Consider the following 72089-nt stretch of genomic DNA (forward strand, 5'->3'; position numbering starts at 1 on the left):
GGGATAATGCTTTCACATTATCTACCCTATCTATGTCCATTACAATTTGTATACCCAGTCAGCCTTCCCCACTACTAGGAAAACAAATGCAGCTTCATCGCCGAAACTCTCCATCCCAGGCAAATCCTGGTGAATCTTCTTTGAACCTTCTCATGGACACATACAGTAGATAGATAGACAATAGATGCAGGAATGGGCCATTCCGCCCTTAGAACCAGCACCGCCATTCAATGTGATCATGGCTGATCATCCACAATCAGTACCCCGTTCCTGCCTTCTCCCCATACCCCTTGATACTGCTAGCCTTAAGAGCTCTATCTAACTATCTTTTAAATGCATCCAGTGAATCGGCCGCCACTGCCTTTTAAGGCAGAGAATTCCACAAATTCACAATAAAAAGTTTTTCCTCATCTCAGTTCGAAATCCCCTATTCTTAAACTGTGGCCCCTGTTTCTGGACTCCACCAACATTGGGAACATGTTTCCTGCATCTAGCGTGTCCAATCCCTTAATGATTTTATATGTTTCTATAAGATTGCCTCATCCTTCTAAATTCCAGTGAATACAAGCCCAGTCGCTCCATTCTTTCATCATATGACAGTCCCGCCATCCCGGGAATTAACCTTGTGAACCTACGCTGCACTCCCTCAATAGCAAGAATGTCCACTTGTGCTTCCTATAGTTAGGCAACCAGAACTGTACAGGATCCCAGGTCGCAACATGGTCCTGTTCCTGAGAACTGTTCGCAACCGGCAAGTTGGAAATACGGCTGTCCGACAATATATTTAGATAAAATATAGGCCAACCAAAAGTAACGTGTCATTAAACCAAGCCATTCAACTCAGAATATAGAACAGTAAAGCACAAGAACACGCCCTTCGGCCCACAAAGCCTCTGCCGAACATGATGCCAAGATCACTTATCTACTCGTACATAATCCATATCCCTCCATTCACTGCATAATCCATAACCCTATCTAAAAGTCTCTTAAATGCATATCATATCTACCTCAACCACCACCCCCGGCATGGCGTTCCAGTTACTCGCCATTATCTGTGTACTGAAATTTGCCCTTTAAACTTTGTCCCTCTAACCTTAAAGCTATGCCCTCTAGTATTTGATTTTTCTATCCTGGGAACAAGGTTCTGACTGTTTAGCTACCTATGTCTCTCAATATTTTACATACTCCAATCAGGTCTCCCATCAACCTCAGGCATTCGAGAGAAACAATCCACATCTGTCCAGCTGTTCCCTGTTGCTCATACCCCCTAATCCAAGCATCATGTTGGTAAACGCTTTCCAAAGCCTCCACATCCTTCCTGTAACAGGGCAACCAGAACTTCACTGAATACCCCGAATGCAGCCTAACCAAAGCCAGCAAAGTTGCATTATGACTTCATGACCCTATACGCAATAAACTATGAAAGCAGGTATGACATATGCCTTCGTCATTATAATCATTGAGATTTCTCTCCATGATATAATGAAATTACTGTGAACTGAGTTCCCACATGGCAGTGTATTCCTGCAGTCTCACAGCAGCTGGCAAATCCATCCCACTGGTCTCCCAAAAGGTACAGGGCATCCAGACGTCAGCCCTGTACACACTGTGACCTAACCAACACTTTGTAAAGTTGTATTATCACCTGCAGACTCAAGTGGACAAAGAACAGTAAGCTCAGGAGTGGAGACTCAAGAGGCTGTGGATGCTGGTATCTTGAGCAAAATCAAACTGCTAGAGGAACTCAGTGGGTCGGGCAGCATCTGCAGAGGCAATGCACAGATATGTTTCTGGTTGTCACACATCAGACGGGGGAAGGGATCTGACCCGAAGTGTCATCTGTCATTTGGATGTTGCGTAACTCGCTGAGTTTGATACAATATTATCTGATACAATATGGTACAATATGAAACAATACGATAGAACTTTATTTATCCCCGGACAGAAATTAATCTGCCAACAGTCATAAAACACAAGATCCATGAAACATAAAATTAAACTGATGAGTGGAAAGGATTGGGGATGTGCAAAGCCTAGCACAACTCCCCCTTTCATTCCGAATCCGACCTGTCTGCCCTGGGCCTCCTCCATGGCCACTTTTAAAAACATCCCACTTGGCCGATGTTCATTTCCCCTCAAATAACCTGCTCCAGTCAACTTGAGCGAGACCTTCTCTTGTACCCTCAAAGTTGGCCTTACCCCAGTTGAGCATTTTAACACATGGACCCTCTCCGTCCCTATCCATAACTATCTTAAACCTAATCGAACTGTGGTCACTGGTCCCAAAAGGCTCCTCCACACACACTTCGTTAACTTGCCCTTTCCAATTTCCCAATATTGGAACCAGCATGGCCCTCTCATGTGTGGGGGCCTCCACATACTGCTTAAGAAACCTCTCCTGAATACTTTTGTGGAATTGCTCCCCATCTAATCTTGGCACTAGAGAGGCACTAGGCCTTGGCACTAGAAAGGTCAAAGACCATCCTGGAGTCCCATTTGCTGCCATGGAATCTCCTGTCTCCCTAACTATCGAGTCTCCTATCACTATCGCTCTGCATGGCTTCACTCAACCCCACTGTGCCTCACAGCCAGGTCCGGTGCGACAAACCTGGCGGCTTAGCTTTGGGCCTGAATAGGGAGTGCTGGCAGTCTCAGGCTTATCCTGGTGGCTCAATAACAACAGGGTTGTTAGAGAGAGGCAGAGAACAAATCACCGAACCTATAAAAACCTTGACATTCTATAAACCTGAAGCTAAAAGGTCTATGTTGGAAATGGCCTGATTAGGCAGTGTCTGTGGAAATCAAAAATTGAATTAATATTATAGAATGATAACTGCGGCAAAACTGGCCAGCGCTGAAACAATCAGGAAAGATATGTATTTGAAATTGTTTCATTTGCATTTCATTGGGTGAAGCACAAAATGTATAGGACATTTAAGATCAAAGTGATTGGTGCCTAGGAAACATGCTGTCAGGAACTATGTTGGAAGCAGACATGACTGTGGCATTTAAGAGGCTTTTAGAAAGGCACATGGATATGCAGGGAATGGAAGGAAATGAATCACATGCAGACAGAAGAGAGTAATTCATATCGGCATTATATTCAGCACAGGAATTATGGGCCGAAGGGCCTGTTCTTGTTCAGTACTATTCTATTTTCTATGCTCTATGTAATCAAGTCACGCAGTGCATGTGGAGAGAGTTGATGTTTCAGTTTTACCTGCCATTTTGACTCTATTTCTCTCCCCACAGGTGCTGTCTGACTAGCTGAGCATTGCCAACATTTTTCTGGGTTTTATATAGGGCCAGGCAATGCCAATGGCACCACCAATCTCCACAAAGGTTCATTCACTCCAGCACCTGCACATAAAAACTGTAGTGTGCATCTTATCAATGCTTTGCAGTTATTTGCTAAGGACTCGTTAGCACCACAGACCAGTAAATACAAGGGGAGCTGTATTTCTTTACATATTCTCTGTAGCCTGGAAACAACTGTGCCCTGTAAATACATGTAACAATCATTCTCACAGATTATATTGCGTTTATTTTGTGGAAATACGTCATCACAGTGAAATGTTCTATTTGTCAACATTTTGAGAATAAATGTAGAATGCCTGCAAATGAATCATGCCTTAACTGTATGATCTTGTAGGTTTAATTTTTATTTCCTTTTTATTCCTCAGTGATTTAGAACATTTTGTTTGTTTCACATCACTGTTTAATATTATAGCATTTAGTAGTCAGGTTAGATACAACAACTCACACTTAACTAGCCTGTATTCCATTGACTGGTCCATTGAATTGTTTTTACCTGCTACGGTCTTCCTCCTCACAATCAATCGATCAGCCAATAATTGTATAACCTGTGGACTTCTTAATCATTGCTCATATATTTCAGGTTCTGGAACTAACACAGGCCACTAAAAGCACAGATATAGTAAAAGTACAGACTGCCATGTGCAACCTGACTGCTAGCAGCCATTGGGTCACTGAAGTACCTATCAACCATAGCCTTTTGATTCTCACCAAGAGGCAAAAGGCAAGAGTTTTATTGTCATATGTCACCAACAGATCAATGAAAATCTTACTTGCAGCAGCACAAAAGAATATGTAAACATATTACTCTATGATCAATATAATAAACAAAAAAAATTATATATATATATACACACACACACACACACACACACACACACATATATATATATAAGAACACACACACAGACACACACACACACACACACACACATATATATATATAAATAAGAACACACATACACACACACACACACATATATATATATGTATATGTGGATTGTCACCTTGTCGTTGTGGAGAAGCTTGTGTGGTCCTGAGAACCTGAAAGTTATGTCGCCTGGAGATATGCTCCTGGTAGGGCCCCCCATGGCGGTAAGGTTGAGGGGGAGGTCCCTGACAAAGAGCAATCCAACCAAGACCTCAACGGTGGAACAGGCGGAGGATGGTGGCTGACTTTAGTGGAGTGTCACAACGGCTGGGAAGTCGGATGAAGGCTGCAACAGAAAAGGGTCCTTGGTCGTCTTGGATTCCATGCCACTGGATCCTGACCCAGATCTGTCAAGAACCGTGCGGTGGCTGTCTGTGCACCAGTCTCCCCACGCTAAACAAAGAACACATACATACATACGTACATACACAAACATTAAACAATCAAACAGCAATAGTGCAAAAAGACAAGACCAATGCCCCTACGTTTGTAGTTCAGCGCTTATTTGAAGGTTGTTGTGTTTAGTAACCCCATGGCTGTAGGGAAGAAGCCATTCCTGCAGCTGCTCATTACAGTTTTCAGGCTCCTTTATCTTCTTCTCGATGGCAGGAGTGAAATAAGTGCGTGGCCAGGGTGGTGTGGGTCTCTGATGATGCTGGCTGCCTTTTTGAGGCAGCAACTCCTGTAAATGCCTTAGATGGTGGGGCGGTCAGAACCTGTGATGGACTGGGCAGTGTTCACCAATTTTTGCAGTCTTCTTTGCTCCTTGGTGTTCAAGTTGCCGAACCAGGCAACCAACCAATATGCTCTCTACTGTACTCCTGTAGTAGTTCAAGGCAGTCCTCCGACATACCGAATCTCCGTAATCTTCTCGAGAAGTAGAAGAATGACTCCAACTAAACTAATTTTGGATCCATCTGTAATTTTTCCTTGTAATCCATGATGTTTTACTTTTCTAATCAGTTTAGCCTGTGGGACTTGTCAAATAGCTTGCTAACATTTATTTGAACCAGAATAAACCTCAATCAATTTACTCAGGTGTGACTGACCCTGAATTAGTTCATGTGGACTCTTTCCTGATTCATCTATGTCTTCCAAAATGATGATTTATTCCATCCCTCAGAATTTTCTCAGACAAGATTTATTTCGTAATAATTTTGATATTTGGCCTTTCATCCCTTTTTATAGACAGGTGTTGCTTGAACAGTATCCCAGTCCTTGGTTATGGTGTGTGCAAATAATTGTAAATTCTGTGTATTGCTTCACTTTACAACCTGCAATACTTTTTTTGTGAATATCAGAAAAAATAGCAGGTTCTGGAAATTTGAAGTAAAACAGGAAATGCTGGAAACGGCATGTCAGGCAGCATCTGTGGAGAGAAAAACAGTTAACATTTTAGGTCTGGGACCCTTCTTCAGAACTTGCATTGTGGGAGACTTTTTATCTATTTTTTTCTATCATTTCTAAACTTCATGCTGATCAGCCTTATCTATGTGATGGTATCTGTTGTGAGGCAAATGAAACTTTACACTACTTGTAATTTACTTAACTTTATTTAAGCTTTAAGCAACTCATTTCTATAATACATGAACTCAGAAACGTCTGGCAAACATAGCTGATTCCGCAGGCCTTTCCCACCCGAAATACCCTGCGCATGCGCACACTCTGGAAAGCCCCGCACATGCGCACATGCGCCCACTTCATTCTCCCCTCCTATTTATAAGTTGAGACGGTCAGGAGGTTTAATACATCTTGACGACTGTCGCAGCACTGGGGCTTCAGGAGATAATGGTGTTTCAATAGCTGGTGGTACATATATGGCTTGGTCATCAACTTCACTCAAATTGTTATTTAGATTTACAATTTTAGAATTTCTTATAGAAGTTTCCATAGGGGGTGATGGGAGTGTTTGAGCAAGTTCTCGATTAATGTTATCAAGAAGTGGCGGAGTTGATGGAGAAGATGGACATGGTGCAAGGTCACGAAGTGAGACAGTTGACTGACGTCCATCCTGATACTTGATAGTTGCATAAGAAGGGTTGACATCAGTCAGTTCAACTTCATCAACAAAAGGCTCATTCTTATTTGATCGGATATAACGACGAAGCAACACAGGCCCTGGACTAGTCAACCATGATGGCAGAGAAGTACCACTAGAACGCCGTTTGAAGTTAAAGAACCGCTCATGTGGAGTAGTATTGGTAGCAGTTGACAGTAAACATCTGATGGAGTGTAATGCATCTGGTAGAACTGGTATGTCATTTGACTTTAAAGCCAGTTTCACTGCTTTCCAAATGATTCCGTTATTCCTCTTCACCTGACCATTTCCAATATGGTGTTGTTTTACTTGTTGCAATTCCTCTATTAGAAAGGTGGTCTTTTAAATCTTTTGACATGTATGAGGTGCCCCTATCAGAATGTATGTAACTTGGAAATCCACACAATATGATACGATACGATAATACTTTATTGTCAGAGCGAGTCTGAAATTTGTTTTGCATCACAGAAGCTCCATTTACAGCATCACAAAAATGACAAGAGGGGCGAAAGAAGACACACATCGAGATATCAAGACAGGATCCCAAAATACCCACATTCGACCATACATGAATGAAAACAGTTGATCTAAACATTTGATAACTGTAGCAGCTGACATATTTGGACAAGGAAAGGCAAATGGAAACCTCGAATATTCATCAACTAAGGTAAGTATATAAACCTTTTGAGAGGAGGATGGTAAAGGCCCTTTGAAGTCAATACTCAAACGTTCCATAGGTTGAGTAGCTTTGATCAATCTTCCATCTTCAGGAGGGAAGAACCTTGGTTTTAATTCAGTACCGGTTCTACATGAAGCACACGTCATCTTCACATCTTCTGTAGAGAAAGGTACGTTTTTGGAACGAACATAGTGTAACAAATGAGTGACTCCAGGATGACACAGCCCATTGTGAAGATCAGTGAGTGCAGAAGAATGAACAGAGGCACAAAATGCTCGAGTTAATGTATCCGGAGCAACATTATCCTTACCAGGGCGGTACTCAATTGGATAACTATATGCAGATAATTCAATCCTCCATTCATGAATTTTACTGTTTTTAATCTTCGTTCGTTTCTGATTATCCAGCATAAAAGCTACTGAACGCTGATCTGTTATCAAAGTGAAATGCTAACGAGCATGGAAATGACTCAATTTTCTCACTGCTCCAATAATTGCTGTAGCTTTCTTTTCGACGGGTGGGAGTGCAATTCACTACCTTGGAGAGCACGAGACATGAAAGCCACTGGTCGTCCTCCTTGATTTAATGTTGCTGATACTGCTAAATCAGAGGCATCACATTCAGCAACAAAGGGGAGATCCTCATCGATGGCGTGTAATGTCGCAGATTCCAATTGTTTCTTTAAAGAAGTAAAGGCACCAATTGCTGTAGAGTCAAGGGGGAAAAGATTTTGCTCTAAAGGAAGGTTGAATTTTGTCAGAAAAATTTGGTATCCATTTAGCATAATATGCAAACATCCCAAGAACCCTTCGTAGAGAGTTTAATGTAGCTGGAATCTCTTTGAGTGGCCAGAGTCTTTCTGGATTAGGCTTTATTATATAATTTCCAACCCAATAACCAAGAATATTAATGGATGACACTGATGTTATTGACTTAGCCTCATTTAATGTTAGATTTTTAGAATGTACAACATCCAAAAACCGTTGTACATTTTCATCATGTTCAGCTTGGTCTTTTCCTCAGTAGTTACATTATCAAGATAAGGGAATCGATTTAAGGTTTTCCTGTTCAACAAGTTTGTCTATCTCTCTCTGAAAAACAGCCACGCCATTAGTTACACCAAAAGGAACTCTGGTATAATTTCCCATTTCCTTCAAACACAGTGTATTTCTTCTCTGATTCTTTCAAAGGAATTTGGTAGTAAGCACTTTTTAAGTCAAAAGTAGACTTAGCTAATTTATATATAATCTCTTCTATACAAGGTAATGGATATGCATCAAGCTCCGTGAACGGGTTTATAGTTTGAGAGTAATCAATGCAGAGTCTCTTTCTATGTCTCTCCAAGGGGTCCTTAACCACGACAACTTGTGCCCTCCAAGGAGAAGAGCTGGGTTCTATGATACCTTCTCGTAAAAGATTAGCTACTTCTATGTTGATAAAGTTCTTATCATCTTTACTAAAATGTCCTCATTTTGTAGCAATTGGCTTGCACTTAGAGGATAAATTAGTGAATAATGAAGGACATTCAACAGATGCAGCAGAAAAAACACACAATACTGGTGGCTTTGACAATACAAGATCAGGCATAGTTCCTTCATACATTATTTGAAGTGATCTGTGCAGTTTCTGAAAATCCTGACCTAGAATTATATCGCTACACAAATTTTTCAAAATACCAAGACATGCAGATTTATAGCTAGTTTTGTTCAGTATACAAGATCCAATAACCAGTCTACAATACAAGATCCAATAATTTGAGTATTGAGAGTTGTCAGAGCCATCGAGGTTTCTCTATTTGAGGGAATTATAGTTAGATTTAGTCGAGACACAATTTGTTTACATAAAACTTTCTGAACTGCCAGAATCAAGTAGTACATTAAGTGTATGGCCATTGATGGATACTGTTGTAGCTGCATGAGTCAAGCTCTGAGGAAATGCAGCTGTAATTGTACATAAAGAAGGCGTATACATGGCAGCAGTCACAATTTTAGTAGTTGCTTTGGACTTGCATACTCTAGAATAATGTCCCTTCTTGCCACAACTATTACAAGTTGCCTCTCAAGCAGGGTATCTCTCTCTCTTATGAATATTACCCCTGCAAAAGTAACACTTCCTTTTTGAATAATTATATGCTGCAGCAAAGGGCACCTTTATCAGTAGAAATTGTTTCAGCTTGCTCCATATTAGTACTTGGGTGAAATTATTTTGTAGTAGTTGCATCAGAATACACATTAGATGAGCCATAAGCATCTGAATTTTTCTGAGCCAAGTTTAATGAGTAAGCTTGATTGTAAGCTGACTGTAAATCCAAGGTTTTGTTTTCTAATAGTCTCTGTCGTATTAAAGACGATGCCAAACCATTGATCAAAGAGTCTCAAATAAGTTCCTGTCGATATTGATCAGCCGTAACTGCTTTGAAGGCAAAGATTTTACTAAGTCTTTGAAGTTCTTGTAAAAATTCATCAAGTGACTCACCAGGTTTTTGTTTCCGAGTAGCAAGGAGGTGTCGAGCGAATATCACGTTGGGTGTCTTAACGAAGAGTCTGCTTAGTACATCAATAGCAGAATCATAAGTTGTACATTCCTCTATGTAATCATATACATCAGAAGAGAAGGAGCTTATTAATGTCTTGAGTCTTTCTGGTGTATCATTGCCACACTCATCAAAGAAGTTATTTAGTATATGAAGCATGTGCTTCCAATCCTTTGCAGCAGCAGGTGAGTTGGGATCCAGATCCAAGCGTTATGGTTTCAATAGTTTCTCCATCCCGATGTCGGGCTGCTTGAATTCTAAGATTGAGTTGCTTAAATTGTTATGAGGAAAATGAAACTTTACACTACTTGTAATTTATTTAACTTTATTTAAGCTTTAAGCAACTCATTTCTATGATAAATGAACTCAGAAACATCTGGCAAACATGGCTGATTCCGCAGGCTTTCCCGCCCGAAATACCCCGCATAATGCGCACACTCTAGAAGAGCCCCGCACATGCGCACATGCGCCCACTTCAGTATCATTCCCCACTTTCATTAAAATAGAAGCAAATAATTTGTTTAGACCCAACACCATTTATTCCACTGTTGAAAATAAGTTATCTTCCTGGTCTCCAATAAATGTTTTTGGCTTGATCTAATTTCTTAGATTTGGAGTCCACAGCAGAGAAGCACACAATGTCCATGCCTACCTATACCAATCCCATACACCAGCACCTGGCCAAAACACAGATTATTGTGTACAGTTCTGGTCACCACACTGCAAGAAGGATGTGGTAGCAATAGAAAGAGTGTAGAAAGGATTCACCTGGATTTACCTGGAATGGAGGGCTTTCATTATATGTTGGATAAGCTGGGTTTATTCTCACTAAATGAGGCAGAGACATGACTTTATAAAAAGGTTATAACACAATGAGGAGCTTAAATAGGATAGCCAGAACCTTTTTTTTGAGGCAAGAGGAATCTAGTGCTAGAAAGCGCAGGTTTAAGGTGAGAAGAGAGAAATTTAAAAGAGATCTGAGGAGTACGTTCTTCACACAGGTGGCAGATATCTAGAACGAGCTGCTAGAGGAGGCGGATATAATCACAAAATGTAAATGCATTTGGTGAGGTATTTGGATAGGAAAAAAGAGGGATAAAGGGCTAATGTGCATCAATGGGATTAGTGTAGACAGGTGACATGGACAAGGTGTTCTGAAGGGCGTGTTTCTGTGCAGTCTGTTTGTATGATCTGTAGACTTCTCATTTGCAATTCAAGTGCTTGGCTAGATATTAAATAACTAGAGTACCTGCTGTTGGACTGTGAAAGAGCCACATGGAGAATGGAGCAGTAGATATAAAAGGCCTTTATTCAGCTCGAGCAGCAGGCATTCTGGAGAATCTATCTCTCTTGGGGACACTCATTGGAGGCACCTTATCTAAAAAAGGATATTACAGCATTGGAGGCAGAGCAAAGGAGGTTCACCAGGCTAATTCTTGTCCTATCAAGAGTTCATAAGTCCATAAGTTATAGGAGCAGAATTAGGCCATTCGGGCCATCACGTCTAATCCGCCATTCAATCACAGCTGATCTATTTTTCCCTCTCAACCACACTCACCGGCCTTCCCCCCATAACCCATGACACGAAGAGATGGTAGGAATTTTTGGTCTATATTCCCTGGAGTTTAAAAGAATGAGGGGGTGACTTTCTTCAAATATATAAGATCCTAAGGGGGGTTGACAGGGTAGATCTTGAGATGTTTCTCGTGGGAGAGTCATAAATGAATGGACAGAGCTACAAAATAAGGAACGTCTCAGATGACCAATCCTGGGCCCAGCACACAGATGCAATCACAAAGAAGGCTCACTAGTGTCTCTACTTTCTGGGACGTTTAAAGATGGTTTGTCTCTGTATATACTAACAGATGGCATTGTATCAGTATCAGTATCAGTATCAGTATATCTTTATTGTCATTTCCTGAGTACTCACATACCCAGAGGAAACAAAAAAACGTTGCTCAACCAGTGTCCATTCAGTGTGCAGTACAAATAACAACAAATAACTAGAAATAAAAAACATATATCATGAACAAATTAAATTAAACACTCTACTCTCTACTAAACATCAACAGGCGTTCCGATCGACAGCTGCTGCAGTGTGTCCAGGTTGATGGTTGGTGTGCGATACTTTGGCAGGGGGCAAAGTCCGTTTATCAGTCTTATAGCCTGCGGGAAGAAGCTGAGGAGCATCCTGCTGGTTTTGCAGCTAATGCTCCTGTACCTGTTCCCAGATGGCAGGATGGAGAATATGTGATGCGATGGGTGGTAGGGGTCTTTGATGATGGAGATGGCTCTGTTGATACATCTCTTCCTGTATATGTCCAGCAAGAAAGGGAGTGGAGCACCAATAATCCTGCTGGCGGTCTTCACAATCCTGTCAAGTTGGTGCCGGTCATACGCCTTGCAGCTCCCGAACCAGGAAGTGATGCCGTTGGTTAATGTGCTCTCGATTGTCCCCCTATAAAAAGTAGCAAGTATCCTGACCCGGTTGCATCATTGCCTGGTACGACAATTCCAATGTACCAAGACGTAAGAAACTGCAGAGAGTGGTGGACTCACGGGTCATCACTGGCACAGTGTGTTACCCCAACCCCCCACCACCCCCTCCCCCTTGGAAAGCTTCTACATGACCCCCTGCCTCAAGAAGGCATTGGGCCATGCCCTCCCTGTTCACTGTTACTATCAGGCAGGAGTTGCAGAAACATGACATGCCACCTTACCAAGTTCAGGATCAGCTATTTTCCTACTACTATCAGGTTCTTGACCACCTTTTACACTACTATGGACGCATTTTCCAATAGTGTGTAGGAAGGAACTTCAGAAGCTAGTTTACACTGAGGATAGATACAAAATGCCGGAGTAACTCAGCGGGTCAGGCAGCATCTCTGAAGAAAAGGAATAGGTGACGGTTTCGGGTCGAGATCCTTCTTCAGAAAAATATTCCTTTTGATGCCGATTAATTCTGGTTGAAGCAGAACGGTTGTTTTCGCATATAAACCTTGAGCCGGGCTGAAGACAAATCATGCTTTAAATTCTGCAATGTTTTCACTGCAGTGTAGATAAACTGCACTTCAATATAGATCTTTATCCAAGAAATACTTTATTCATAATATCTACAATAAATATAGTCGGTAGATATCTTTGTCCACATTTATTGCACCATTAATTTAATATCTTTGCAGTGATCAATATCACTCATTTTTCTTCCTTAAGGGGCTGTCCCACTGCGGCGACCTAATTGACGAGTTTAGAAGAGTTTAGGAGAGTTTGAAAAAGTGTCATTTTGAAGAACTCCTTCGACTATGTAGAAGACCTCCTTCAACCTCCTTCGACTATGTTGAAGACTAGCTTTGACCAGCTTCGGGAAAATTGGACACCGAATAGTGGAGAGTGAAGAAGACCTCCTTAGATCCCCTTGGACCTCCCTTCGAATATGTTGAAGACTATCTACGAATACCCTCGATGACCTTTGACTACCCTCGATTACCTATGAATAACATGCCGACCTACTATGACCTACTCGACTAAACCTACGAGTAAATAAAATATCGATTTTTTTCTATGGCAACCTATTTTAAGTTCCTCGTCCGCCATAATGTGGAGCTCTTCTTCCGTCGTCTCCGCATCAAAGCGTTTTTCCATGGGAAGGAGTCCTCACCCCCCCCCAGTGATGACCCCTTCCCCCGAGCCCAATGGACCCCCTCCTCTTGGACTCCCCCTCATGGCCGCCTACCTGCTTTAGACCTTTTTTTATTTTAAACTGCCGAAAGGGGAGGAGATGGGAAGATGTGGCCAGTGGTGGGATCCCGTTGGAGGTGGTGAAAATGTTGGAGGATTATCTGTTGTATATGGCGGCTGGTAGGGTGAAAGGTGGGGACAAGGGGTCTCTGCCCTTGTTACGAGTGGGGGGGATGGGGAGTGAGTGCAGAGTTATGGGGTATAGAAGAGACCCTGGTGAGAGCCTCATCTATAGTAGATAGATAGATAGATAGATAGATAGATAGATAGATTAGACTTTATTAATCCCCTTATTCAGGGGAAATTCAGATGTCCTTTCAGCACACTAATAAAAATACAACATAGTATTCATGAAGAAATTCCACACCAAAACATAAAAACATCCCCCCACAGTGATTCCCACTGTGGGGGAAGGCACAAAGTCCAGTCCCCATCCTCTTGTCCACCCAAAGTCGGGCCTATTGAGGCCTCCACAGTCGCCGCCACGGCGCCCGATGTTCTCGCCGGGTGATGGTACTCCGGCGTCGGGAGAACCCCCAGCGGCTTGGGGTGCCAGGAACGGCCGCCTTCCCACCGGAGCCCGCGGCTTCCAAGCCAACAGACCGCGCCAGACGGAGCACCGCACACTGGCGATCTCGGTGATGTAAAGTTCAACGTCGCAGCTGGCCGCTCCACAGAACCGCGGCTCCACGATGTTCTCATCGGCGGTCCCAGCATACTGGAGTAGAATAGTAGTAGAATAGTATTAGTAGAAACCCCCGTTCCCCAAAGAATTAGGACATCTCCAATGCCCTGATGTGGAACACCTCATCTTGGGTGCAGATGTGGCATAGATGGAGGAATTGGGAGTAGGGGATGGAGTCCTTACAGGAAGCAAGGTGGGAAGAAGTGTAGTCCAGATAGCCATGGGAGTCAGTGGGTTTATATAGTAGATGTCGGTCAGTAGTCTGTCACCTGTAATGGAGATAGTGAGGTCTAGAAACAGTAGGGAGATGTTGGAAATGGTCCAGGTGAATTTGAGTGCTGGATGGAAGTTAGTGGTGAAATGGATGAAGTCAGTGAGTTCTGCATGGGTGCAGGAGGTAGCACCAATGCAGTCGTCGATGTAGCAGAGGTAGAGTTTGGGGATAGGGCCACGGTACACCTCGAACAAGGATTGTTCGACGTACCCTACAAAGAGGCAGGCATAGCCAGGGCCCATGTGCGTGCCCATAGCTCCACCTTAGATTTGTAGGAAATGGGAGGAGTCAAACGAAAAGTTGTTAAGTGTCAGGACCAGCTCCGCTAGGCAGAGGAGAGCATAGGTAGGCGGGGATTGGTTGGTTCTACGGTCGAGGAAGAAATGGAGGACTTTAAGACCCTCCTGGTGAGGGGTGGAGGTGAAGGTCCTTTCTCCTTCCCCCCCCCCCCCCACATCAGTCTGAAAAAAGTCTCAACCCGAAACGTCGCCTATTTCCATAGCTCCATAGATGCTGCCTCACCCGCTGAGTTTTTGTCTGCTCTCTGATTGATGATAGGATGGTCTTTGCACGAATGATGTGTTTGCACTAATGTATTGCTTTTATTATTGTATCTGTAATTTGTGTATAATTTATGTCCAATTTTTGTTTTCTGTGTTTGAGTCTATGTGCGTGTGATGCTCCTGTGAGCAAATTTTTTAATCATACCCAAGCCTTATCATACAAGTGCATATGACAATCAACTTGAAACTTGACTCGATTTGGAGGATTTTGACAGAAACAGCATTGGTGGAATTTTTCCAGTGGTTTGAAATGCTTACTGCAGACAGTCCAGGTCTCAGAATAGTACAGGAGGGTTGAGAATGCTGCTGCCAGTTAAACCATGAGGTTGATCTTCAGAAACCTTTTCTTCTGTTGGCCAAAGGCTATAGTGGCACACGGTGGTGAATATCTTCATCAATGTCTGCCCTTGTCAAGAGGTGGTTCCCAAGATGTGGGATGCGCTCCATGGTATCTAAAGTCTCACTACGAATCTGAAGTGTTGGAGGCCAGTATGGCACACTGTGGGTAGTTTTGTACAAGAGATTGGTTTTGTGGAGGTTGAGAGTAAGACCCGTCCACTATCACGCTTCAAAGAATGATTAAAGCGGTTATGAAGCTTTGCTTCCGAGAATATGTACGTTCAATCATCAAGTGCTTGTGGTTTGGATGATCTTGGTTCCGGGGTTCAAGGATTAACAGTTTCCCATTAGTTTTGAAACTCATCTCCATTCATACATTGTTGGCGATGAGCAAGCTCGAAAGAGTGAGATAAATATTAGTGCAACATTGCAACCTCATTGCAGTGCAACATTGGTTTCTGTTTCTTTAATATTGTGTTTATTTTATTGTATGCTGCAATGGCAACTCAAATTTCACTCCACCAATTGGTGTATGTGACAATAACTGTCCTTTGTCCTTTGTTCTGTTTCTCAGAAGGATTACAGTTGGAGAAAAAAAAAATCCTTTCAATGACGATTAATTCTGGTTTGAGCGGAAAGGTCAGTTTCTCGTGTGAACCTTGAGCTGTGCTGAAGACAAATCATGCTTTAAATTTCTGCAATGTTTTCACACAGTGTAGATTATACTGCAATTCAATATAGATCTTTATCCAAAATATACTTTATTCATAATGTCTACAGTAAACGTAGTTGGTAGATATCTTTGTCTATGTTTTATTGCACCATTAATTTAATATCTTCTTTACAATGATCAATATCACTCGTGTTTCTTCCTTAAAATAGCCGTGAAGTGTTTGAGAGGCTGCTACACGGGGCCTAGCCCCTCTGTGTTAAGTTTGGCGGGACTCTAGACTGTGGTCCTTCCTCACAGAGCCTTTGTGGTGGCTGCACTGAGCTTCCTCAGCATGTACTTCTGCACCCTGCAATGTTACCTATGGACATCTCCTTACACTAGATGACCAACAAGTTTCAAGCAGACCAAAGTGGGTCCTTCGCTGAGTTGATAATCAGCCAGCAACAGTTGTTATTTTTCTGTGTGCGTCCCAGGGCAGAACCTATACATTAGAGCAGAGAAACAAGGAACTGGATTGAGGTGTGAGTGTCTAGGCTTTGGGGAGATTTGACCATGATGCTGCCTGGATAAGAAGGTATCAATTATAAGAAAAGGTTGGACAAACTTGGATTGATTTTTCGGTACCAACAGATCTGAGGGGAGACGAGAGAAGTATTTAAAATTATAAATAGAGTGGAAACTCAGACTTTTTCTCAGGGTGAAAATGTCAAAAAAGAGGGCAAAGCTATAAGGTCAGGATGTGTAAAGTTTAAAGGAGAGTTGCGTGACAGGTTTTTTATATTTTAAGGGTCTATATGCAGAGGATAGGGTGAAGAACAAAGCACCTTGCTAGGCTCAAGTTGATCATAGAGTCGCCTCAGGAAGGATTGGTTCAATTAGAAGCACTGCTGCTTTACATGGTGAGGGATAAGAATCGCCCTTCTGTCGAATTACAAATACCACTGAGAGGCCATGGGACCAAAGCTGGCCGACTATGAACCAACTGCTCCATAATAGCAAAGATCTCTAGTGCTGGTCACTCAGGGGATCAGGCAGCATCTCTGGAGGACATGGATAGCCTATGCTTTGGGTTGGGCCCTTCTTCAGGCTGATTGCAGTAGAGCAGATGGAGCTGGAAGAGAAGTGGGGGCAGGATAAAGTTAGGCCAGTGATAGGTGGATACAGGTGAGCAGGATTTATTGGCAGATGGGTGGATACTATAGTTACTCTTGGTTACTAACTATTTTAACACCCCTTGCCATTTCCATACCAATCTTTAGATCCTCAGCCTCCTCCATTGCCAAAATGAGGACATATGCAAATTGGAGAAACAACAACTCATATTCCACTCTGGCTCACAACCCAACAGTATGAAGACTGAATTCTCCACTATCATGTATTACCCTCCCCTCCCCCACCCACACCATCTCCCTCTCCTTCCAGTTGCTCTTCCACCCCAGTGTGCACATATTTCTCCCACCACCCCCATCATTTTGCTTCCTTCCCTTTCTTCCCACGTTCAGCTCCCATCCCCGAGTGCCCCATTTTTCTTTTACCCCCTCTTTCCCCTCCCTCTGTCCTCTTCCAAACATACTGTATCCCCCCTCTGGCTTTAGATTTCACTCCTCCTCTCCTCTCCTCTTGTCTCCTTTTCACCTCTTGCCCTAGCCATTTACTCCACCCATCTACCAAAAAACTCCCACCCTCCCTCCCCTACATTACCTATCGCTTATGAGGCTTTGTCCTGACCCCATCTCCTTTTCAGATTCCCCCCCCCCCCCACTCTGAAGAAAGGTTCTTACTCGAACCCTTGTCTGCCTATTCCCCCCAGATATGCTCAGTGACTTGCTGCGTTCCTGCAGCACTTTGTGCTTTAACCTGACAACATGCACGTGTTGCCAATTAAAAGCAGCGCTGAATAAAACACACCAGACAATTACTTTTCTTAATAAATACACTTCTTTATTAATTGCAATTAGTTCAAACATCCCAACGGTTCGCGACAAAGTTTCCGATAATAACTCTTTAGTTTCTCAACTCTTTTAGTTGCATATCTTCCAAGATTCAGCACATGTATTTAGATATTTCAGATGAACCTGGTCTGGTCTACACTTTATGTGCAAGTGACGAATAAAACTGATATTGATATTGATATTGATTGATATTGGGTTCAACTTGATGAGTTCTCTGAATCCATGACTCTGGGTCATTTTCCACAGTGGATGGTCTCCAGAATCACTCGTGCCAATCATTCCACGAGGCACCTATTTATACATTTCTTTACATGCCTTCTGGACATTGCTTTGTGTTTTACTGCCAATTGTGCAGTTATGTCCATTAATTTCCTTACAGTATGTATACTTGATTCTTTGAGTTCCCACTGGCTCCTATAATCACTCCAAAAACTGTAGCTACCAGTACTGTAATTATCAGGGAGTCTGTTTACACATCTGCACAGGATTTATTCCAAGAACATCTGGTTTGGCTTATTCTGTTGTCCAGGATAGTGGGACATTTTACAGGGCTGTAAAGTATTCCTGAGCTACTGTATGTTCTCACTTTGATACTAACCAGATCTCCAAATGCCAGCCTGACTCTGTTCATGTAGTCCCACACCACACTTTGTCATGTTTCCTTGTTGTTTCAATCTCTAAATATATCTGTTTCTCTGCCTCTCTCTTTATCTCTCGTTATCTCACTCTCTACCCACCCTCGCTCTCTTTTTCAACGCTCGCTCTCTTTATCTCCCTCGCCCACTTTATCTCCCTTGCTCTTTACATCCCTCCCTTTCTTTATCTTTCTCAACTTTATCTCTTCCTCTCTTTATCTTTCTCCCTATTTTTCTCCACCATTCTTTATTTTTCATACTTTCTCCTTCTGCCTGACACTTCTAGCACAGATAGACAAGGAACCGAAGGTCTTTAGCATGCTTCATATGGCGGGCGAATGAGCAAGCCACGTGTGGCGAATCAAAAAGATCTTTATTGTTGAAGTAAAGAGAACAACACACACGGGAATGGGGGGAGGCTGAGCCGGGGCTCACTACATATACTGGGGCACACCCCTACACCCCGTGACAACTCCTTCCCCCTATTACTCAGTCACGTGACCTTATCCCCGACTGCCGAGGGTTTGCATAGTAAGTGGCCTAACCACTGGGCGGCACCACACACTCATCATTGATCAGGGCATTGGGAGTTAAGACATCAGAAGGTGTTAGTGAGATCACACTGTGTCCAGTTCTAGTTGCTTAGTGATAAGAAGGATGTTATTAAGCTGGAAAGGGTACAGGAAAGATTCACAAGGATGTTGTATAGCTATACTGCAAGGAAATAGGGTCTTTAACCCACTTTGTCCATGCTGACCATGTTGGCATTCTGTGCTAGTCCCATCTGCCTGCATTAGGCCTATATTCTTCTTAATGATTTACTTACTGACTTACTTACGGCCTATTATACCATTAAAGCTTTGCATTAAAGGTAACACATTAAAACTAACACAAGATGGCAGTGTTCACTACTGGAAATCTGTAATAAACATGAAAAATACTGAAAATACACAGTTTGCAGGTGGTGCACAGGTTAAGTGAATGGACGAGTAATCCAGAGGCCCTGGCAACAACCCAGAGTTCAAACTCCACCCCGGCAGCTGTGGAATTTAAATACAAACCCAATCAGAACCAGAAGCCCGACTTTGACTTTGATCACAGGTGCTGCTTATGTGGAGGTTGCACGTTCTCTATGTGGCTACGTGGTTTCCACCAGATTTCCCGCATTCCAGAACCATACGTGTTTGTCGGTTAACGGGCCTCTATAAATTGTGATACAGTGTGGAAACAGGCCCTTCGGCCTAACTTGCTTACACCGACCACCATTTCCCATCTACACTGGTCCCAATTGCCTGCGTTTGGCCCATCTCCCTCTAAACCTGTCCTATTTATGTACTGGTCTAATTGCTTCTTAAACATTGCGATAGTCCCTGCCTCAACCACCTCCTCCAGCAGCTCATTCCGTACACCCACCACCCTTTGCGTGAAAAAGTTACCCCTCAGATTCCTATAAAATCTTTCCACCTTTACCTTAAACCTATGCCCTCTGATTCTTGATTTCCACACTCTCATAGGTGTCCACCTATTCCTCTCATGATTTTGTACACTTATATAAGATCACCCCTCATCCTCCTGCGCTGTAGGGAATAGAGTCCCATCCTGCTCAACCTCTCCCTCTAGTTTAGACCCTCGAGTCCTGGCAACATATTGCCCGATTAAACATTCCTGAACACACTTGTCAAATTCCACCCCATTGAAGCCCTTGGCACAATGGCAGTCCCAGTCTATATCAGGAATACCGTATCAGTTGACAATATGGGCAGAGAAACAGCAGATAGAGTTTGTAAGGACGAGTGTGCGCTGCTGCACTTTGTGAAGTTAAATGCAAGTAAAAAATGTATCCGTAAATGGAACAACCCTTAGGAGCAATGATGTCGAGAGGGATCTTTGGGTGCAATCCACAGCTCACTGAAAGTTGCAACACCAAAATATAAGGTGGTAAAGAGGACATATATATACCCAATTGCCTTCATCGGTTGGGCATTGGGTATAAATGTCAGGAAGTCATGTTGCAGCTTTATATAACTTTGGTTATGTTGTGTACTGTGTGCAATATTTGAGTATTGTGTGCATTTTTGGTTGCCTCATTACAGGAAGGATGTAAAGGCTTTGGAGACGGTAGAGCAGAGATTTACTACATTGCTGCCTGGATTGGAGTGTTTTAGCAATAAGGAAAGGCTGGTCAAACTTACATTGTTTTCGCTGCAGAGTCAGAGGTTGAGGGAAGACCTGATTAAAGTATATGAAATTATGACAGGCAGAGATATGCTGGATAAATTGTTATATGCCAAGAATATGCGGCCAGAGGAAGTGGTGGAACAAATACGATAGTGGCATTTAAGAAGCATTTAGATCGTCATGTGAACAGGTAGGGCATGGAGGGTATAGGATACAGACCATGTGCAGGCAGCGTAGCTTAAATTAACATTGACTCAAAATGCTGGAGCAACTCAGCGGGCCAGGCAGCATCTCTGGATAGAAGGAATGGGTGACCTTTCGGGTCGAGACCCTTCTTCAGATTTAATGTTAAAGTAGCTGTGGTTGGCTAAATGGGCCTGTTCCTGTACTGTACTGGTCTGCGTTCCATTTTTCAATGGTACATTGATTATTATTTGTTAACCTGAATAAGGTTCTCTTTCATTCACCCATAAACTCACACTTCCACCTTTCACTCTTTGCTACGCCACAACTTAAAATCAAGATCGGTTTCTGAGGCTATTCTTCTCTAAGTATTTTCACTGTTTGGAGCCCACTATGTCCCTTTGGCCTTTTTCTTTTGATCTCTCATTGTTTGGGACCAAATTTTGATGTTACCTATCCAAGGCTGTCAATATCGCCGTTCTAAAACATGTTGACCATAGTCATAGGTAGACAAAAATGCTGGACAAACTCAGCGGACGAGGCAGCATCTATGGAGCGAAAGAAATAGGCAACGTTTCGGGCCGAAACACATGTAATGGACAATGGGATTTGCCCTTTCTATCGGTTTCTCAGATTTAAAATAGCATTTCCTTAAACAGTTAATTGATTTTACAATTGGTGGTCCACAATAGTAATAAGTTTGGATACAAATGTTGATGTTACCACTCATTGGGGGAATGAGAGGAAAGTGATATCACATGGCATCCTTCTCCAGAGGGTAGAATATTTTCTGGTGATGAAAAGTGCATCTACATTGCAAGAATGCTGATTGAATTCCAGTCTGGGTTTTGAGCTGGACTGTGGAGTGGAATGAATGTTGGCAAGCAGCATGACTCCTTTGAAATCTGACAACTATAATTCTCTTTTATGGTGTATTAAAACTAAAATTAAACTGGAAAATATCGGCAGAGAAACCCTTCAGTATTCCCTGACTCTGGTCTCACTTGGATTTGGTGCATTTCTACTCACTCTCCTCACACACTTTCCCATATCCGTGTCATCTCTGACCCTCAGCATTTCACTGACCTGTACAATCTCACAGCTAAACGTGTTTGCACATGAGCAAAGTATGTTTATATCCAAAACTATGGTGATTCATCTGCCAGGCACCACACTGAAACTATTTAACCATTGAGACTTCACGCTGTCTGGCTGTATGCCTGTGGAAATGTTACATTGCTACATAGTAGGCAATCACACAATAAGCTGCAAACCCCTATGCAATCCATGTTTGGATCCAAGCTGTGATGAGATGTGAGATCCTGAAGAAACTCAGATTGGGCATCAGTGAGCAGGTTATTGATTAGTAAGTCTGCCTTGACAGCATTATCAATAAGAGCTTCCATCACTTAGATGATAACCGAGTGAAGGCCGATTGGGCTGTAATTAGTTAGACTGGCTCTGTCCTGCCTCTTGTGAACAGCACCGCAGCTCCGATTCTACACCTTGTTGGGCAGATGCTAGTGTTCTAACTGTGCTGGAACATCTTGGCTGGAGCTACAACTGGAGTGCAGGGTTTCAGTACAACAACTGGGATGTTGTATGGTCCCGTTACCTTTGTTATGTCGAGTGCCCTCTCAGCCATTTCTTGATATCGCAGAGTGAATCGACACGGCTTCTGCGATGGTGGGGATCGTAGGGGGGAGCCCTCTTTGCACTTTTGACTGAACACGTTTGCACAAATCCTTCAGCCTTGGCTCCAGCACTCACATGCTAGGCACCACTATTACTGTGGATGAGAATGTTCTCAGACCCTCTCATTCCTGTGCACAATTTAATTGTCCACAAATATTTGTGATTAGATGTGTTAGGAATACAGAGTTTCCATCTGATCATTATGGTGGTGAGATTGCTTCACTGTCTATTGCATGCTGTTTTGGCTGTTTAGCACATGTGTATTCCTGTACTGTTGTTTCACTAGGCTGGCACCTCAATATTTTTAGGGGTGTCAGGTGCAGTTCCCAACATGTCCTTCTGCACTCCTCATTGAACAAGGGTTCCTGGCTTCATAGTCATGTCTGAGTGGAGATTGCACTGGTTTATGACGATTAGATTGCGGTGGTGAACATTTTTGCCGCTGCAGATGGTCCACGGCAGCATGTGGATAACACCAGGAGTGGTCACACGAAATACGTTGTGTCCTGAGGGACTACAGAAGATAATCCATCTCCTGGCACATAGGTAGAGAAGTCAAGTAAGGGAAGAGGTGAGTCGGTGATGGATCATGTTAATGCAAGAACAGGATGGAAAATGGCAGCAAAGTAATGAAGCTTTCAAGCTTACCATCGATGCAGTAAGCAGCACCGATACAGTCATCAACATTCTAACACTGTATTCAGCGCCAATACTGTCATCAATGAAAGGAGGTCAATCAAAGACAATGACCCTGTGGCAGGGTTCATGGTGCAAATGGAGATCATAAGGTCATAAGTGATAGGAGTAGAATTTGGCCATTTGGCCCATCAAGTGTACTTCGCCATTCAATCATGGCTGATCTATCTCTCCCTCCTAACCCCATTCTCATGCCTTCTTCCCATAGCCTCTAATACCTGTACTAATGAAGAATCTATCTATCTCTGCCTTAAATATATCCACTGACTTGGCCTCCACAGCCCTCTGTGGCAAAGAAAATCCACAGATTCACCACCCACTGACTAAAGAAATACCTCCTCAACTCCTTCCTAAAAGAACATCCTTTAAGTCTGAGGCTATGACCTCTAGTCCTAGACTCTTCCGCTAGTGGAAACATTCTCTCCACATCCACTCTATCCAAGCCTTTCTCTATTCTCTCTATGAGAGCTGATGCCCAGTCTCAGCGAGGTAGGGGTCTGTTCTCCAATCTACAGTAATACTGTACAGTAGTACCTGCCTTAACTACTGTATCACCACCATTAAAAACAACTACTCCTCAGGTTCCTATTATATAATTGTTGTCCTGACACCATGTTGCTCAGTTCTTTATCTCCTTCCTATACTCTCTCATAATTGTTCGTGATTAAGACCACACAGTGGTGTCATCTGCAAACTTGTAGTGGTGTAGGCTAAGTGAGAGGGCGATGTACCCCTATACACTCACAACTATACGGCCAAATTTGACTCTAACTCCGAGTCAAATTTGGCCGTATAGTTGTGAGTGTATAGGGTATAATGGGGGGTGACAATACATCCTTGCGGGGCACCCGTGTTGAGAATTATTGTGGAGTAGGTGTTGTCACCTATCCTCACAGATAGTGGTCTGTGGGTCAGAAAGTCAGGGATCCAGTGGCAGAGGGAAGTGCTGATTCCAATGTCCATGAGTTTGGAGATGAGTTTGGATGGGATTATGGAGTTGAAGATGAATCTATAGCCGATAGATAGGAGTCTAATGTCGGCATCCTTGCTGTCTAGGTGTTCCAGAGATGGGTTTAGGGCTGGGGAAGATGGCGTCTGCTGTGGAGCTGTTGCGATGATAAGCAAACTATAGTGGATCACGGCTGGCTGGGAGGCTGGAGTTAATATGTGCCATCACCATTCTCTTGAAGCACTTTATTATGATGGATGTCAGAGCCAATGGGCAGTAGTCATTGATGCACGCTACCTTGCTAGATGAAGAAATGGGATAAGGGGAAAGTGAAGTGGAAGAATTCTGGAGTTGATTGTTTGAGTTCCCGCTAACACTCTTCTGATCTATTCATTTCAAACTGCCTACATACTGTTTTAATGTCAGCAACTTTTTTTCTCCTTCTATTTGCATCTCCTCCATGCTCTCCCATCGCTCTCTCACTTAGCCTACACCACTACCAATTGTGTTATTCATCCTCTTCTGGTCTCCACCTTATCACAGACATCTCCTTGGTCTTCTCCAATCCGTCCTAATATTTCTCAGTTCAGATGAAAGATCAAGTTAATACATTAATTCTGTTTCTCCCACCACAGATGCTGCCTGACCTGTTGAGTATTCACAGCACTTTCCGTTTTCGTTTCCGATTGCAGGCATCTGCAGCTGTTAGCATTCCTATTAATGTTTCTCTGTGACCCTTGTCATCTGATTTTCCAGGGCGAGTAGTTGGAACATTTACCCTGTTCTTGCAGAGTTGTATAAAATCATGAAATCAGGAGAATCCAGAACTACAAGGCATATGTTTAAGGTGAGGGGAAAGATTTCATAAGAATCTGAGAGCAACATTTACACACAAAGGGTGCTGGGTATATGGAATAAGCTGCCTGAGCAAGTAGTTAAGGCAGATACAATAACTATTTATAGATATTTTAATGGGTACATGTATAGGAAAGATTTGGAAGTATATGGGCCAAATGAGGGGAAATGGCACAAGATTTGATGGGACATTAAGGCGGCATGGACAGGTTGAATCAAAGGGTATGTTTAAATTTGAATAACTCTATAACTCTGTGAAGGTCCGTGTTAAACTGTGTTTACTGTTTACTCCAATCAATCAATCAATCAATCAATCAATCAATCAATCAATCAACCAATCAATCAATCAATCAATCAATCAATCAATCAATCAATCAATCAATCAATCAATCAATCAATCAACCAACCTTTATTATCATCTTGCAAAGCAACAGTTGTACAGTGCAAAATGAGAAGATGTTTCCCAGGGAATACCGGAGCATCGCACATAAAATAAAAACAATAAAAACAATCCAGTCCCTGATAAAACAGTACGAATAGTTTTAAAGTGCAGGTAAAAACTGCAACATTAAAATACAGTAAAAACTATTATGAACTGATTAGCGTTAATTATCAAATTTTTCATATGAAAACAGTGGGTGCCGCTGTCGTGGAATTTGCATGTTCTCCCTGTGACCATGTGGGTTTCCTCCTTAGTGCTTCGGTTTCTTCCAACATCCCAAAGATGTGCACATTGGCAGGTTAAGTGGCTGCTGTAAAAGGTTTCTAGTGAGTAGGTGGATAATAAATTATAGGAGAATTGGCAAGGATGTGACAAGAATGAAAATAAGAATTAATGTTCAATTGGTGGAAATGAGTGCTTGCTAGTTGGCATGGGCTCATAGGTCAAAGGGGTTGCTTTGTGCTGCATCACTCTATGATTTTTAAGAATTTAATAACTTTTAAAATTAATATGTTGAGTTGACATTTTAAAAAAATTGTTCCGGGTAACTGTGCCATAACCTATTTGCTTTGAGGGCATTAACATACAATCAGGCTGACTGATTGAGGCTGGTTCCCCAACTGATAGAGATCAGTGAAACTGTTAAGTTTATTGGACTGTTTAACAGTTTAATGTTTCTAAATGGCATGGGTCTTGCCACTGAGAAATATTTGAAACTCTTTGGAATGTTTCGCTGCATTAAGGACATCATGTAATGAGGCTGTTCATTTAGTCATTAACTTAATTATTGCACGGGGAGCTCGTGGGTTCAAGTCGCACCCTGGTGATTTGATTCGTGTGCGGACGTGGCGCCGACGGACGAGATGCCGAAGCAAAGAAGTCGAAGCCAAAGAACCGAATGGAAACGAGGCCGAAATGCCAATAAACCGAAAGAGTTCCGAAGACGAAACGCCTACTAACCGAAAGGATGGGACGCCTAAATGCAAACTAACTGAAAGGATGGGACGCCTAAATGCAAACTAACCGAAAAGCTGCGTCGCCTAAAAGCAAACTTACCGAATGGCCACTCTGTCGAAACGCCACCTACCCGAAAGGCGGCGTCACCTACAAGCCAAAGGACCGACTGCCCCTCAACAGAAACGTCCAATAACGGACATGACGTTGCCGGGGGGCAGGACTGTCAGGATTGGTCCAGACCCCCGCGTCCATCGCATCACTGTGAAGGCATGAATATTGTCCCAAACCTCCATTCCGCCCGACCCGCAGCCCACGGAGGGTGGTCGTGGGAGAGTGGGGGCTGTTCACCTTCGGCCGCTTTCAACTCAGATTGCCCTGTCACCTATAGCTTGTGTGGGAAAATGAACCCCACACTCCTGTCTCCCCCTTCTCTCTCCCCCCTCTCTCTCCCTTCTCTCTCTCCCTTCTCTCTCTCCCTTCTCTCTCCTCCCCTCTCTCCCCTCTTTTTTCTCCTCCTCTCTCTCTCCTCTTCTCTCGCTCCTCCTCTCTCTCCACTCTTCTCTCTCTCCTCCTCACTCTTCCCCTCCTCTCACCCCCCTCTCTCTCTCTTCTCTCTCCCTCCCTTCTCTCTCTCCCCTTCTTTCTCTCCCCCTTCTCTCTCTCCCCATTCTCTCTCTCTCCTCCTTCTCTCTCTCCCCCTTCTCGGTTAGTAGGCGTTTCGTCTTTGGAGTTTCGTCTTTCAGTTTATTGGCCTTTCAACCTCATTTCCATTCGGTTCTTTGGCTTCGACTTCTTTGCTTCGGCTTCTTGTCTGTCGGCGGCACGGCCGAGTACCGATTTGATTACATTATATGGACCAGAACTTCACTGTTGTCCAGAGGATATGCTTCAAGTCATTGACTTTTGATTGAGAAGTTGAACTGTCTGGAACCTTAGATGGACAAGGGATAGTTCCTAGCAAGAACAGATTATTTCCCATGAGTGATCCAATCAATATCCATCGACTAACCTAACTAAAACAAATATTCACTCATTATCGTGTTCCTGTTTGTTAGTTTCATTTGGGAGACATGTATTTGCCACGATTCTCGCAATGGCCATTTTGATGTGGACTATTAACTATGTTGCCTGTCTGAAGAAGTCGCCGTCTATATTCTATCTCAGTTGTACACACGATATTGCAGACAACTGCAACAAACCCATGTCCAGGTGACCTAGGATGTGCCTCTGATGACACCCAACTGTGTAAGGTACTGAAGGCAAGGAATAGAATGCTGATAAATAGCACCACCCCCTCAGATGGGAAGGAAAGTTCAGAAAGCTACTTCTACTACTTACTCTGTTTCTTTCTTCACTGAAACTTTCAAGACGATTTATTTCATTTCTGAGATTGGGGATATGCACGTCCTGTGGAAATGCTTTGAAACAGACATCTGGCTAATAGTTATTTTCTGTTTAAATTTCAGAATTAATGGCCGTTAAAGTGAGGAATAAAATTAATGGAACATTACTAAGTGGCTTTAAATGAAGTACAATGGGAACATGGGTTTCCCATTAGGATTTAAAAAATAATAACTTTTCAGGTTCTCGGCATCAATGGCAAAGCTAATGTATATTGGCCAACTCTAATTGCTCTTGAGAAGGTGGGGATGAGCTGCCCTTGAATTACTGCAGTCCTTCTGGTAAAGATGCTCTCAGGGTAATATTTAATTTAGTTTGAAATGCACATGGAAACACTGAGTCCACGTCGACTATCAATCACCCGTTCATATTAAGTCTCTGTTATCCCACTCCAGCATCCACTCCCTGCACACTAGTGGCAGTTTACAGTGCTCAATTAACCTACCGAGATAACCCATGCAGTCACAGGGAGATCAAACAAACTCCACACAGACAGTACCTGGGCTCATGATCGAACCCAGGTTTCTGGTTCTGTGAGCCAGCAGCTCTGCGAGCAACATCCCTGTACCATCCTATTTTGCCTATGTTGGGAAGATAAATCCAGGATTTAGACCAAGTGATTTTTTTTTTTGATCCTTTATTGTCATTCAGACCTTTCGGTCTGAACGAAATTATGTTGCCTGCAGTCATACACAGAATCAATAATAACAAAACATACAATAAACACAAATTAAACATCCACCACAGTGAGTTCACCAAGCACATCCTCACTGTGATGGAGGCAAAGTCTTAGTCTCCGTCTCTTCCCTCCTTGTTCTCCCTCTGCGCTGAGGCGATCGATCCAGGCCGGAGATGCCGCCCTCCAGTCCAGCGGACCTCCGTGGTGATGTCGCCGCCGCCGAAAGCCGGAACGCCGTCTCCGCTCCGAGACGGCCCGCCCCAGCATCCACTCCCTGCACACTAGTGGCAGTTTACAGTGCTCAATTAACCTACCGAGGTAACCCATGCAGTCGCAGGGAGATCAAACAAACTCCACACAGACAGTACCTGGGCTCAGGATCAGGATAATGAGAAAAACTGGCAAAGTCAGGACACCTGGAAGAGAAGCTGCAGTTAGAGGTGCAGATGTGAAATTACATAAGAGTTTATTTCTGTGTATAAACATCTGACATTGGGGACACAAAATGCTGCAGATTCTGGAATCTGACATTATGTATTTCATTATAAAAGATGCATGGCCACACGGAAAGAACCAGTGAGTCAGTGAAATAAATGCAGAGGGAGATGGAGAGAGCAAGATGCAGAGAGAGAGAGAGAGGGAGAGAGAGAGAGAGAGTGCTGTGATGTTGGGAGATAAAGATGGAGAGTAGTTTGGAGAGACAACAAAGAAATGTCAGAATCCAAACTATAGACAGAGGAAACCCATCAAATAAGGCCCAGATGTGTATTTGAACGTGCCCAGATGTGTCAACTCTGAACGTGCCCAGATGTGTATTTGAACGTGCCCAGATGTGTCAACTCTGAACGTGCCCAGATGTGTATTTGAACGTTCCCAGATGTGTCAACTCTGAACGTGCCCAGATGTGTCAACTCTGAACGTGCGGCTGGGATGACTGCCCCCTTTTATGACTTTCTGAAAGACTGATTTGCTAATCCCCCAATCCCTAATCATATCCCATTTTTATTTTGGATATTACTCTTTGTAGGTAATGAGGGAATGAACTGACAAATACATGAAGGGACGGGAAATAAGTCTCATGGTGTATAACTTTGTCTTTGCATGAATTATTCATATATATTCACCTAATGACTCTTTTGTTCTGTTCCTATGAAAAGTTTACTTTGCTTTTCAATTGAAACAGTAAATCTAGGTCCGTCAGCCCACTCAGGCAGATGACAGTGAATGCCAAGCACTTCTTCAAGTTCTAACTCGAGTTTCTGTTGATATGCGTCTCACAACAAACATAATTCAAAGTAAAGTCTTACTTACTGCCATGTACAGTTTGTTGGCTGGCTTCTGACATTCCAACATACTTTTTATGATGTGGAATAAACTGGAAAATCACATAACTGCAATAAATCTGTTTGGGCCAAATGGCTCTGAAAACTCCTGAATCGGTAGTAGCAAATCAGGATCCCAACACAGTCTGGGATCTCATGGCCTGACCTACCATTAGAATCAAACTGGGGACTAAAAGCAAACTGCTACTCCAGTAATAGTTGGTCAGGCCATCTACTTGACTGTGGGGAGTTCCAGGGCTATGACAATACTACATTAGATAACAAAGTTCTTCCCAGTCTTCTGAAGGATTAATGGGATGGTTGCGATATTTTGCATCTTTTGTTTATCTGCACTTCTCTTAGCTGTAACACTGGCAAGAATAAACCTCTACCAATGCAAAGAGGGTGAAACCAACCCAAGTGTCAGCTCCCAGTGGTCACGATTCCGTGATCTCAGTCTGAAGAAGGGTGCTGACCCAAAATGTCACCTACCTATTTTCACCAGAGATGCAACCTGTCCCGTTGAGCTACTCCAGTATTTTATGTCTAGCTTCCTTATTTTTGGTTTCAATAGGTGTCTTTTTATTCTGAGGAACACTGCCTATGAGCACCAGGGCTGATTCAGAAGGAATGCACAATGCTCATTCAAGTAAAACTCTGATAATATTTTCTCTAACCACAATGTTGCCTTACTTCAATATCCTAGAACCTACACACTCTCCTGACTCACCAAGGCCCCTGTTCCCTTGCTCCCTTTCTCTTACTTATGAGATCCCTGAGAAACACAATTTTCTAAGTTGTTTCCATATCATTTTGTAAATGAGGAATCGACAAAATTAAATGAAAAACAAACAAAAAATAAACTTTTTAGTCAAACTGCTCCATGCAGATGTTTATATATAAGTCCGACTTCTTTTTATTCTGCATACTTCCTGCCATTCTGTTCTGTATCCCCTTCATTCCCATTTCTCAGCCTATCCTTAAATCAACAAATCAGCGTTATATCAAAGTGTATCAAAGAAAACTATGGATATTGGAATAGAAGACAAAAGAGACTGTTGGAATCTGGAACAACAAACAGAAATGTCTTCTAAATTATTGATTTCATTTGTTACCAGCTGCTTGCCATTATTCCTCTGTTTTCGAGTAAGGGGAGAGATGTTTTGTTCTCATCCCTTTGTTCTAACTATTAACTCTAAAGCCCTCTGTCACATCCATGGAGCCTTTGTCTAGTCTGATTGTTGCACCAGTCACTTCTGATAACATCTTGGTGAACTTTCATTGCATTTTCTTGAGCATTTCCACATCTGTTTGGTGGCGCATTGAAAACGTAACAGTGCTAATCTGATATGCTCCTACCGAAGTGAATAGCAATATTTTGCTTGAATACTTTATAATATTATCAAGCTGTGGAACTTTATTTTAAACCGTTGTACTGAGGTTGCAATGTTGGCTGAGGGCATATTTCAAAATGACCTTAATGAATAGGACTTCTGTAATAAAACATTACTGCATCCTGATTTGGATCTGCATTCAATTAATGGTGGCTTGGTTAAAGGATTTACACAGATGGGAACTTTTCCATGCAAACATTTTTGGCGACAAGCATAAAGGATCAAATTTGGTTGTGAATTATGAATTATTTTACAGAGGTTTTATTGGACACAGTATACAGACACAGTCTTGTATTTCTGACATATTTCTAACAAAAGGTAAGAGGCTTGGAGTGTCAAATTTGAAAAGTTTTCAATGGGATACGTAATATGATAAAGTCTGAGTCTGACTGGTTAAACCTTTGATATCCCCACTCAAAGGTTGCAGAATCCATCTAACTGTTCAAATTAAACCCCATCCAGGGAGTTTAAAACATTATAGTTACTGTTACAATTAAGAAAATATAAAATGTGGTTCACTGATAAGCTGTTACCTGTACTGTGGGACCTGAATCTATCATCTGATAATTTCATGTTTCAAATTGTATTTTCAGGATCATCTTGAAATCAATTGGGGAATAAAAAGGCAGAGATGACGATTACATCAGTATATAAATAAAAAATCAGCAGAATAAGAACACAAAATGCTAACATAAGAACACACCCAGCTGGTCAGGCAGCATCTCCAGAGAGAGAAACAGCCAATATTTCAGGTCAAAAACCTTTGATCAGAGAAAATAAAAAAATAACGAACTAGTTGTCAGTAGCAGAGAACAAACACTTGGTTTACAGTTATGCATAATATTGGAGACCTTAGTATTAGGAGAACAATTACAAAACAAGATATAAGATCAATTGTAAACGTAGGCTGTCCAGTGAAGTAATTCATTGGAATTGTCAGCGACTGGAGTGAATAATTTGGAACTATTAAATGTATCTCATTGTGAAGAGTATTTTAGCTGAGAGTATCTGGGTGTATACATTTAATTTTGTATTGTAGATAGTGATATGTTTGTATGTTTTTTTATAAGGGGAATCAGTGTGTTAATCATCAGCTATAGCCTAGCATTTAACACCATCATCCCTTTCAAATCCGTCATCAAACCTGGGCCACTTTGTTCCTTCCTATGATGAACGTTTCCATCGCCAAGGATGGAGATGCTCTTCGAATCTCCTTCTCCAATAGCTGGTTAATTGACTGCCTCCATTCACGATTCCCAGATCTTTGCCCTGATCCTTTGATTATATAATCACTTTGCTCTGTTTTTGCTCTTGCGCACGCCTTGTAAACCTGAGTTACAACCTCACCAAGTTGGTACCTCATCCTTTTTGCCCAGGCCTGTTGCTGCTTCTGCTGCCCTTCTATCCTCCACTTTAATCCAGGATCGACTGTCTGATCTGATAGTAATGGAGAGAGAGGGAGACCCAGGGCCATGTTGTTACAGATGAACATGTTGCCAATAGCCCATATTGCCTCATGGAGGCCCAATTACAACTATAGAGCTATACACCATGGATACAGGGTCCTTTGGTATGTGTAGCGCAGTGGTACTGTTGCTGCCTGACAGCGCCGGGTTCTATCCTGACTGCAGGTGCTGTCTGCACGGAGTTTGTACGTTTTCCCCGTGACCTGCGTGGGATTTCTCCAAGATCTTTGGCTTCCTCCCCCACTCCAAAGACGTAATGTTTTGTAAGTTAATTGTCTTGGTATAAATGTAAATTGTCCCGAGTGTGTGTGGGATAGTGTAAAAGCCCCTGTCCCACTTAGGAAACCTGAACGGAAACCTCTGGAGACTTTGCGCCCCACCCAAGGTTTCCGTTCGGTTTCCGGAGGTTGCAGGTGGTTGCCGGAGGTTGCAGGTAGTGGAAGCAGGTAGGGAGACTGACAAAAACCTCTGGGAACCTCCGGGAACTGCACGGAAACCTTGGGTGGGGCTCAAAGTCTCCAGAGGTTTCTGTTCAGGTTTCCTAAATGGTACAGGGGCATTAGTGTGCGGGGATCGCTGGTTGCTGCGGACACAAAGGGCCAAAGGGCCTGTTTCTACGTTGTATCTCTAAACTAAAGTAAACTCAACAAATTGTCCATGCTGACCCCGATGTCTATTCCAGCGCCCAGTTCATATCGCTCTAAACTATTCTTACCCATGTTCATGTGTAAATTTCTTTTAATTGTGGCAATTGTACTTGCCTCTCCCACTCCGTCCATCAGTGATTTCATATACCTATGACCCTCTGTGTGAAAAACATTCCCCTTAGATGGCTTTAAATCTTTCCACATTCATCTAAAGTCTATGCCATCTAGTTTTAGACTCCCCTAACTTAGAATGTAAACTATCCAAGCACCTCATGATTTTACCTACAGTAAATTTTCATTAATCAGACTCAACCCTTTATGCCTTGAAAGTGCAATCGATTATCGAACATCATGATTTTGGAGGTAATTGAATTAATTGACTTTTGAAAGAAGACACATGCGAAGTATATTAATGCACAATTATTTTTGAATTTTATTAAGTTAACTATTTGAAATGTAGGGCATTTCGCTGCGTTCTTCTGCTCCTCTTGTGATTTTGGGTCAGGACATTAATACACATGTTGATAGACACAAAATGCTGGAGTAACTCAGCATCTCTGGAGAAAAGGAATGGGTGACGTTTCGGGTCGAGACCCTTCTTCAAACTGTCCCGCTGAGTTACTCCAGCCTTTTGTGTCTATCTTCGGTTTAAACCAGTATCTGCAGTTCCTTCCTACACATTAATACACATGTTGGTGCAGGTACTGAGAGACTGCATCATTGCTGACGAGTGACAAGTGATGAGTTGAGGGTCAGGGAAAGAATAATAATAGCAGACATCAGTAATGTGACCCTAATGTTACACCAGATCTAAGTCACCCACAGCTGTATGAATCTACTGGATATCCTGAAGATGAAAGGATGGCTTGCCTTCGGTTTTTCATCTCCAGGTCCATGATATTCTCAGCATTGCTGCTTCCCTGGAGTCCCCTGTGGACTCTACCAGCCGTCAAAATCCGTCTGACCATCAGAACATTGAGCTGCAAACTAAGGAGGAATGAATCTGGTAATTAAATTGAACCAATGTACGTCATTTCGGACTCTGAGATAACAACCACAATATACGAGGTGCAATTTATATTTTATTAAAAGATAAACACAAATCAGACATGCAATTAACGGTTTATGATAAATCTATTCCTGGCCTTAAATATTTGGTTTGTGCACTCACTTTTGGTTAAGTGAATTAAATATAATGATAAATTTACGACTGGTTTTGGAAAAACATGTCAGAATATCAATTGTCAGATTAAAGAGCATGTTTATGCTGTGTGTGCAATATTAAGATCTGTTATACACAGGCCCCAGGGATTCATCCACCTTAATATGCCTTAAGACCACCGGCATCTCTCTTTTGAATTGTGGATATGTTCTAAATATATCACTATTCATTCCCCTCCTTCGCCTCCATAACTTTCCCAACAGTAAATAGAGATGAGAAACATGAATTCAACATCTCGCTCACATCCTGTGGTTTCATTCAAATATACAACCACATTGATCTTTAAAGGGACCTAGTCATTCCCTAGTTACTCTTTTGCTCTCAATATATTTGTAGAAACTCTTAGGATTTTCCTTTACCTTATTTGACAAAGCTATCCAATATCCTATTTTTATCTGTTAAGTGTACTCCTACACCTCATATACTCCTCAAGGGATTCTCTTGATCACAGCTCCTGTACCTGACATGAACCCTCGTCCTTTTCCTGACCAGAGCCTCAATTGTTAACCAGAGTTTCCTAATTCTGACAGCCTTCCACTTAACTCTAACAGGAACATGTTGTCCCTGAATTTTCTATGTTTCACCGTTAAAGGCTCCCCATGTCCCACTTTATCTGCAGACTGTCTCTCCCAATCAACCTTTGCAAAGTCCTGTTTAATGCCTTCAAAATTTGCTTTGCGCATTTTAGGAATTAATTTGTGACCAGTTCTACCTTTATCCATAACTATTTTGAAACTGTGTAGGAAGGAACTGCAGATGCTGGTTGGAATTATAGTCACTTGCTCTGCTTCATTCTGAGTCTATTCTGTTCTATTCTACAATTATGAGACTTATAACTGATTGCTCTCCAGAATGCGGTGCTGAACCCAATTCTTGACCTGTTCCAGAGTGAGATAAATGTGGCCCTTGTGCTATTATATATGGATTCCCAGAACCTGACCCAGTGCTGATGAAGGACAAGCGGTGTATTTCTGGGTCAGTATGATGTGGACTTGGATGGGGACTTATATGTGTCCTTCCCTGCTGTCCTTGTCCTTCCAGGTGACAGAGGTCACAAGCTCAGGAAGTTTTGCTGAAGAAGCCAGGTAGATTTTCTGCAGTGATGCTTGTCCCCGGCATACCATGCTGTTGTTGCTCCAGTGTGACATAGTCATAGATTCATACAGTGTGGAAACAGGCCAGTCAGCCCAACTTGCCCAGACCGGCCAACATGTCCCAGCTACACTAGTCCCACCTGCCTGCATTTGGCCCACATCCCTCTAAACCTGTCCTATCCATGTTCCAGTGATGGAGGAAGTGATGTGTCGACAGATGATGAGCGACATCAAGAAGCTGACTATACACTCAACGGTGGCTGGCTTTTAGCACTCTGAAATCATGCTGGTGACAAGAGCAGACACCCAGAGCCATCCTGTTATTTATGCCATCACTAGTACCTCTTGGTAACATTACCACAGCAGAAGGAAATTTTGTGTTTGTGTCAACAAATTCTCCAGAGGTTCTGTTTGAAAAGTCGAGCACTGATTCCTTGGATTCTATATGCATTAACGGTATGGAATTCTCAGCAGTTTCGGTCAGTTTTATTGGTTGTGTTTAATATTTCTTTCTGAAGACATCTGACTACATGACCTATTTAAATGAGCAAGGCATAGAAGGATATGGTCCTATTGCAGACAAATAGATTTGTATACATAAGCATAAAGGTCGGCATGGACGTGGTGGGCCAAAGGGCAATTTCTGTGCTGTACTTCACTTCCCTTGAGGTAACCTGAGTAAAAAGATGGTGACAAAGCAGAATGCCAGGTCTGTGAGAGGATCTTCCCTGGGCAACGTTGCGTTCGATAAACTGCTGCTGTCCACCCTCACCGGCATATGGTAAGTTGCTGGTGAGTGCATTGTGGTGGTGGTTTGCTGAATCGTGAGAGTGGGGCTATTCAGTGCAGAATATCCAACTCTTAAATTGCTTTAGTAACCAAGACATTTATACAGGTGGTTGGGAAAGTGTCTGGTCAATGATAACTCCCTAAATGTCGAAGGCACAGGATACAATGATTGCAAGGTGCTGAGTGTTTGAGATGGTTAGATACTTGAGATAGTTTTTACCTGGTATTTATGCTTGCTGCTATCGGCTCAGGTCTAGAATCCTGCTGTCCAGGATTTGAGACCAATAAGAGCTGCTTATTTTATTCTCTGAAGAATTGCATATGCAGCCGAACTGTAAGTGAATTGTAAGTGAATATAGCCAGTTTTTGCAAAATGCTGGGCAGTTCATTAATAAAGAGATCTCAGGAAGAATACTGAGCAATTGGTCCCCAATATCCAGAAACATTTTCCCAGGTATTGCCACAGTTAAGATTTCCCATCACTTCTCATTTACTTGGGCTCTCAATGGCACTCTTAACTAAACGTTACCACCTCTCTATCAGCATACAGTGCAGAACCCTAAAGGGCTGTCCCACTGGGATGACCTAATCCGTGAGTTAAGAAGAGTGTCTTCGACCTTCAAACTCGAGGGCATCGCCGGGAAAGCCTCGAGCTGGATCGACCGTCCGCTTTGAAACCGCGAGCTGGATCGACCGACCGCACACACACACACACACACACACACCCACACAAACACATCGCAAAGGCGGGGGCCAGGGAAAGCGGGGAGTGCTGTCTGAAATTCACACTCGCGATGAAGAGGAAGGTAAAACGGCTGCACAGTAAAGGTAAGTCCTTTGGAGAGCACGGAGGGGGGGGGGAGGGGGAGAGAAGGGGAGAGAGGGGGAGAGAAGAAGAGAGAAGGGGAGAGAAGGGGAGAGAAGGGGAGAGAAGGGGAGAGAATGGGGGAGAAGGAGTGGAGACACTTTTAAGTTTAATAAAGCTTAGCTGGCATTTTACCTACCGGGAGGTTTTCCTTGGTCCTGAAAACTCCAATGAGCCAATCAAAATGCCCGGTCAGCGAAGGAGATTGCCCACAGTTGCACTCGACTGCCTGTAACTACATAGTGACCCCATTCCACTGCACTACGATTTCAAAAGAACCATGCCGACCAAATTTTACTTGCGGAAAACTTTTCAACATGCTGAAAATCTTTCCGCGACCTAGCTGAAGCCGTGAGTATTCGGGAACTTTCCTCGAGCACGAAGGAGAGTTCCAGTGACTTCATAGGACCTCCTAGGACCACGTGTTGACCATGCTGCGAGTTTGAAGGTCGAAGACTCGCAGATTAGGTCGCCCAAGTGGGACAGTCCCTTAAGTGTCAGTGTTGAACTTTTAAAACAGGCTGTAACCTGAAAAGAAAGCTGGGGAATTTGTTTCTTCAAACAAAAGCTTTCCTGCTGGAATGCAAGGAATGGTAAATTGTCAAAGAAATACAAGTCAGTGCATAAGTAACAGCACAGGTAATAGAAAGGATAAACATTCCAATGGAGACAAGAGACTGCAGATGCTGGAATCCTGAGATAAAAACAAAACACTGGAGGAACGCAGCAGGTCAGACTGTATTTGTGGAGGGAGATAGTCAGGCGATGGTTCCGGTTGGGACATTTTAATGATCAACAGGGAGAAACCCTTTCACGAACATGTTAGAATGCTGAGAAACTGAAACATTTCCTCCATAAAAGCTCTGTTGCATTCATGGTTGCCCATCACACATTCCTATATCAAGCAATTCATAGTCTTGCAACACGTAACGTGTTGGGGGTTGGGCAATCAAAGGGGAGGCTGCATCAATCACATTTTGTGATGTTAGCATTATCAAGTAAGGAAGGTGCAGGACATATTTTTGGCAACTTGCAAGGGACTGTCAATAGAACTGCATTATATTCTGAGTAATTGCTGTGGAGAGTTATCTAGAGTTAGGGTGAATAGTAATCCGAATGAAGGACAACTTTCAAGATAACTGCACCAGGAGTTGAGATGGAAATTGTTGGATTAGACCTTCATGTTATGCGTAGGAGGGACCTGACTATTGTCCACAGTTCAGTAGTTGTGATATCGGTGGACTATAGGTGGACTGGAAGAGGTGGGCTATGGACCTTGACTACTTGTACCTAGTATAGCAGTGTCTGATCCCATGTGTTAGCTTGGGTTGGTTGTGTGTACATTATGACTGCACATTTAGGTTTGAGTTCGGTCGGGTGGGGTTGTGACCATCTGGCCCAGGTCATTATGTTATGATTCTGAGTGGTTGCTCAAAATCAATGCAAGTGCCCTTTGCCCTTAATCAATAACAATAGATGTGCAGAATATCAAGGCCATTTATCCATCTTCCAAGCAATATCTGTAGGTTGGGTTATGTACGGAAACTGTGATATGTGCTCAGGTTGAGGTCTCCTCAGGTGGCCTTACGTTGGGTTTTAATATTGCATCCCATCAGATCATTAAACATTAGACCATCCCGAGCTGAGGTATTGTGTGCATTTCTGGTCACCCATTGACGGGTAGGACATGATTGTGGTTTGAACGGTTGCAGAGAATGGATCAGGATGTTCGTGGGGTGGAATGTTTCACCCTTGAGGAGAGGTTGGATAGATTGTGTTTGTTATGGAGGAGGTTGAGGGATGATGCAGGTATAAGGTATGCAGAATTATGAGGGGCATTGATAAAGTGATAGTGAGGAACATTACACCTTAGCAGAAATATGTAGAAGCAGAGACATAGATGGAAAACAAAAAATAAGAGGCTGATAATGGAATTTCAAAATATCTTTTTCAACAGAGGGTGGTTGGAATGTGCCTGAGGGGCAGCTGGAGGCAGAGACTCCTACCACATTTCAGAAGCATTGAGATGAACACTTGAATATGTATGCTGTGGAAGGCCAAAGACCAGGTTCTGGTTGGCATAGCGAACCAAAGGGTCTGTTTTTGTATTAAAACCTTTGTTTTACCAAAGGTTTTGACTTTTAACTTTGGGCAGGGGTTCAGCTGTCTTTCGGAATGAAACACAACTTCCTCAAATAGCCTTCACACATACTATTCTGGGTACTTTCACTATTACAATGCAAGTAGATGTGCCATCCATTTTTTTGCTGCATTGGTTTCAAAAGCATGGTTCTACTGAATGTCCATGACTCCTTGGTCCCTGGCTTTGATCGGCTGTAGGAGATATCCCAGCTTTCAAAGAGTGTCCAGGCAAGGTCCTTGGGTCCTGGTCTCTCAGTTATGCATGGATTTGTTTCAAAACTGGTTTCTCTCAGACAAAGTGGACATCCCTGCTGTATAGTTTCTCTTGGAACAAACCGCTGCTCAAAACAGATCATTAGCTTGGCTTTGATTTAATCACGGGATTACTTGTCTTTTGACTTTGAAGCAGGGTGATAAATCATTTAAAGAAAGAAAAAAGTAAAAAAGAACTTCATAGTTTTAGAGCTGATTTTTGCAATCTGTTTGAAAGTGAGTAGCTAGGAAGTACTATCAAGATAAAAGTATGCTCTGCAGGTTTTTGAAGTCTGCTGCCCATTTCAAAATGTTTTTGTCCTGAGTTGTAATCCTAGGACTGGATTAGTAGTTCAAAGGATGTGAGCTGAAATTCACAAGCAAAGCCTATGCAAGATGGTTGATCATTAACTGCCCTCGCAAGTCAGTCAATTGTAACATAACTGAAATGACTCACACCTTCCTAAAGGCAATGATGGGTGGACAATAAGTGCTGGCATTGCCAATCATTGTCCACTTCATGGAAAAGTGTTAAGTGTAATTAATTTAATCACTTGCTTTTACATGGAGTGGCAGCGCCTTTTTCCTTGGATATCGCTCTGATCCCCACCACTAGCTGAACGGGCAGGTGGATGTGCTGCACATTTTTTCTACTGACAGGGCAGTGATGGGGATCACACCCCAGCATCATTGATAACAGCTGGGGTCTGATCCACTGATATTGGTTGGCCACTTGCATCTTGTCAGTCTACTCCCGACCCATACACAGAGGCAATGACTGGGCTGCCAGGATAATCCAGTGACTGGCAGTGCAGGCTCTTCAAAGAAGGGAAGAAGCGTGAACATTTTTTTGCCTTCTAATCACAGTGAGGAATGTGGGGAGTTGCTCTGGTGGATGTTCATGTTAAACATTTATTTGGGGGTCTTGTTGCTCTTTATTGGTATGACTGCATGCAAATCAAATTCCTCGTATGTTGCCAAACATACTTGGATAATAAATTACTATTATGATTATGATTCAAACCCAAAGCTGAGCCGCCAGGATAAACCTGAGACCGTCAGTGTCTCCTCTTGATGCAAGGATGAACTGCAGGGAGAAGCTGGAGATCACGACTCCTCCTCCTTTGAAGACAAACCTGAGCTGCTGGGATAACCCCAAGATTGCTAGCATGTGCCCTGATAGAGAGGAACAGTGCCCCCAGGTGGTCCTGGACTTTCTTGTCACTGTAAGTAAAATAAATGATGTGAGTTCACCCTACTGTGAGTGTCGGTGTGGTCACTGTCAAACCTGGCATCGTCCCTGATACCGCACTGGTGTAGAATGTGGGCAAGACCACACTGGCTACTCGCATGATGGAACTTTGCTGCTGTTTCCTAAGTTTTCTTGATGTTAATTGGGCTACTTTTCTGGATGTGCCACTCCATTTATTTTTCCCCATCTTGTAACTGAAGTATCATTCAGAACAACTAATATTGAATACAAAAACTGGACATTAAATCACCTTGAGACTGAATGATGCCGCAGTTTCTGCTGCTGTGCAAGTGCACTGCCATTGGCTGTGTTCACAGTAGACCTCTGCGTCTTCAGAGGTCTCCAAGTAATTTTTTTTTGCTTTTAGAGATATTTAACTAACTAAGTATACAATCACTTCTGGAAACGTGAATAGAAAAATGGTGAGAAACTGACAAAAGAAGAACTCTCTAATATAGAATGTTTTTTAATCTATCACGGGGGATGTGACAGCGCCCCCTATATTTTTCGTGAGTTTAATCACAATCTCTATATACTTTGTCTTCATATTTCCTTCGTCATCCTTTGAAGGTATCTAAAACTGTCCTGTCCTGTCCTCTGGCCTACCAATAATCTTTGCAACAATGTGTTTAATTTCTTTCAATGCAATACCATGTGTAATCTGTTTCATTAGCCATGGATGGTACATTCTTCTCATAGAATCGTTCTTTCACACAGGAATTTACTTTGAACATTTATGAAAGCTCCTTAAATATCTGGCCACTTCTGATCTTACCCTCGGATCTGCTTTTTCAATCCACTTTAGCCACCTCGGTCTCCATACCAATGCAATTAGAATTTAAGTTTAATACACTAGTTTCAGACCCAAATTCCTCACCTTCAAGTGAATTTGAATTATTACCATGGTGTGATCACTCTTCCTGTGGAATCCTTTACCGTGGGATTGATAAATAATTCTGCCTAATAACACAAGGCAAGGTCTACAATAGATTGTATCCTGGTTATTTTCTCAGTGTATTGCTCTCATATATCATCCTGAATCTGCTCTATGAACTTATCCTTAAGGCTATCTTTGCCAATTTCATTTGTCCAGCCGAGACAATGATTACCCCCATTATGATCCAACTCGTAGTCCAACGTGCAGTGTGGCTACTGCCACAGGCCTCTCACCAATGACTCATTTATTTTACATTTGCTTATCTTCACCCTTCAAATTGATCTCCCCCTTGAGGAACACATCCACTGTCCATTCACCATTGCTATCAGCTCATCCAAAGCCATCTTCATGCCATCACACACACCCATCATCTTGCTCATCAGGTTTTTATGAAGCTTGCTTTTAATATTGAAAGTTTTATTTTTGGGTGAATGTTTTTTGTTGAGATATAATGATCATAGGTCCAGAGTCGTTTACACTTATAATGTAAGGATCTATTAAAATACAATAGCTCTTTTCCTATATATCTATGCATTTGAAATGGTAACTATCACAGTGGCGCAGCAGTAGAGTTTTAGCCTTACAGTGTCAGAGACATGGGTCCTGACTATGGGTGCTTGTCTGTTTGGAGTCTGTACGTTCTCACCGTGACCTGCGTGGGTTTTCTTTGGGATCTTTGGTTTCCTCCCCCACTCCAAAGACATACAAGTTTTTAGGTTAATTGGCTTGGTATAATTGTAAATTGCCCCTAGTATGTGTGTAGGATAGTGCTAATGTGTGGGGATTGCTGGTTGGCGTGGACTTGGTGGACTGAATGGCCTGTTTCCAGGTTGTATCTCTGAACTAAACTATCCCTGATAGTCAGTTCTCAGTTTTGGTCAGCTTACAATCACATCTCTGTAATAACTATCAGATCATTTCAGTCTATTTCCATTGCAGCAGTAATATGACAGGAATACCAACTCTATACTGTAAACTCCAGGAATTGGCTTATGCATCCTAGTTTCCCTTCTCATCATGCTTTAAGGGAAGCAGACTCTCAAAGGCTTACAATGCAGCATGTGAGCTGTAAGAAACAGAATTGGCCACCCGGGGTATTCAACGATTTAAAGAGCTAATCTTGACAATGGAAAGTTAAAAAAAAGACTCTTTGGATGTCTATATTCTGTCCTCAGAAGCTATTAGAATATTGATGTGAATTAGCTTGTTTCAATAAAGCTATTTGAAATCTCAAGGCTGTCTTATCTCTTCAAATACGCTCCCATTGCAATCATATAATTCCATCAAAATCCTGGAGTAAATGAACTCATTATAGCTATTGAAGTTGTATTTGATCAGTGAGCATGCAATTTGAAACAATGAAGTTGAGATATTAGCATTGTAATGGCAGCTGGAGTCAGGAGAGGGGAACCAGCCACCTCTGAGTAGACATAATAGAACAGGCCCTTCAACCACAATGTTTGTGCCGAACATGATGCCAAGTTAAACTGATCTAATCTGCGTGTACATGATCCATATTTTTCTATTCCTTGCGCTTCCATGTGCCTATCTAAAAGCTTTTTAAATGCCATTATCGCATCTGACTCCACCACCACCTCTGACAATGCGTTCCAGGCACCCACCACTCCCTGTGTCAAAAAATTTGCCTAGCACATCTCCACTAAACTCCCCGCTCTCAACTTAAAGCTATGGTAAAGACTGCTGGTATGTGGTCAATAAAGGAGAAAGGAGACTTCCAGAGGAACTCAGAGGGTCAAGCAGCATCTGTGGTGGTAAATGGACTGTCAATGTTTCAGGTCAAGATCTTTATCTGGGTTGAAAGAATAGAGGGGAAGCACCCAGTATCAAGATGTACGTGCACGCGTGCGCGTATGTGCTGGCAGTGCAAGAGCTAGCCAACAATACATGAGAAATAATTGATTGCCAAATGAATATGAATACGTTTATTGGCCAAGTATTCACATACAAGGAATTTGTCTTAGTGCTCCGTCCGCAAGTGACAACATGACATCCAGTGACAGTTAGGAATGACACATAAAACATTAAACATTAATAATAAAACATTATCGATTAAACATGTAAATTACATAAAATACCAGAGCAAAAGAGGCTACAGATATTTGGTTATTGAGTAGAGCTACTACTCGTGGAAAAAAGCTGTTTTTATGTCTGGCTGTGGCAGCATTGACAGTCGCCTTCCAGAGGGAAGTGATTCAAAGAGTTTATGGCCAGGGTGAGAGGGGTCAGAGTTGATCTTACCCGCTCGCTTCCTGGCCCTTGCAGTGTACAGTCCTTCAATGGAGGGAAGGTTGCAGCCAATAATCTTCTCAGCTGATCGGACGATTGGCAGCAGCCTCCGGATGTCGTGCTTCGTGGCTGAGCCAAACCAGACCATGATGGAGAAGACTCTACGATGGCCATATAGAATTTCCTGTGGCAGATTATGCTTCCTCAGCTGCCGCAGGAAGTACATCCTCTGTTGTGCCTTTTTGACTGTGGAGTCGATGGTGGCCCCCCATTTAAGGCCATTGGAGATGATGGCTCCCAGGAACTTAAAAGACTCCACAGATGTGACCGTGGTGTTGTTGATGGTGAGTGGGGTGAGGGGAGGGGGAGCTCTCCTAAAGTCTACAATCAATTCCACTGTCTTAAGAGCATTGAGCTCCAGGTTGTTGCGATGGCACCAAGACACCAGCTGTGTCACTTCCTGTCTGTAGGCAGATTCCTCCCCATCCTGGATCAGTCCAATATGAGTTAGGTGGGAGTGGGGAGGATGGAGATAGTGATAAAGACTGGAAATAATGTGGAGAACAAAAGGTTGCAAATTCTGGAATCTGATAGGTAAGAAAAGTGTGGAAACAAATAAGGAGGGATGATGTTAGATAGAACAACAGAGGTAAGGGGTGAGGGGGCGAGTGGAACCTTCTATTCCCCACATTGAAACCTTTAGGGCCTGTCCCACTTAGGCGATTTTTCAGGCAACATGTTCAAAAATACACTGTGACCATAATGAGGCAGCGACTAGTTCCAGATTGCGGGAACCCCTCACGACCATGAAGGCCACTCCCCGGCAACATCCCGCAAACATGTGGCGACCATGTGGCGACTGCAAAGTCTCCTGCAGTCGCCTAAAAAGTCGCCTGTGGGACAGGCCCATTAGAGCAGCAATAAGTCACAATGCTTGGAATTGGATGCAGGGCCTCTGGAGCAGTATATCCTTGGAACTGGGAATCTTTAGAAAGTTATCCACGGGGTAGTCAACCATCCAGCAGTGATATGAAGTTTGTTATAGTATCCCTAATAATTTTCAACCTACAATCATTTTTGATGATGGGAAATTTGCCCTTTTGGTGTTGGATATCTTGCTTTTCAACAATTTCTCTATAAAAGGACCTGTGAATGCAAATACCACACTTCAGATGAATATTACATGATCTCTCTCAGTTTGAGTGTGTATCACTGTTGTGAAATCCACTAACAGGATGTATTGACCACACTTCTTTGCCTATCATTTTTATTGCTTATTTATCAATCATCTCCAATGTGCAATAAATGGTTCGTATTGTTTTTACTCCATAATGCATCAGGTTACTCCATTTATGATGAGTAATTTCTCTGATGCTTTGGGAAAGTCAGCATTAAAAACACCTGATTAGAGCCATATCATAGTTAGTGCCCAGTCGCACTGTACATTTGCAAAGTTTCCCTTGTTTTTACTGGTGAATGCCGACACATTCTCAGAGATCTTATTGATGCTGGCACTCTACGGAGCAGCTAGAGACATTTCATCTCCCGGAATCCCTATCAGTGAAACATTAAAGATAAGTGGTCAGGCTGGTTGGAGCTGGGGAAGATTTTTTATATTGGTCAGGAAACTATTAATTGACTGGTGTTAAATTATATAACAGCTGTTTCTTATTTATTATATGAATCTGAGCATCTTCTTTCCAATTGGTTTAATACCTAAATACAGTAAAAATTTATTAATTCAGCACCGATAGATTTTAGTCTGTTGGATATTACACTTATTAATACCCCAACATTACTTGTAATTCACTTTTTGTTCAAGATGTTGCACAGCAGTAATATATTTTTTCTCCAGATGAGTTTAAAAGGATCAAAACACAATTGCAAACCAGCTGTAGAGTCCTTAAATTAAACGTGTTTGTGTGGAAGAGTGAGGTGTCCGTTGCACATATTCTTCCAAATACTTAAGAAGGAACTGCAGATGCTGGAAAATCGAAGGTACACAAAAATGCCGGAGAAACTCATCGGATGCAGCAGCATCTCTGGAGCGAAGGAGATAGGCAACGTTTAGGGCCGAAACCCTTCTCCAGGCCGAAGAAGGGTGTTGGCCCGAAATGTTGCCTATCTCCTTCGCTCCATAGATGCTGCTGGACCCGCTGAGTTTCTCCAGCAATTTTGTGTACCTTCCTCCAAATACTACTCCCTGGTATTCCCTACTGTTGCCAGTAATGATGGCTTGAACCATTTTGTTGCTGGTGCCCTGCATGTGATGGACCTAGCAGCGTACAGGATACATTCCTAATCTACTGTACTTTCAAATACCTGTGACCCATAACTAATGAAGGATCATCAACCTAAAACCTTGACACTGCTTCTTTCTCCACAAGTGCTGTCTGACTCGTGGAGTTTGTCCAATATTTTCTGGTTTTATTTCAATTTCCTACAATGCCATGTAGATACCAGTGTTGTGCCCTCACTGCAACCACTTCACATTAAGAATTCAGACCTATAGCCAAAATGCTGCTGGGTCCCGTAGCCCTTGTTACATCTAATGGCCATTCTTTAGTAGCATGGACTGTGAATCCAATTACCTAAAGGTTGGGATCTGCCATGGTGCATGCAGGAAGAGAATGAGATGGATCACCACATTGACTTTCTGTTTGCAAACCTTTTTGCAGTCATGTTGAGTACTGCTGTCATTGAGGATTGAGATGCTGATATTATAGGGTCATTGAGTCATACACCATGACAACAGGCCCTTTGGTCCACTGAGTCCACACCAACATTTCAACAGGCCATTTCCACTCCTCCTACACTAACTCATTCTCTCCATATTCCCATCAATGGATAAATCACCAGATTCGATCATTAAATTTTATACAAGTGCAAATTTACAGTGGCCCTTTAACCTACCCTGCATGTCTTTGCAGTGTGGGAGGATACCAGAGAACCCTGAGGAAATCCACATGGTCACAGGGAGAATGCGTAAACTCCACACAGACCTGGGGTGGGGATTGATCCCAGGTCCCTGGGGCTGTGTGGCAGTAGCTCTACCAGCTGTGCCACTGTAGCCCAAACTGGGTTTGTTTTACAAAGTTAGTTGTCAAGTGTCCACTACCGCGGGTGACTGGATATAATAGGAGTGAAGTAGCCTGAAGAAGGGTCCTGATCTGAAACGTCACTCATCCTTTTACTGCCTGACCCGCTGAGTTACTCCGGCACTTTGTGTCTATCTATAGTAGTGAAGGGCATTGATTTGAACTGTGGATTGTGAGATTGCTTATACAGTATCTGTCAATTACATGCTAAACATTGTTTAGCATGCATTTGGACTCTTGCTGCAGTGCCATTCAATGGATATTGATTACTTCGTTAAGTGCTGGTCAATGGTATCGATTCCTGTGTGCAGCATGGGGATTGTTTTAACTGTGACAACCTGCTCAAGTGTAAACATAGTCAGTGAAGGTGAAACTGGAGGGATACAAGGCACATGGTGTTGTATTCATTTCCCATTACCATTGGCCCACTCATGTAATTTTGTTAAAATAAATAAAACAAGATTTTAGTTGTGAACCACTTTAAAGTGGTGTCTACATGTTCTGAATTCATCCACTGGGAGAAATGGCTTATTTGCATCTCTCCTACAGAATCAGGAGATTGAATACCACTCTACTTTCCAAACTCATAGAGACAGCAAGATAAATTGGACAATACCGTGCAGTGGTACTGGTGAGGAAGTTTGTAATTCCAAAGGCTCAAATGCCTTTTTATGATGCAGAAGCCCATCAGTCCTGAAAAGAGAATATACAATTCTCATTATTTACCTTTATTATATTTATGACTATTGGTGCAAGATAATAAAATATTTAGGTTATACCTGCCATTAATGTAACCCTGATCCCTATGTATCAATATCACTGTTATGTTTATCATTACTTTTCTGTTGTTTTGTTTTTGCTTTTGAAAAAACTAATAAAAATATTTTAAAAGAAAGATAATAAAATGGGCCAGTTGTAAATGGAGCTCCTAGGAAATAAATGTTAGCAATACATTCACAATGTTGACAATGAATCTCCAAGATTGTACTAACTTCCCAATACTCTGGGGTATTAATGGATTCCTTGGAGGAGTGACAGTTATTTTCCTATTAAATTCCTCCCCAATATTGTTGCTGTTTTCAGTCCAAGGATAAGAATAAAACAGGCCAACCATGATTAGGTCTCTGATTTGGAGTTTGTAGTTTGTTGTTTGATTTCTTTCAGAAGGCAGCTTAAATGCTACTGTTGACTCCTGATCGTTTTCTGGTGAGCCTGCTCAATTTCATGAGTGAGGAATTTAGTGTCTGTCATGTTTCCTGGAAAAGATTAAGAAATATCAATTTCCTCAGTATGACTTTACTATGATAAAAGATGGGGAGTGAGAATGAGAGGGATTGTCTTGGCCCAAGAATAGTGAAGGGCAGTGGGAATGGATTTGGATTTTGTAGCAAAGGGCCAATTCAGGCATAATAATAGACTCTGGCAGTGTGGCAAACTAATGTAATTCTATGCAGGCCATTCGAGCCACCAAGTCAGCGCCGGCCAGCGATCACCCCGTAGACTAATCTACACACACATGCGCCAATTTTACAATTTACCAAAGCCAATTAAGCTACAAACCTGTACGTCTTTGGAGTGTAGGGGGAAATTGGAGCATCCGGAGAAAACCCACACAGTCACAGTGTGAATGTACAAATTCTATTCAGACAGCACCCATAGTCGGGATCGAACCCAGATCTCTGGCGCTGTAAGGCAGCATCTCTACTGTTGCGCCACTGTGTTGCCTGCAAACCCTTCAGCAAAAGAAGCAACCCACACCTGCATACAGCAGGTAAGGGAAGGGTAACATTTGTGAAACCATGAAGTGACCCTCCAACAAGAGAGAGTCTAATTATCTACCCTTGACATTCAATGACATCAACACCAAATTCCCAACCGCCAACATCTTGGAGGTTGCTATTGACCAGGAAACTTTATTGAAATATAAAGTGTTGGAGTAACTCAGTGGGTCAGGCAGCATACTGGAGGACATAGATAGGCAACGCTTCTGGTCGAGACCCTCCTTTAGACTAATCAACCGAGCTAGTCAGTTACAGTAAATACAAAGCGTAAAGTACAGTGCAGAGACTGGATGTCCTGTAGCAAGTGTCTCATCTCCTGATGCCTGATCACCTTCTCCAATGCATACATCAGTAGTGTGATGGAGTACTCCCCACCCTCAAACCAACCATTCTCAAGAAGCTTCACACCATCCATTTGATTGGTACCCCATCAATTGCCTTAAGCATTCATTCCCTCCACCACAACATAATGCAGTTACTCACCCAGTCTGTTATCATAGCAGCTTCCACAATCTCACCCAGTAAAAGCGCATCAGAAGCAAGTGGAACACCAGCATCTGCAGGGTGTTTTTGTAAGACTTGAAAACATATCGGATATGCGTCATCATTGCTGAGCCTAAATTCAAGAACTCCCTTCCCAACAGCTCACTGCCATCTTCTCAAGGGAAGACGGGGAGGAGCAATAAATACCAACCTGACCAGTGATAGACTAAACTTGAAAAATTAATAACTTAAAAATCAAAATCAAATGTCATGGAAATATTTCCCTGTTCCTTGCTGCTCCTTCTAGTGGTGCGGCTGGGGAGAAGGTTCCAGGATATAGATCTGTCACCAGACATAGAAGTCCCTCCCCAACAACACTAAGGGAGCACCTTCACCAGAAGGACGACACTGATTCATGAAGGTGGCTCACCCCCACCTTCTCAAGGGCATTTGGGGGTAGGCCTTGCCAATGATGATATTCTCCCATTAGAGAATATATGAAAAATCCTAACACCTTTACATTAAGATAAAGGCACTGAAGGCTAATATATTTATCGGGAGTTGACCGGAGTGAAATACTGAGATAGTGCACCTTGACAATTGGAATGGAAATGACGCACTACCACCTTTACCAAACAATGAAACGAGTGATTCATTGGCATCTTGGTACATTAACCAGGAGACTAGCTGTGCAATTTGATATCAAAGGCTGTAGTCCTTTCTAAATTCATCATATTTCCTGTACTGAAATCTCAGTAATGAGGCAAGGTGTAAAAGTCTACAAATGTAATTTGCCAAATAACAGAATGAGAACTGAGCAGATAAATCCCTGTTGTACTAGATATCACAGAGAAAAGAGCTTATTGATCAACAGGAAGAGAAAAATCCATCCACTTCAATATTATCTTTCAGAACTGGGCCTTGTAAAAGAATAGCTTCTGTTTATTATATAATTGATTTCACTGAAGCATAGTCCTAAAACAATTTTTCCATCATCTTCAGATTCTGCTGCGTCCAATAGCTGATGTGAAGCTCATTCTTCTGAAAATGACCTGATTCTGAATTCAATTATATTTAATCTGTCGTGGTTTTCCTTTTTCACCCAAGAGACATATTTCCAATGCCCTGTCAGACTTTCACTCTGACCTTCATCTTATCTCCGGTCCAAACCTTTATCTGCTGTGTGATATAGTGTCATATATATTATTTCCAACATGATTTGTGTTGCTATGAGTGTCTGGTTTATTAACTCTTCCATTGCGGTAGTGTTCAACTAATCGTAGAAAAGAGGTCACTTTTCACCCTTATAACTTAAAATCCAGTGTTGTGTTTTCAGAGCGTCATTTAGAGGCCCTGTTTCACATAACATCCTGGTGCTCACTAACTCTGTGTCCAACTGACAATGTCTTGATTCTAACATTCTCGTTTGTTTTCAAATATCTTGTCCTGGACTCCGCATCTCCCTATAACCTCTTACAGCTCTTTGTAATCTCTACATTGGTACGGTTCTTGCTCAAGGTCACTCATGATTTCTTTGGTCTCAAATAAAAACAGAAAATGATGGAAACAGGTCAGGTCAGGCAGCATCTGAGGAAAGAGAGTTTAAGAAGGAACTGCAGATGCTGGAAAATCGAAGGTACACAAAAATGCTGGAGAAACTCAGCGGGTGCAGCAGCATCTATGGAGCGAAGGAAATAGGCAATGTTTCGGGCCGAAACCCTTGAAGAAGAGTTTGGGCCGGAAACGTTGTCTATTTCCTTCGCTCCATAGATTCTGCTGCCCCCGCTGAGTTTCTCCAGCATTTTTGTGTACCTTCTGAGGAAAGAGAAACAGTTAATGTTTCAGGCCCAGGTCAATTTACCATGACTTCCATGTTCATTATTTTCTTTCTACCAAAGTTGGTAACAGTTCAGCAAGGCCACCAAAGATCTAAATTCGTTAGGATTTCAAGCTCTCTAAAGCTCTCTGCATCTCTCTCACCTCTCTCAATGTGGTTCTTAAAACTTGTTTCCGAGGCAGCATGGTGTGTGATTTGGAAGGGAGCCAGTAGATGGTGCTGTTCGCATGTTCTTGTGACCAGTTGATTTTGTCTTTGGTTGGGGAGATCATGGGTTTACTGTGAATGTCGAGCATCTTGAGAGATGTTGGAGCTGCACTCACACAGGTATGTGGAGACAATTCTACCATACTCTTGATATGCATTGTAATATGGAAAGATTCTTCAGTTTTGGAAAATTGAGTCACTTAGCATGAGATGCCAAATATCTAGCTTTTTGACCATTGTATTCATGTGGCTAATCCAATTGAGGTTCTGTTTAAAATTAGTATATAATTAATTTTGACATCACTGACAAGGCCACCATTTATTGTCCATTCCCAATTGCCCCTGTGATGGCTGTCAGCTACCTTTTTGAACTTCCGCAGTCCTTCTGCATGTCTTCTGGGCAGTTCCAGGATTTAGACCCAGTGGTGATGAAGAAGTAGCGATATATTTACAAGTCACGGTGGTGCCCAATTTGGTGGGGAACCTGTAGGAGGTGGTGCTCCCATGCTGTCCTTTATTCTTCATGATGGTAGATACTTTGGGAGGTGCAGTCAGTGGGTAAAGAGGCTGTCCCACTGCGGCAACCTAATTGGCGAGTTTAGAAGAGTTTAGGAGAGTTTGAAAAAATGTTGAAGACCTCCTTCGACTATGTAGAAGACCTCCTTCAACCTCCTTCGACTAGCTTTGACTACCTTTGATTACCTATGACCACCCTTGATCACCTACGAATAACATGCCGACCTACTATGACCTACTTCAATTAAACCTATGAGTAAAAATAATATCGATTTTTTCAATGGCGACCTTTTTTTACTCTCGGGCATTTTTCAGCATGTTGAAAAATACTCCGCGACCTAGCTGAGGCCTCGAGTACGCACAGACTACTCTCGAGCATGAAGGAAAGTTACAAAGACCTCCTAGGAACTCGTGTCGACCATGCTGCGAGTATGAGTTGATGGCAAACTCTTCTAAACTCGCCAATTAGGTCGCCGCAGTGGGACAGCCCCTTTAGGCAGGTAACTCAGTGCATCTTGTAGGCACAGTACACACTGTCTGCCAGTAGTGGAGGGAAGAATGGTGGAAGATGTGGTACAGGGTACCCACCTCTCCTCCACCTTCTTCGCAAATTAATGCTAATAATTTCTCTCTTTCCCAGTTCTGCTGGAGGTTCTTTGAACTGAAACACAAACCGTGTTTCGCTTTCCTCAGATGCTGCCTGACCTACTGAGTGTTTCCAAGATTTTCTGTTTCCAGCATCTGCATTGTTTATTTACATTCACAGGAAAGGACTAAAAGTAATTAAAGCACGTGCGCAGTGCCTACTTGATGCCAATGCAATTGTAGTTTATACCCAATGCCTGCAAAGATCAATCATTCACCATTGTGCATTCCTCTTGTCAGTCCTGAGCTCAGCATCCAGGCAGCTTCTGTGAATAAAAATGGACAGACAATGTTTCGGGTTGAGACCCTTCGATATTCCAAAGGAAGCTGACCTGAAACATCATCTGTCCATTTCCCTCCACAGATGCTGACTTGCTGAGTTCCTCTAATGGAATGGATTTATTGTCATTCAAACCTAGGTTTGAACAAAATTTCATTTCTACAGTTTTTTACATTACCAAAAAACCCATGATCAACATTTAACACAGTTTATATGAATATCCATCACAGTGAATCTCCAACATCTCCTCACTGTGATGTAAGGCAAAGTCTTTATCTCTTCCCTTTGTTCTTCTCCCACGGTCCAGCAGTCCAACTGCAGCGTCTAGGCAAACTGGAGCTCCGATGTTAAAGCCCCCGGCGGGCGATGGTAAGTCCTGTGGCCGTTTAAGCCACGCCGGGCGATGTTAGGCCCCGGCTCCATGTCCTTTAAACCCCGCGGTTCCAGCGGGAGAAGTTGCCGTTACGCAGCTTAGCCTGACTTGTCCTGTTGTTGCCAAGTGTGGCTCTGCCGCTTTCACCACGGATACTGGGTTTCAGAACAGGGGCTTTCAGGTGAGTCTGGAGGATGAGTCTGAACAGTTCAATACAGAGAAGGCCCAACTTTGCACGGACTGACGGTAAAACTCCAATAATCTGTTGCCCCATTGTTTGGAAATCCCAATCATTTGAAATCTGCTTTACAGGATGCTGGTTTCCAAGCTCCCTTTGACACATGGGATCCAGGTACCAGGACAGGTTAATAAGGTGGTAAAGAAGAGTTACCCTGTCAACTGGGATTTACAATGTGAGAGCAGGGAAGGTACGGATTTATAAAACACTGTTGAGGTTATATCTAAAATGTTGCATGCGCTTTTGTTTACTACACTATAGGAAAGAGTGTAGTGAATCTTCTTTGAAACCCTCTCTGTGGTGATTGCTCTGGACAGGGTGCAAAGGAGATTCACCAAGATATTGCCAGGGATGGAACTTTTCTTTATGAGGAAAGACTGGATAGACGGTTTGTTTTTCTAGAAGCAGAGGAGGCCGTGGGGAGATAGAGGCTTCAAAATATGAAGGAACCACTATGACTTCCGGTACCTGGTTCAATCATATTAAACTTCCATTCAAGAGGATCAGGCTAGCTTGTGCTGGCCAAGCTGAAAAAATATTACGAACCCCCTGCTGGATCCTCTGCAGTTTGCATATCGGGCCAATAGATCTGCGGATGACGCAGTCACCCTGGGCCTTCACTTCATCCTCCAGCACCTAGACTGTCAGGGGACCTATGCGAAGATTTTGTTTGTTGATTTTAACTCTGCATTCAACACCATAGTGCTACTACACGCCAAACTTTCAGAGTTGACTGTGCCTGAACCCCTCTGTCAGTGGATCACCAGCTTCTTGACAGACAGGAAGCAGCATGTGAGGCTGGGAAAGAATATCTCGGACCGGCAAACCCTCAGCATAGGAGCACTGAAAGGCTGCGTACTCTCCCTTCTTCTCTTCTCTCTCTACACAAATGACTGCACCTCCACTGACTCCTCTGTCAAGCTTCTCAGGTTCGCGGACGACACAACCCTGATTGGACTGATCCAGAATGGGGAGGAATCTGCATACAGACAGGAAGTGTCACAGCTGGCGTCCTGGTGCCGTAGCAACAACCTAGAGCTCAATGCTCTTAAGATAGTGGAATTGATTGTAGACTTTAGGAGAGCTCCCCTCCCCTCACCCCACGCACCATCAACAATACCACAGTCACATCTGTGGAGTCTTTTAAGTTCCTGGGAACCATCATCTCCAAGGACCTTAAGTGGGGGGCACAGTCAAAAATGCACAACGGCAGCTGAGGAAGCACAATCTGCCACAGGCGATGGTCCAATTCTATAGGTTCTTGGCTGCAATCTTCCCTCCATTGACGAACTGTACACTGCAAGGGCCAGGAAGCGAGTGGGCAAGATCATCTCTGACCCCTCTCACCCTGGCCACAAACTCTTTGAATCATTTCCCTCTGGAAGGCGACTCCGGACTGTCAAAGCTGCCACAACCAGACATAAAAACAGCTTTTTTTTCCACAAGTTGTAGCTCTACTCAATAACCAAAAATCTGTAGCCTCCTTTTGCTCTGGTATTTTAGTTAATTCACATGTTTAATCAACAATGTTTTATTATTAATGTTTAATGTTTTATGTATCATTCTTAACTGTCACTGTATGTCATGTTGTCACATGCGGGCGGAGCACCAAGGCAAATTCCTTGTATGTGAATACTTGGCAAATAAACGTACTTACTTACTTACTTACTTAAAAGTTAGCATAAACATCCACCACAGCGGATTCCCCACATTCCTCACTGTGATGGAAGGCAATAAAGTCTAATCTCCTTCCTCTTTATTCTCCTGTGGTCGGGCCAGTCGAATCATCCGCAGTCAGGGCGATTGTAGCTCCCGCAGCCGGCGATCAAAGCCCTCGTGTCGGGACGATCGAAACTCCGCGTCGGGGCGATCGAAGCTCCTGCGTCGGGGCGATCGAACCTCCTGCGGCCTGGAGCGTCCAAAGTCGGTCTCTAACCAGGGACCGCGAGCTTCCCAGTTAAGTCTTTTAGTGGAGTTTTGAGAGCAATAGGCTGGATTTAATTGGAGCTTTAAAACCTCAGGCTGGCTTTAAGCCATGCAACTGAATTTAACTGGATATTTCAGAGATGCATACTAACTTTAAGCAATACGAGCTAGTTTGCCATTCACTATATTGGCACACTGCTAACACATCCAGTCAATGCACTGACGAATTGTAGGGATTATTGAAATGTGCTGGTGGCAAGTAGCTATATATTAATCCATCCCTCAAATCCTGTTTCTTCACTTTGTGACTTCACTTAGCAGAATGAACTGTTTCATTATTCAGGAGAGCAGCAGCAGGGTGGCAGTGAGATGTTGCCAAATTAAAAAAGTTCAAGAGAAGTAAGAAGCGGGATTTAAGATTGAGCACAAGCCCTTGAGTGAAACTTCAGAGGTAGTCCAAAGAAAATGTTGATGCAAATCAAATAAAAATAACTGCATACCACAAGCTGTCCTCGGTGCAAACTTGTGGCATATTATATACATAGACAGATACATAGACAATAGGTGCAGGAGTAGGCCATTCGGCTCTTTGAGCCAGCACTGCCATTTAATGTGATCATGGCTGATCATTCACAATCAGGGGGTGGAAGATTGCAACCTACACGTGGTCCGCGCTGTTTCGACGAATGCAATCAACCTGGCGTGCACAATCAAATGAGATCAAATAGAACAAGTTGTCCTACAACTTTAGGCTGTGCACGCCACACGCAAGAAGAAGATTCACAATGAGTACCCCGTTCCTTCCTTCTCCCCATATCCCTTGATTCTGCTCGCCCTAAGAGCTCTATCTAACTCTCTTTAGGGCCTGTCCCACTTAGGCGACTTTTTAGGCGAGTGCAGGAGACTCTGCGCTCGCCTCATAATCGCCACATTGTCGCCACATATTCGCTGGTGGTCTCTGGTGAGTCACCTTCATGGCTGTGAGGAGTTCCCGCATTCTGGGAACTAGTCGCGTCCTCGGTATGGTCGCAGCAAATTTTTTAATGTGTTGAAATTTTTTCTGCGACCAAAAATTGCTCGCCATAGAGAAAATCGATACTTTTGCAGTGGTAGTGGGGTCGCCATGTCATTGTAGGTAGTCGAGGTAGCCGTAGGTAGTTTTAGTTAATCTCCTTTGTTGACCAGGCATTTTCATTGGCTCATTGGGGGGAAAAAAATGGTAAGCACGAGTTTTCAGAACCAAGGAAAACCGACCGGTCATGTTAAATGCCCACTAAACTTCACAGCTGTGTATTTCTGGCTTGTTTAAAGTTGGATGTCTTCTTAAAAGTGTCTCCACTCCTTCTCCCCCCCCCTTCTCCCCCCATCTCCCCCCTTCACCCCCCTTCTCCCCTCCCCGTTCTTTTAAAGGACTTACCGTACACAGTGCTAGCGTTCTTTAACCTTCCTGTTCATCGCGGTGTGTGTCTGTATCACCTTGGCTTTGCACCATGTGAATTTCAGGCAGCGCTCCCCCGCTTTCCCAGGCCCCCGCCTTTGCGATGTGTGTGTGTGTGTGTGTGTGTGTGTGTGTGTTCCACTCTGACGGTCGCCGTTCCAGTTCCCGGTTTTTCAGGCGAGTGCCACGAGCTTGAAGGTCGCAGGCAGTCCGCTGACAAGTCGCTTCAGTGGGACAGGCCCTTCATGAATGCATCCAATGAATCGGCCTCCACTGCTTTCTGAGGCAGAGAATTCCACAAATTCACAAATTGCGTGAAAAAGTTTTTCCTCATCTCATCTCTAAATGGCCTACCCATTATTCTTAAACCGTGGCCCCTGGTTCTAGACTCTCCCAATATCGGGAGCATGTTTCCTGCATCTGGCATGTCCAATCCCTTAATAATTTTCTATGTTAATAATGGGCACGTGCTTATGAATGGAGGACAAGTGGGCAGTAAATCTCTTAACTAATTTGTGGTTGGCAATTTTAATAAAACTAATAATTATTGTAAGTATCAGGAAAAAAATATTTCTAACATTGATACTTTTCTAATTCCCAGCATCATTTGTCAGAGATGTTGTCTTGAATAGTCAATCTCCATTCTAGTCCTAGAACTTTATTATATGTAAGTATCAAACAGTACCCTCAAAATAATAAGATACCAGATTTAGCTTTCAATGCCACAGACAGAAATTCTATGATATTCTCCGAGACACTATGAATCGTCAGCTGACAAACAACTCAGCTTACATTTATTTTGCAGCTTTTACACAGTAACAATTTCCAAGGAGTGTTATCAGGTAAAGGTTAACATTAAGATATTAGGATGGTTGGTCATAAATTCGATGAGTGGTATAAAGATGCTGTTTTTAACGATAATGTGTTGAAAGACCAATAGGCTTCATGATTCAGCGAAGTTCAGGAGCAGTTCATTGCATGGAACTCTAAGGTTTTGTCTTTCCGTTCATGAAAGTCACAAATCAGTGGAGTACTGTGGAGAGAAATTGCAGAATCATAAAAGGATGGAGCAATGAAGCAGGACCTGCAGGATTCTGAGCACGCTGGCCATCTACTCATAGAAACTAATCCCATCTCAGTTTTTATTCTCACTACATTCCCGTTAACTCACCCTACATACGCCCACTCACCACATATTAGAGGCAATTTACAGTGGCCCATTAAGTCAAGTCAAGCCAAGCCAAGCCAAGTCAGGTTTATTCGTCACATACACATACAAGATGTGCAGTGAAATGAAAAGTGGCAATGCTTGCGGATTGTGCAACAAAAAAAAACTACAAAACAGAATGGGACAGAAACACACATTCACATATTACATATTTGTGGGAGGAAAAAAAGAAAAAAAACAGCAATTTTAAAAAGACTCCACACAACAGTAGAATAGTTCAGTAAAGTTAGTCCCTGGTGAAATAGGAGTTTATAGTCCTAATGGCCTCTGGGAAGAAACTCCTTCTCATCCTCTCCGTTTTCACAGCATGGCAACGGAGGCGTTTGCCTGACCGTAGCAGCTGGAACAGTCCGTTGCTGGGGTGGAAGGGGTCTCCCATGATCATGTTGTCTCTGGAGTTGCACCTCCTGATGTATAGTTCCTGCAGGGGGCGAGTGTAGTTCCCATAGTGCGTTCGGATGAACGCACTTCTCTTTGCAGAGCCTTCTTGTCCTGGGCAGAGCAGTTCCCAAACCAAATCGTGATGTGTCCGGACAAGATGCTTTCCATAGCCGCCGAGTAGAAGCACTGGAGGATGCTCAGAGACACTCTGAATTTCCCCAATTGCCTGAGGTGGTAAAGACGCTGCCTTGCCTTACTCACCAGTGCTGCAGCGTGTGATGTCCATGTCAGATCCTCTGAGATGTGGACTCCCAGGTATTTAAAGCAGCTCACCCTGTCCACAGTAGCCCCATTTATCTTCAATGATCTGTACGTCCTCGGATGATGTGCCCTCCTAAAGTCCACGATCAGCTCCTTGTTTTTTTTTTGATATTCAAGAGGAGGCTGTTGTCCTGGCACCAGAGTGCCAGATCAGCCACCTCCTCCCGGTAGGCCTTCTCATCGTTATCGGAGATCAGGCTCACCACCACAGTGTCATCAGCAAACTTGATTATTGAGTTGGAGCTGAACCTAGCCACACAGTCATGTGTGTACAGAGAGTGCAGTAGGGGGCTGAGGACGCAACCTTGGGGGGGGATGCTGTGCTCAGGGTGAGGGACTTCGATGTATGGTTGTATGTGTCTGTGCATGTATATACGTGTGCATGCTATGTGTGTGCGCGTGCGTATGTGTGTTTGAATGTGGGTGTAGTTATGTGTTTTAGTAAATGAGTAGTGAATAATGTATGATAAGTACAGGATTCAGCTAATCCTTATTTTGGATTGTTCCAGCTACATCCTCCTTTGTTCCATCCTTCCCAATTTGCATGCACATCACTGATCCTCCCTCCACAGTAAGAATGATTTCATCTCAAAGTCTCCACTTCACATCATCAGGTCAGAGACCACAGCAGTACAAGAAGAGGTAAGGCAGGGATAGGCATTACATAAAATCTGAAATGGGTGAAAAAGCTCACCAGGCAAGATAGAAGTGCATTTATTATTTCTAGCAATGAGTTTCCATCAGAGTATAAACAGGCTACTTACTGGAAGTCTGTTCCTATCTCCACAATTCCTCCTAATAGTTCTGGAATGTTATATTTCTGTTTCAGATTTTTAGCATCCACAGCATTTGGGAATAAAGTGAGATTTATCAACAATACTCATGTGGTCAGGTCAGTCTGAGTAAAGGATCTCACAAAATAGTCAACAGCCAGAGTAAATATCACTGACTGTGTGTTGCCCTTTGTACACTGAGTGGATGATCCTGTATTTATTTATTACCACAACTCCAAGTGACGACAGACTCCTGAAAAAGAAATAGGATCATTGGTGACCTTTCTTGCAAGCTGTACAATAAGTGGTACTTCTTTGATTAGTTATTGATCCATTTAAAGTCAACGCTGGTCACATCACAATTCCCTCTGATATTGGGTTGCGCACACTAAACTAGATGTATTCTGCATATACATAATCAAGTGAAGAAAGTCTCATTGTTCCTGCTCCCTAAGTACTCCCCACTCATCAGACGGGTTAAACCAACTGTGAGGACAGTTAAAGTCTGGTCAGAGGAAGCGGACTTCACACTTCAGCAGTGTTTTGGAAACACTGACTGGAAGGCGTTTGCAGCCCAGGCCAGCCTTGATTCCCACACGGACATTGATTCCTACACATCCTCTGTTCTGGACTTTATAAACTCCACCATCAATAGTGTCACCTCCCTCAAACAGGTGACCATATTCCCGAATCAGAAGCCATGGATGAACAGCGAAGTCAGGCTACTGCTGAAAGCACGGGACACCGATTTCAGGTCAGGCGATGCTCGAGCCTACAGTTCAGCCAGGGCTAACCTGAAGAGGGGCATCAAGAAGGCCAAGCACTGCCATAAGCTCAGGATTGAGGAGCACTTCAACAACAACTCCGACCCCTGACGCATGTGGCAAGGCATCCAGGCCATCACGGACTACAGACCCTCCAACACCACCCCCACATCCAGCGACGCCTCCTTCCTTGAGGAGCTTAACCACTTCTATGGCCGCTTCGACAGGGACAATCTAGAGACAGCCATCAAGGCTGTGCTACCTGCCGATCACCAACCCCTCACACTCACCCCCTACGACGTATTCGTGGCACTGAGTAGGACTAATGCACGTAAAGCTGCTGGCCCTGACGGCATCCCCGGGCGCGTGCTCAGGGCCTATGCTGCGCAGCTGACAGACGTCTGGACTGACATCTTCAACCTGTCACTTGCCCAAGCAGTTGTCCCCACGTGCCTTAAAACCACCTCCATCGTGCCAGTGCCAAAACACTCCACTGCGGCAAGCCTCAACGACTTCCGCCCAGTTGCACTTACCCCCATCATCACCAAGTGCTTCGAGAGGCTGGTCCTGGCACACCTCAAAAGCTGCCTACCCCCCACACTGGATCCCTATCAGTTTGCCTACCGCAAGAACAGGAGTACGGAGGATGCCATCTCAACGGCACTTCACTCCGCCCTCTCCCACCTCGACAACAGAGACACTTACGTAAGAATGCTGTTCATCGATTACAGCTCAGCATTCAACACCATTATACCATCAAACTGATCACCAAACTCGGTAACCTGGGCATCGACCCCTCCCTCTGCAACTGGATACTGGACTTTCTAACCAACAGACCCCAGTCTGTTAGGTTAGACAAGTACACCTCTTCAACCCTCACCCTGAACACCGGCGTTCCACAGGGCTGTGTGCTGAGCCCCCTCCTCTACTCCCTCTTCACCTATGACTGCACACCTGTACATGGTACTAACACCATCATCAAGTATGCAGATGATACAACAGTGATTGGCCTCATCAGCAACAACGATGAGTCGGCCTACAGGGAGGAGGTCCAGCACTTAGCAGCATGGTGCGCTGACAACAACCTGGCCCTTAACTCCAAGAAGACCAAGGAGCTCATTGTAGACCAGGAAGTCCAGGGGCGGCACGCACACCCCCATCCACATTAACGGGACGGAGGTGGAACGTGTTTCTAGCTTCAGGTTCTTGGGAGTCAACATCTCCGATGACCTCTCTTGGACCCACAATACCTCAACTCTGATCAAGAAGGCTCACCAGCGTCTCTTCTTCCTGAGGAGACTGAAGAAGGTCCATCTGTCTCCTCAGATCCTGGTGAACTTCTACCGCTGCACCATCGAGAGCATCCTTACCAACTGCATCACAGTATGGTATGGCAACTGCTCTGTCTCCGACCGGAAGGCATTGCAGAGGGTGGTGAAAATTGCCCAACGCATCACCGGTTCCTCGCTCCCCTCCATTGAGTCTGTCCAAAGCAAGCGTTGTCTGCGGAGGGCGCTCAGCATCGCCAAGGACTGCTCTCACCCCAACCATGGACTGTTTACCCTCCTACCATCCGGGAGGCGCTACAGGTCTCTCCGTTGCCGAACCAGCAGGTCCAGGAACAGCTTCTTCCCAGCGGCTGTCACTCTACTCAACAACGTACCTCGGTGACTGCCAATCACCCCCCCACCCCCCGGACACTTATTATCACTTATTATTATTTATTCAAATCATTTGCTATGTCGCTCTTCCAGGGAGATGCTAAATGCATTTCGTTGTCTCTGTACTGTACACTGACAATGACAATTAAAATTAAATCTGAATCTGAACATATGGTGAAAGTTGATGGTGTGCTTATATTTAACCCTTCCAGTCCTGGAGAGAAAATGAAGTCTTCTTGGCAGTACCCTGAGACTGAGGATGACTTGCCAATGTGGGAACCACAGCCTCTGCCCCATGTGAGGCAGGAGGTGACTGATTTGAGGGGGAGGGTACATGGCAGATGGTCTGCTCCTTCTGTCACTGATGCTCTAAGATACTGTTGTGCACAAGTCACAGAAAACGCCTCTGTGTGCTCCCAGCATGAACTTGAGATTCTCAAAACCATCCTGAATCCTCCTTCTCCACTTGAGGTGTGATGAGCCTGAGATTTACAAGAGTAAAGGAGAATATTGCATTCAAGTTACAACTTGATAAATTTACAGCACAGGTTCATGCACATTAATTTATGGAAACAGCACGTTATTGATGGATTAAGGCAGTGCATGACCCAGAGCTCATCAGTTATGGAGACATAAAAGATATACAGCATGGAAGCAGACCTTCTAGCCCAACTCGTGCAATCTGACCAATATGATCATGGCTGATCATCCAACTCAGTATCCTGTACCTGCCTTCTCTCCATACCCCCTGATCCCTTTAGTCACAAGTGCCACATCTAACTTCCTCTTAAATATAGCCAATGAACTGGCCTCAACTATCTTCTGTGGCAGAGAATTCCAGAGATTCACCACTCTCTGTGTGAAAAATGCTTTTCTCATCTCTGTCCCAAAGGATTTCCCCTTTATCCTTAAACTGTGACCCCTTGTCCTGGACTTCCCCAATGTCGGGAACAATCTTCCTGCATCTAGGCTGTCCGACCCCTTAAGACATAGAAGAGAATGAGAAACTGCCCTACTACTGATCCCTGGGATGTTAGTCTAATAAATGACATCCATCACCACTCCCTGTTTAAAATAGTTTGTATCCTTGCTTCTGTAGTTTTAGTGTGTAAATATATATTACCTGGCATTTTGTCAATTATCTTTTGTACATGAAGCATAAAATGTACAAATCAGATTGGATCATCAAAGAACTCTCTGAACACGATTTATTTTCAATAAATCTTTGCTGACATCAATTTACTCTTTTCCAGAGCTAATTAGTTTGCCTCCAGATCAATGTAGTTCACAGAGTTTCCCAGCACGATGGGGAATTTTCCAGCAACATTTTAAATCTTCCAGTATTCTGGCCCAGTTCCAAACCTGGCAGAAGATGAGAAGTTTTATACTCAGACCTCTGCAATTTCCACCTTCACTTCTAAACGGTAATCCAATGTGCAAGCCATCCAGGTTACCTTAAGTACTGTCAATCTTTGAAGTATATCTACTTAGCTTCATTACTTATTTACTCTTGTACTCTGTGAAAGGCTATAGCTGCATTTTGTTTTTAGCAAAGACAAGTGGAAATAGACCACACTTCAGTGCACAAGAGATGTGTTTTTGTGAGGTTTGAAAGTTTTCTATCCACAGTGATAAACAGCTGAAAAGTAAGACTGTGCTCACAGTTCCTGACCACTGATTCTTCTGCTCCTTATCGACTCAGGCACCTTTACTTGTTGAATTCATGACTATTCCAATTGCACACTAGATGGGTGTTTGTTTTGGCTCTTTGGAATCGGTTAAACTATGAGAAGTTATTGCCTTAAAAAAATGCCAGTTGTGACTGTGAGAACATCCATTGCATGGTTTTTGCAATATTTTAATGAGCATATTTAGACTCGGAATACATCACTCAAAGGGGATAAAATGCAGAGGGCGAATGTAGCAATCAAAGGCCCGTTTCTCTGCCTTTGGTCTTCCGAGTGAAGAAGGAATTCGGCATTGTAGTGGTTTCCACAATCTCAGACTTTGGCAAACTTCACAGACCTCAAAGTGTTTTCAGCGTAGGTACTGCTGTACTGTAGGTCATGCTGCTGTCAACTTGCACACTACAAGGTTCTAAAAGCAGGACGTTAACAGCTGCCTTAAGGGGTTGTCCCACTGCGGAGACCTAATCTGCGAATTTGGACAAGTTTTCCCTCGACTCAAACTCGCAGCATGATCGACACACGAGGTCCTAGGAGGTCCTATAAGGTCACTGGAACTCTCCTTCATGCTTAAGGGAAGTTCCTAAATACTCGTGGCCTCAGCTAGGTCGCGGAAATTTTTTGAGCATGTTGAAATATTTTCTGCGAGTAAAGTTTGGTCGGCATGGTTCTTTTTGACTCGTAGTGCAGTGGAGTGGGGTCGCTATTTAGTTACAGGCAGTCTAGGGCAGCCGTAGGCAATCTCCTTCGCTGACCGGGCATCTTGATTGGCTCATTGGAGTTTTCAGGACCAGGACAAACCGACCGGTAGGTTAAATGCCCACCAAACTTTATTAAACGTTGTCTGACTTCTTAAATGTGTCTCCACTCCTCCCACCCTTCTCACCCCTTCTCTCCCCTCTCTCTCCTTCTCTCTCCCTCTCTCCCCCTCTCCGCCTTCTCTCCCCTTCTCTCCCCCCCCTCCGCGCTCTCTAAAGGACTTACCGTACACTGTGGCAGCCGTTTACCTTCCTCATCATCGCGGGTGTGAATTTCAGACAGCGCTCCCCCGCTTTCCCTGGCCCCCGCCTGTGCGATGTGTTTAGAAGATCGAGGGGGGATCTTATAGAAACTTACAAAATTCTTAAGGGGTTGGACAGGCTAGATGCAGGAAGATTGTTCCCCATGTTGGGGAAGTCCAGAACAAGGGGTCACAGTTTAAGGATAAAGGGGAAATCTTTTAGGACCGAGATGAGAAAAACATTTTTCACACAGAGAGTGGTGAATCTCTGGAACTCTCTGCCACAGAAGGTAGTTCAGGCCAGTTCATTGGCTATATTTAAGGGGGAGTTAGATGTGGCCGTGGTGGCTAAAGGGATCAGAATATTGGAGAGAAGGCAGGTACAGGATATTGAGTTGGATGATCAGCCATGATCATATTGAATGGCGGTGCAGGCTCAAAGGGCCGAATGGCCTACTCCTGTACCTATTTTCAATGTTTCTATGTTTCTATGTTTGTGTGTGTGTGTGTGTGTGTGCGGTCGGTCGATCCAGCTCGCGGTTTCATCGCTGACGGTCGATCCAGCTCGAGGTTTTTCAGGCGAGTGCCCTCGAGCTTGATGGTCGAAGGCACTCTTCTTAACTCGAGGATTAGGTCGCCCCAGTGGGACAGCCCCGTTAGTATGGTATTGTTTGGTCAAGACATTGGGCAGAACTCCCTATCTCTTGTGATGGTAAGGATTATAAGTAGCAGGTGATTATTGTAACTTTGAATGAGCCCCACGGAGACAGGAGCTGTCGATGTTTAAGGTCCTTATTCATTACAGTAAATGCACAGGAGGGATCAAAGTACATTGACCTTTTTATTTTTCCCATTATGTATAAAGATAACATCACATGACTGAATATAATTTTAGTTACAATTGAATAGTTCACTTTAGTTACAATTAGTTTAAATAGTTTGGGACAAATAGTTCAATTGAATTAGATACAGCATTTACAAGGATCAGACTGCCGGTGTGGTGCCCTTGCCCTTGCCCTTGCCCTTGCCCTTGCCCTTGCCCTTGCCCTTGCCCTTGCCCTTGCCCTTGCCCTTGCCCTTGCCCTTGCCCTTGCCCTTGCCCTTGCCCTTGCCCTTGCCCTTGCCCTTGTCCTTGCCCTTGCCCTTGCCCTTGCCCTTGCCCTTGCCCTTGCCCTTGCCCTTGCTGATTCGAGAGATCAAATTGTTCTTTGCGTTTGCTGCTAAACAGTGTGGATTGTGATTTCTAAGATTTCTAAGCAAAAGTCTTTCTCAGCTGGTAAACTTTCACAGCTCTCTGTGTGTCCTGATAACTTTGGCATCTAAACCAGGCGAACAACTCACAAAGTATCCATAGCTAAGCGATTGGAATGGCTGCGTCATAGCTCCAGTGACCCTGGTTCAATCCTGACCTCTGGAAATGGCACATTCTCCCTGTTACCGTGTGGGTTTCCTTCAAGTGTTCCAGTTTCCTTCCACATCCCAAAGACATGGCTTGGTAAGTTAAATTCTTACTGTAACTAAAATATCCTAGTTTGTAAGTGAGTGGTAGAATTTGAGGCAAGAGAAATAAATAAGATTAATGTGGATAAATGCTTGGTGGTTGGCACGTATTTGGTGGGCCAAAGGGAGTGCTTCTGTGCTGTTTGACTCTCTGTCTCTACAAAACTGACGGGTGGTTTTGATAAGAGTCTATGTTTTGATGAAAAACCAAGAGAACAATATGGGGAAACAGTCTTGAGGTTGCAGGTACACAATTAATTTCTTGAAATTTGTTTTATAAAGAATGGTGAGAAGTATAAATTCTAGTACATCATTAGCAGAGACCATTCAGCCATTTCTTGCTGAAATGACCTTCACATCCAGTTCATCTCCCTTTATCACGCCAGATCATCTCATAACCCTTCCCAATCCTTCCTCACTGCTTCCTCACTACCCACACCTTGATATTAGCCACAAATAACACAGACAAAGATACATAATGAGCATCTAATTGCTACTAACTCATCAGGTCTCACCCTACTACAGATATTCCCTTTGTGCTATCCATACCTCACATCTTCTGTGCAACATAATACAGTAAAACTCCGATAATCCGGTACACTTGGGACTCGGGTAATGCTTGACTGGCAAGTTTCCCAGATAATTTGATATTACCCCTATTAATAACCCATCACATTTTTAAATAAATGTAGTGTAAATGGATGGTTGGTGTGGACTCAATGGGCCTGTTTCTGTGCTATATTACTCTGTGACCACTTCCACTGGTTACTCAAACCTTCAGGGTTAAACCCACAAAAAAGTATAGGTTCCTCTTTTGTTAAACTCTGTTGTCTCAGGCAAATCTTATTGAGAGGATATCAGGAGGAACAGAAATTTGCAACATTGGCTGAAACACCAATAAATTGACATTAATGTTCAGGATCATTGAGCAAATGTTTCTGTGAATGAATAGGACTTCACTAATGGCACAGCACGTTGGCGGCATGGTGGCACAATGTAGATATGATGCCTTACAGCACCAGAGACCCGGGTTCGATCCTGACTATGGGTACTCTCTGTACAGAGTTGTACGTTCTCCTCATGACCTGTAGCGGGTGTTCTCCAGGAGATCCGCTTCCTTCCCGTACTCCAAAGATGTATAGGTTTGTTGGCTAATTGGCTTGGTAAAGTTGTAAATTGTCCCTAGTTCGTTTAGGATAGTGTTACTGTGCAGTGCTCGCTGGATGGTGTGGACCTGTCGGGCCGAAGGGCCTATTTCCGTATTGCTATTGAGCCGAAGGGCATATTTCCGTATCTTAAATTAAACTAAACTGAACTAAACTAAACTAAACTAAACTAAACAATCAAAAGAACTGAGCGCCATCTATCCTGCATTGCTGGGTAGAGTGGTGGAAGCAGTTCATAGACACCATTTAAGAAGTGTCTGGATGAGCACTTGAATTGGCTTGGCATAGAAGGCTACCAACCAAGTGCTGAAGATGACGTTACTACATATGTGTACACACTGGTTGGTGTGGATGTGGTGGCCTGAATGAATTGTTTCCTATGTTCTTTGACCCTGGGATTCTCTGGCTCTATAACCATTATAAAGACCTACTTTTCTACTCAAGTATTCTAGTAATTCCTCACTTGCCATGCTGAAGTTCATTCGAGGCAAAGAAACTATTCCATGTTAAATGAAAATATAATTTTACAGAGACTGTAGAATTCATCAGGTTCTTGGGCTATTTCAAAGATGGCAGAATAAAAGTACCTTAGTGCTCCAGCACCTTAGTTCTTAAGGGAGAAGAACTTGCATCAGAGTGCCTCTCTTAACTTCAGACGGAATGCTTAACATCCAGTCAGACAGCACCTCTCTACTGAAGCTGCCACTGAGACTATTTGAGTTTTCAGGTTCGATCCTGACCTCAGGTGCTGCCTGTATGGAGTTATCACGTTCTCTTTGTGACTGCATGGGTTTCCCTCGGGTGCTCTGGTTTCCTCCCATGTCCCAAAGACTTACGGGCTGGTCCCTAGACTTTAAGTTACCCTAGTGTGTAGTTGGGTGGTAAAAATCTTGGGGGAGTTGAAGGGAAGATGGGGAGACCAGGTTTTTAGGAAATTAGTGGCGAATGGGATTGCTTTGTGACGTGGCACAAGACTCTATCGACTGTAACTTGAAGACAAAGTGTTTTAAAGTCTCATGCATTGTGACCATTTAATTCCAAGACATGTGTCAGGATGGCAACTCACTCTCGGGTAGGAATAAAGGGCCAAATGTTATGCGGTGACTTAATGCATCAATAAACTGCATGACAGCAGCTAAACTCTGCCAATCCGAGAGTTATACTTGTAATTGCAAAACCATTTGTTTAATTTACTGGTGACAATGAACATGGGTCAAAGCATTTACTGATAATAAAATTAAATAAAGGCTGTGTGTCATTAGTAGTGGAGACACAAGAGACGAAGATGTTGGAATCTTGAGCAAAATTATGAAATGCTGTTCAACGAGTCTGGCTGCATCTGTGGAGGGAAATGGAGAGTTGACGTTTTGGGTCGGGACCCTTCTCCATTAGTTGTACCAGTTTCCAGCCTGCATTAGGTTTCATTAGACGTACATATATAGACATTCCAATGCAAAACATGTGTTGGGGCAATATAGACCAGGTCTTGTTCTCCCATCAAAAGCATCTGCATGAGGCGATGCCTCAAGAAGGTGGTATCTATCATTAATGATCCCCAACATCCGAGCCATCCCCTCCTCTCACTGTTACCATCAGGTACAAGGTGCATAAACCTGACATCCCACAACACCAAGTTTTGGAACAGCAATTTTCCTCCAACTATCAGGTTCTTGAATCATCCTAGACAACCCAAATCCTACCCGAACTGTGGTACAAAACAGCACTACCTCTTGCACTACAGACTCGATAATTTTCTAATAGTTTTTTTTTGTTTAATGCCATTTTGCACAGCTTTCTTTTAGAATTTTATGTATTATTTATGCATAACTTATGTATAATTTGTTTCAGTGTGTTTGTTTGAGTCTATGTGCCTGTGATGCTGCTGTACTTGTACCTCACCATACTCATGCATATGACAATAAACTTGAACCTGAACTTGGTCTGTTTTGGTTGCTGTGTCGCACAGTTGTATCTGAGCCCTGGGGCTCTGACAAGGGACCAGATGCTCCCCTCTCCTCCTATTTCAGGGCCTGGTTCAGAGGTCTCAGGCTGAAGAACTCTGGAGGTTAGGCTTTGGCTGGAGAAAAGGGAGAGGCTGGGCCATGGATCAAGGCCTTGTCTGCACTCATTGGAGATGCCTTGGTCTCTGCCATTCTTCTTGATGGTGGGAGAAGATGAATACAATACAATACAATACAATACAATACAATACAATACAATACAATACAATACAATACAATACAATACAATACGGTTTCATTCGTCACATTGCACATAAAGTGCAAGTGAAATGAATTTACCAGCAGCGGTACAATGAGAAAGAACAATAAACAATAAAAATTTAACACAAACATCCATCACAGCATTCATCACTGTGGTGGAAGGCACAACATTTGGCCAGTCCCCCTCCATTTCCCCCCGTGGTCGGGACCAGAGTCCAGAGTCAGTCCAGAGTCGGCTCTTCCCCACCGGAGACCGCGGCTTTAGGTTGGTGTAGGCCGAAGAGTGTAAGGGTGAGATGGAAGGAAGGGCAAGGATCAGACGGCTGCTGTGATGGCTTTAACTGATTGGACAGACCAATTTGTTTCATTTCACATCTTAACCACTGGTCAGCAATTAGAATAGCTGCCTCACAGCTCCAATAACATGGTTCAATCCTGATCTCCGGTGCCTCTGGTTTAATCCTGAGCCTATTGACACATCATGCTGCCTCGGAAAAGCAGCCAAAATAATTAAAGATGTCCTACCCCTGTCATTCCATGTTCTCCCTGCTCGGGCTTCTTAATTGTCCTTCCATAAGCTGTGGTACTCTACGATTCACCTCTACCTCATTGTGGACATTGGACTTTGTTTATAGAACTGACGTGCTTTAATGCTGTGAATTATATTCTGTGCTCTGCATCTTCAACGTTCTATTTTTGTATGGATTTGACTTGATTATATTTATGTATCATGTTATTTGATCGGATTGAATAGCATGCAGAACAAAATTTTATACTGCACCCTGGAACACATGAGAATAATAAACTTAAACCTACGCCTTGTCCACGCCTTGGATCTAGTGTGTGGTAGAATATTCTAGACTGTGGGTCTCGGGCAACCGAGAACAGTACAGCACTGGAACAGGCCCCTTGGCCCACAATGGCTGCGGTGAACATGATGCCAAGTTAAATATATAATCTCCTCTACTTGCATGTGATCTATATCCCACCATTCTCGCATATCCACGTGCCTATCTAAAAGATTCTGAAAAGGTGGTATCGTATTTGCCTCCACAGCCACCACCGGCAGCACATACCAGGCATCTGCCAGTCACTGTGTAAAAAGGTCCAATGTCTACCCTATCTATGCCTCTCATCATAGATACAAAGATACATAGAAAATAGGGCAGGAGTTGGCCATTCGGCCCTTTGAGCCAGCACCACCATTCAATGTGATCATGGATTGATCGACGATCAGTACACCGTTCCTGCCTTCTCCCCATATCCCTTGATTCCGCTAGCCCTAAGAGCTCTCTCTTTTGAATGCATCCGGTGAATGGGCCTCCACTGCACATTGGCCTGCCTAACCAATCCACTGTGGACTGTCTTCCCACAACTACAGCAGTGACCTTACCACATTTTGGACTGTTTCTGACTCCTCTGCCAAGGGAAGGGCTCCCAGCGCCGTTCCATTGTAGGTCTCTCCACATCCCTCTGGCCGTGTTCCCTACTTACATTGCCTCTTTTGCAGTAGTGTGACGTGAGCAATGCAGATTGTAATTATAATTAAAACAGATCAGCTCATGATGGTGGGATTGTCTGAGACCCACAGTCTAGAACATTCTACCACACAAGGGCTAAGGCCCCCTTTGACATGGACAAGTTTTTACAACTGCAAATATACATGGAGGCCTTTCCACCGCTCTCACACATGGACCCAGACACTGCAGTGCCCAGGTTGGGCCATTAAGTATAAGAGTTGGGAAGTCATGTTGCAACTTTATAAAACTTTGATTTTACTTCGGAGTCACGTGAGTGACTATGTGAAGAACCCGCCAGGACGCATATCGTTCATATTGCTTCACGCATTGCGAAACGACAGGCGGGGTGGAGCATTCCCCCGCAGCAGTAAATTTGAAACCGCGACCGACAGGTAAGTGAATTACTCTGCGGTCATTTTTTGTTTCCCGCGCTGTTTTTTACAGGGGGAAACTGGACAAAAATAGAGTCCACAAGGGCTGCGTCTAAAGCTGGCTGGGGAGGACCGCGGAGTTGCGGGCAGCCAGCAGCAGCTGAAGGCACCAGCATCACCATGAATGGGATCAGCTGTGCCTGACTTAGCACCCGCGCCGGCCAAATCAACACCACGGCCGGGCGGGAAGGCTACACAGATCAGAGCCGTTGACTCTGACAAGTCAAAACGGCAAGCAGGGGGAGCATTCCCCTGCAGCGGCAAGTTTTTTAAAACCAAGACCGACAGGTAAGGGAATTACTGCGGTCGTGTTTGTTTCCCGTGTCTGTTTTCTTACAGGGGGGAAAATACAGACAAGAGTCCACAAGGGCTGCACTGGCTGGGGAAACCGTGGAGTTGCGGGCAGCCAGCAGCTGCTGAAGGCACCAGCATCACCGTGAGTGGGATCAGCTGTGCCCGACTTGGCACCAGCCAGATCAACACCACGGCCAGGCGGGAAGTCTACACAGACAGAACCGTTGACTCTGACAAGTCAAAACGGCAAGCAGGGGGAGCATTCCCCTGCAGTGGCAAGTTTTTAAAACCAAGACCGACAG

Source organism: Amblyraja radiata, chromosome 13 (assembly GCF_010909765.2).
Source record: "Amblyraja radiata isolate CabotCenter1 chromosome 13, sAmbRad1.1.pri, whole genome shotgun sequence".
Classification (NCBI taxonomy): Eukaryota; Metazoa; Chordata; class Chondrichthyes; order Rajiformes; family Rajidae; genus Amblyraja; species Amblyraja radiata.